The sequence below is a fragment of the Nomascus leucogenys genome, chromosome 9, assembly GCF_006542625.1.
Source record: "Nomascus leucogenys isolate Asia chromosome 9, Asia_NLE_v1, whole genome shotgun sequence".
NCBI lineage: Eukaryota > Metazoa > Chordata > Mammalia > Primates > Hylobatidae > Nomascus > Nomascus leucogenys.
This window is the reverse complement of record NC_044389.1, coordinates 57,811,525-57,883,613: the sequence shown is the minus strand read 5'-3', so window position 1 is coordinate 57,883,613 and position 72,089 is coordinate 57,811,525. Positions and strand designations below refer to the sequence as shown.

General features: G+C 41.8%; 1 protein-coding gene across 1 annotated transcript; it reads right to left on the bottom strand.

Moving 5' to 3' along the window:
• Window positions 1-18,190: 18,190 nt before the first annotated feature.
• PARM1 (prostate androgen-regulated mucin-like protein 1) lies at window positions 18,191-61,690 on the bottom strand. Its single transcript, XM_030818989.1, has 3 exons — window positions 60,971-61,690; window positions 40,473-40,551; window positions 18,191-22,125 (listed from the first exon to the last, which is right to left on the bottom strand). Exons 1-3 carry the CDS (start codon window positions 61,632-61,634, stop codon window positions 22,041-22,043), a joined length of 828 nt encoding a protein of 275 aa, XP_030674849.1. The 5' UTR covers window positions 61,635-61,690; the 3' UTR covers window positions 18,191-22,040.
• Between the last annotated feature and the right edge of the window lie 10,399 nt (window positions 61,691-72,089).

Genomic DNA, 72,089 nt, shown 5'->3' with positions numbered 1-72,089 from the left:
GCCTCCCGAGTAGCTGGGATTACAGGTGCATGCCACCATGCCCAGCTAATTTCTGTAATTTTAGTAGAGACATGGTTTCACCATGTTGGCCAGGATGGTCTCGATCTCCTGACCTCATGTTCCACCCACCTCAGCCTCCCAAAATGCTGGGATTACAGGCATGAGCCACTGTGCCTGGCCAACAGGCTTTATTTTTAAAAATATGTACTCCTCTTTCCTAGGCAGCTGTCATTTACAGCTCAGTTACTATGCTCATGTTGCCTAGGACTTGCACACAGGCTGCCGCTGTCTTCAGATGAATTTGCACATGATACTCTAGTTTTAGACATGGTTTGTTTGAGAGCCAGGCACTGGATGTCAGGTGCCCTTCTTTTTCTTTCTTTTTTTTTCTGTGGCTTAAAACAACAGAAATTAATTTTCTTACAGATCCAGAGGCCAGAGTCTCAAACCAAGATGCCAGCAAAGTTGGTTGCTCCTGCGAGCTCGAGGGAGAATCTACTCCATGCCACTTTCCTACCGCCTTGGTAGTTCGCTGGCAATCTTTGGCTTTCCTGGACTTCTTGATGCCCTGTCTCACACAGCCTTCTCCCCTGTGTATCTGTGTTTGAATTTCCTTCTTATAAGGGCTCACACTGATCCAGTGTGACCTTACCTTAACTAATTACATCTTCAAAGATCCTATTTCCAAGTAGATTGTATTTCCATTCTGAGGCTCTGGTGGATGTAAATTTGAGGGGTACAGAAGGAAAAAGGTGTGTAGGCAAGATCTGGGGACTGCAGAAGTCTTCTCTTCTTTCCTTCTTTCCCTTCTTTCCTACCTGCTGGTGCTTACCTTGAACATGCATTTAAAAAGCAATAGAGCAGAGTGGGTTAGGCTCTGGGCCCTCAGTCACAGCATCTGTATATCTCAGCACTGCCTTTCGCCGTGTGATGTTCTACTTCTTTGCTTCTGTCTCCTCACCTACTAAATGGGGATAGTGGTAGTCTTCACTTCAAAGTATTATTCTGAAAATTATCCACATTAATCAATGTGGAGTGCTTAGAACAGTTCCTGGCATATGGTTGGTGCTCAATAAATGTTACCAGCTGCTGCCTATATTTTCTTTTAAATATTTTCAACTTTTAGATACAGGAGGTACATGTGCAGGTTTGTTACATTGGTATATTGGGTGATGCTGATGTTTGGGATATGAATCCAGTCACCCAGATAGTGAACATAGTACCAAATAGGCAGTTTCAACTCATGTCCCCTTTCTCTCCATCCCTCCCCCTCCAGTAGTCCCCAATGTCTATTGTTCCCATCTTTATGTCCCTGTGTACTCAATGTTTTGCTCCCACCTATAAGCAGGAGCATGCAGTATTTGGTTTTCTGTTCCTGTGTTAATTTGCTTAGGATTACAGTCTCCAGCTACATTCATGTTGCTGATAGACATGATTTTGTCCTTTTAATGGCTGTGTAGTATTCCATGGTGTATATGTATCACATTTTCTTTATCCAATCCTCAGTTGATTGGCACTTAGGTTGTTTTCATGTCTTTGCTCTTGTGAATAGTGCTGCGATGAGCATTCGAGTGCTTGTATCTTTTTGGTAGAACGATTTACATTCCTTTGGGTATATGCCCAATAATGGGATTGCTGGGTCAAATAAAAAGGTAGTTCTGTTTTTAGCTCTTTGAGAAATCTCCAAAATGCTTTCCACAGTGCCTGAACCAACTTACATTCCAACCAGCAGTGCATAAGAATACCCTTTTCTCCACAGCCTTGCCAGCATCTATTACCAGGGCCCCTTCTTGTCAGTCTTTCACAACAAAATGGTGTTTTCAGAACTTCCTGGTTCTTCTGCTATAAACTTCTGCTTCAGAGGCCCAGGAGCTCTGCAAGGACTCCTGAGACCTTTGGTTATCCTAGCAGTTTATCAAGACATCATCAGAAAATGTGATGATTTTACAGGAAAGAGCAATGACCATTTTCTCCATATTTATTTCACATATTTGCAATACAAGATTAATTATAGGCTTTGGAGAAATTCTGTTACATTCTTAACAAACCAAAATGTTCTAAAAGTGTTGCTTCTGTCAAAACACCATGTGGGTCAGCTATTTCTGCTGACATCTGGTTCATCTTCATTACCATGTTCATGTTAGGTTTGAATTTCAAAGAGTTTGGAATCACTTCTCCAGACACACACAGATTTTGTCTCAGGCCCCATAAGGAACAAGAATAAATGGCAAAAGCAAGATTTCTTTAAACATTTAGGCATTCCCCCCCTTCCCAAATCTCAATTTGCCATGTAAGGAATGCAGGAGCAAGTGACGTTTTCTTCAGATCTTGGTGGGAAACATGGAGAGCCACAGAGATAACACAATACATTCGAGCAGCTCTGCAGGGCTTAGGGCAAATGAATGTACAAGTAGCCGATGCTCCTCACAAACTCTTACATGAAAGCTGCCTGTAAAGCCACTTTGTTTGAGGATGGTTTTGAAAGTCAGAAGGAAGTAGGGTCTGTGGGGTATGGGAGTCTAACCCTCCAGTCCTCGCTGTCATTTCCTCAGCCAGATGGCCATTCTAGCTTCCTCTATCTGTCCACAACTGTTTTCTCTGAACTTTAACCCCACAGTCAATTCATGCCAAAACTTAAGAAATGGTTATTACCTGATATTACTGATTTAAAAATATATGGATGTTATCTTAGTGCCCCAATTTATGCCCAACATCTTAATCAATGTCATTCATACTACATGCTTGATACATTTGAACCCTCACATCAGTAACTCTTTGCTTTACAGTTGTGACACTCACAAGCTCTTCATCCAGAGAAACGAAACCATCTCTAGTTGCACCTAAACTGGAGATGAAGTCTTCACAATTTTGCAGAGAAAATCTGACAAGTTGAGTAATTTTTCTCAGCTCCTCTCTAGCATTGTGTTTTACCATTGGTGTTGTTATTTATATTTGTTATTTGTTATTTTGGTTGTTGCATGATATCCTGATGTTGTCAAAATGATTTAAAGCCTTAAAAGGGTTTATTGATGTATAAACATAATTATAATAATAGGCACTGTGAAATTCCACAAACTGGGACAAGTAACTCCATGGGAATAATGATTTTACACAAGAAAAAATATATTATTAGAAAGCATAACAATAAATACCTGAATTTGAGTGTTATTGGACTGACAATTTAATTTTCCCTTATAGTATATCGTCCTTTGGAAAAAATGGCATGGAGTCATTGTACTCTTTTTCAAACAAAGTTTAATAATACACCCATTGGGGATAATTTCAGCTGCATATAAGAAATAACTCCAAAATAACAATGACTTGAGATTCATTTCTCTTTCTCAAAGAAGTCTGGGGTTAGGCAGTCTAGGGTTGGTATAGTGGCCCCATGGTGTCATCAGAGCCCAGGCTCTTTACTCTTTATTTCACCTTCTTAGTTTGTGGCTTCTTCTTACCTTTAATTCATCACCAAAGATGGCTGCTGGAGTTCCAGGCAACACAATCTTACTGTAGCCAGCAGGAAGAAGTAAGGATGGGTGCACCCATTCTCCTTCAAGAAGTTATCCTGTAAGTCGTAACATAAACACATCTATTTATATCTCATACCAGGATGTAGTCACATGACAATCCTAGCTGTAAGGAAGGTGGGCTGGTTGTCTTCCATCTGAGCATCACAGTGTCCATCCTAAATTTGGGTTCTGATACTAAGGAGGAAGGGGAATATGGGCATTTTACAGTCAACTAACAGTTTCTTCCACAAATGACCTCCACAGCAAACTAATTTGTTTCCCAAGGAAAAGCACAAAATGATGATTTCTAGTGTAATACCAATAAATTTTATTGCTAAATGTGAAGAGAGCAAAATGGAAGAATAAAGTAGTACTGCTTATGACAAAAAATTAGTACTTGTTACACAAATCACAAGAATCTTATAAAATTGGTCACAAAGTTAATGATAAATATGTTTGAAGACTATTGGTAAAATTCCTTTATGAATTGGCTCCATTGTGCATTGCTCAGTATCAATGAAATGTAATGTGAAGAATGAACTACTATCATGATAGCATAATAATGGTAAACATTTTACTTGGCAGTTGTATACACCACAGAGATTCAGTTTTAAATTAGCTCCTGACATTTGTCAAGTTATATATGAAGGAAAATTGCTTGATAATTTTTTGTGTTATTTATTCCTGAAAACTCATGATTTAGGAGATTTGTGTTCTTTTAGTTAGGAATAATTTTGTAAATCATGATGTATATAGGAAACATACATGGAGATTAGTACTGAAGAAGAACCAGCCATGTTTACATCAGGTCAAAGAGATTCCACTGAAATGTGAAATCACTCACTGTTTTATTTACATGGGATAGTTGGTGGTCAAGTAGGTCACAGGTTTTAATTTTAGAGGGAATAGTGAAAGTTGTAAATATACATAGTGGTTACCAAGTGTTTTATGTTCAATGCATTATTCAAAAATTTGGGAATCAAGTGAAATCTAATGATGGAAGGTAGAACACAGAGAGCCTGAGGCATGTGATGGTGGTGCATTTGTTGAACATTTTAATGAATTAGATAATATGCAGCCAACACCTTGACTTTGGCCTTGTGAGATCTTAAACAGAGAATCCAGTTGAGCCTGCCTGGACTTCTGACCTACAGAACTGGGAAGTAATGTATGGGTGTTGTTTTAAGCTGCTAAGTTTGTGGTAATTCTTTATGTAACAACAGAAAATTTAACACAAGATGTTCTAGAGGGTGAGAGATAAACACTAAGAAAATTCAGGGGCTCACAAGATTAATGAGATTTTTGGCCTAATAGTCTGAACTACTGTCTCCAAAGTTAGGGGAATATTATTGCATCTTATGCTTCCCATTACCAGGGAGGAACACAACGCCTGGCAGGCATCTTTGATGTATAGAGGCAGCATATTATGCACCTAAGAATATTGCTTCAACCCATATACTGGGTGACACATAAGACTTCCAACTTTGTGTGGGGCTCAGGACAGAAAAGGATCTGCAGTAAGTATCGGCTGTGAGACCCCTTCTGCACTGGATTTGACACCTATTCCAAATATGGGTTTGCCTTTTCTGTCTGCAGGGCTTCATCCAGCACCATTAACCAAGGGCTGAGAGAGAGTTTCAGCTATAGCATGGGATCCCACATAAAACTGCAGTGGGCCCAGACACCCATTATATAGCAAAGGAGGTGCAGCAGGGGGCACATGGCCATGGTATCCACTGGTCCTATCAAATACCCCACCACCTAGAGGCTAGTGGACTGAGAGTAAAGCAGTCTGTCAAAGGCCCAGCTGACATACTATCTGGGAAAGGATGCCTTGTGCAGATGGGACACCATCCTCTAGGATGTAGTATACACCCTAAATCCATACACATATCATGTTACACATATCGTGTTTTCAAAACATAGAATATATAGATCTGGAAAGCAAGAGGTGAAAGTAGCAGTGACCCTGTTACAGTCTCCCTAGCGGCCCCCTTAGGGAAATTGTGTGCTTCCCTTCTCTGCAACTCTGGGTTCTGATATTTCAGTGGCTTTGGTTTTTAGAGGGTAAATCGTTTCACCAAGGAACACAGAAAGATATTTTTAAGGTAAGAACTGCTGCTCAGTTACTTCAAAAACCTTGTCCCAAGAGACCAGTAGGCAAAGAAAGCAATTGCCATACTGGCAGGAATAATTGACCCTGACCATCAGCTGCTGCTGAGCAATATAGGAGCAGAGAATGATATATTTGGCACCCAGGGATCCACTTGGTTTGCTCTTGGCAACCCTTTGCCCAATTTTGATGGTAAATGAACAAATACAGCAATCATGCCCTAAGAAGGTCATGGTGACCAGTGAGTTGCCAATGGCAACCCTAGGAGTCTATCACATCAGCAGCCTAGCTACCTAGACCAGCAGAGATGCTAGTTGAGGGAAAAGAGACTCTAGAATTGGTGGTGGAGGACAGGGAAGATGACTGTCTGTTACTTCCTTGAGATTGCTGCAGTGACAGGAATGGTAGTTTCTCTCATTAACCTTTCTCTTATAAGAGTCCGCCAGAATACTGGAGTTTTCCCGGAATTTATTACATGAAACGAGTGGATCTAGATGGTGCCAAAGTTATCTACAGTGGAAGTCATGGTGTGCCACCCAGATCCCCTTCCAGGTCTGTTTGTTAATCCCCCCAGCTGGCAGGAGCGTTGGTGGCAGGTAGTCTCAGTTGAGCTTCCTTTCTGGGACTTGCTGTGGAGTGGAGAGAGCTGTCTTGCCTGAATTTATGTCCCTGTGGGGTGAGGAGACAAGTGAACTTGTGATACTCACCAACTTAAGACAAAGCTGAAGGGGTACCTCAGACTCAGAGGTCCTCACAGGATTGGCTGAGACCTTTGTTGCAACTGTACTGCAGTTCCAACTTGCCCTCTGCCTAATCCTGCTTCTTTCCCTCCCTTTCAGGTGCTGATCCCAAATTCACTTTCCAATAAGCCTCCTGCACACAAATCTCCATTTTGGAGAATGATCCTCAGGTTTCTGATCTGTGAGAGGTTTTTGCCAACTTATATTCCACTAGAAAAAATAATCATTTTATTAAAGCATGTCTGGCATTGGATACCTTGATTTTTAAAGTTGGAAATGTATTTTTTGTTGTCTAATTTTACTATGCAAAAATGGTATATCAATTTTATTTAGAATTTAAAAAATTACCACCAAGGTTGAAAATATTCTTACATATTCATTTACTAGTTATACTTTTTCTTTCATAAAATGTCTGCAGGCATGAATATTTCTGGACCTGGCCTTTTAACGTCATCCATACCAATAACTGTTTCTTTTCCACCTTTCCTACTTCTTTTATGTGGTGCACAGTAGAGGATTTTGAAGCATGCTGATCTTGTTTACTGTCAGGGTTTCAGACACTATTCTATTCTTCAATCTCCCAAATTCCTAGAAGGGTCTATTAATAAAATTGGGTAGAATATTGGGTTGAAAATATGCTAAATGTAAATAGGTTTTTTATTAAAGAGCAATAAACATACTTCATTACTCCTTTTGCTTGTTTAAGCTTTTTGAGCTTGTGACTTCAACTTTTCCAAGGCTGGGCTATTTACTCTGGATGTAGGATTACATATTTCAGGACTAAATGTGCAGACATAACACTCAGTATTCATGACCCTGTATTGGGACCCTCTTCAGACTGACAAAAAACTTCAGCTTTCATTTGACTTCTTAGAAAAGATTACACAGACTCAAGGATATTTGGAAGTCTTTTCAAAAGTCAGAAACACTTTTATATCACTCCAAACTACTACTGACATTTAAAAACTTGATTATGCAAAGAACTTCATCTCTAGGACATGGAATTACCAAATGCCAAAAATAACTCAACTGAGACCTAGAATCTTTTCCTAGCTCTAAGAGAAGTGATGTTAGTAGGATTAGTTAATAGGCCAGAGTACTCATTTTGAGCAAAGATATCGTATGTGATTAATGGTATATTTGGAAACAGGCACCACTTGACTTAGGATGGTTTAACTTGAGAACTTTCATCTTTATAGGCTTATCATAAGTAGGGCTTTAATCATAAAGAACAAATTTTTATTTATGATTACCTAACAGCTGAAACTGATGTGCTCTCAGAATAAAGTCAATGCAAATAATTAGTGATAAGACAATGTGATGTGCGAATTTGAGAGGTGGAAAAATTGTGATGATATGGATTCATGATTGGCTAAAGAACATGCCCTTCAACTAAGCTATAAATTTCGGCAAGGGCAGTAATTATCTCTTTTTAAAACTCTTACATACAGAGCTTGTGAAAACATCACAAAAACGTGGTAAATGGAGTAAAAGATGGTTTGAACATTCCAGAAGAGAACTGATTGTCAAATTGTCAGATTTTAGGGCAAGCTGAAAGGGTTGATATAGAGAAGTTAGTGAAGTCTTTGCAAATGAAAGCTACTGTTCAAGATTGGTGTTTAATTTTTGAAAAGGAAACAGGAGACCTCTGTAAGAGAAGTCACCTGGAAAACTCCTCCCTTAGAAAAGACCATTCATCTTCACTGGCTTATCAGTGGAAAATTTTGCCCCAGACAATCCAAATATTGAACATTTTTAGGTCCCTGGAGCAAAGAGAATTGCTGATTCTGACTACTTAGAAACCTACCAAGAAAAGAAGGCCTCTTTAGTCCACTGGACTCTCATTTTCAGGAACTAAACAATTAGCCTATATCCTCCCTCATCACAGACATTTTCAAATGTAGATTTGTATGGTGTGTTTGGTTTTACATACTAAATATATTTTTATCAAAGTGTGTATACAAAGTGTGGGGGTTTTTCTTTTCATGATTATTTGACATTTTAATTAAGTGAAATGGGTTTTTAGGAACAAAACACAAATTTATAAAACTTCAACTAATTTAGCTGTCATCCAGAAAGTTTATTGTAAATAATTTGTCAACAAGATCTGCATTTCTAATTTCAGTTTGTCATTCCTTCTGAGGCACAGAGAAAGGAAAAGAAAAATGACAGTTAATGTTTGTTGAGCACTATGCACAAAGGATCTTATTTAGTCCTTATAAACAACACTGCCAAATAAGACTTAACATCTGTAGTTTTTTAGGTGAGGACTTAGAGGCTATGGAAGACTGAATTACGTGCCCAAGATCATTAAAGCCAGTAACTGGCAGAACTGAGACTTAATTGCAGGTTTATGTTCACATGCCAATTTGCCAATAATCTATCCAACAAGAAGATAAAGGTGTGGCATGAAGTTATTAGTTTGAAAGTAAACATTGTGAGTCCCTGGGCGCAGTGGCTCACACCTATAATCCCAGCACTTTGGGAGGGTGAGGCGGGTGGATTACCGGAGGTCAGGAATTTGCAACCAACCTGACCAACATGGTGAAAACCCGTCTCTACTAAAAATACAAAAAAATTAGCCGGGCGTGGTGGCGGGCGCCTGTAATCCCAGCTACTCGTGCGGCTGAGGAAGGAGAATCGCTTTAACTGGGAGGCCGAGGTTGTGGTGAGCCGAGATGGTGCCACTGCACTCCAGCCTGGGGGACAGAATGAGACTCTGTCTCAAAACAAACGAACAAACAAACAAAAAACATTGTGAGTTTTACTTTGTTTTATCCTACAATACGCCTAGCTTAATAGACGAACAATGGGAAGGTGAGGAGATGGATAAAGCAAGGACTTGGGAATGATAGCACTCAGGCTCCAGAGTCAAACCTTTGGGCTGAAATCCTTGATTCACCACTAACCAAATAGGTTACCTTGGGTGAGTAACTTTTACTTCCTAGTTGTGCCTCAGTTTCCTCACATGGTAATGTCATGGGATCCCTGAGGTGTTGTTTTGCCAGCTGCAAACCTCTGTGGCTGGTGGCACCTTCTGCCTGAGCATTGGTCAGGCCTGCTGGGCTTGTTCCACCCACTCGGCCTAGCGGGCTGCGCTTGGCTCATGCTTCTGGCCCAGATCCCACACCTGCCAAGGGCGAGCTGGGCATGGAGCTGCAAAGAGTGTGTGGGTGAGTGAGTGCGTGGTCTGGCCACTGTGCACAGCCAGGCATGCTGGCTGTTGCGGCAGGGCAGGCAGCTCCAGGAGCCAGCACAGGTGCCAGCCCGGTGCAAGACTGCGGGTGGACCAGATGGACCGCATGCAGCTTCTGCTGTGGACACCTGCATCTGGACGAGGGGAATGTGTTGGTGCCCAGAAGCTTGGAGATGCCAGGAACTGCAGGGCCTCAAAGAGGATGTCACAGTCCTGGCTCAGGGAGCCCCTAGGTCTGGGCTCTCTGAAGGGCTCCAGTTCTTCTCTCCTTCTTGTTGCCCACAGCCTGGTGAGATGGCAAGAGTATTTCAGCCCTGTTTGTGTTATGGCTCTTTCAGTCCTGCCATTTGGCAGGTCCTGAGTTCTTGTCCTGCGTCCAGGAAGAAAGAGATATGTAGACAACTGAAGGGTGAACAAGGCAGAGAGGAGCTGCATTGAGAGGCAGAACAGCTCTCAGGAGACCCACAGTAACTCCTTTCCACAGGCAGGTCTTCCCATTGAGCGTCCAGCTCTCAGTAGAGCGGGTAGCTCCTTTCCGCAGGCAGGTTGTCCTGATATCTGTTGGATGCTGGCTGAGTCCAGAGTTTTTATAGGCTCAGAAGGGAGGCAGTGCATGCTGATTGGTTCATGGACGACCATGAGTGGGCCTGGAAAAAGTATCATAAATTCTCACTCCTGGCCAGGGACTTCATCTGGAACTGTCGGGCCCCGAGGCTTCAGGCCATCCCTGGCTTGAAGGTCGGGTTTCACCAGGGACCCACCCCTTTCAGCCCAGGAAACTGTCTGCCTCCTGCCATCAATGGGCCATCCATGGTGCCCAGGCTGCTCCTGCCAAAGGGTGCAGGCACGCCCCAAGCAGCCCTCAGCACTCCCTCATCCTCCCTCCCATGCTGGTTGGTGCCCAAAGTCCAGAGGGACCTGAGGTGGCAGGGACTAGTGTGTCAGTGCTGCCCTGAGCACGTGCACACCCAGCCAGGTTGCAGCAGTGCCTGCCTGGGCTTGGCCACAACTTTGCGCCAGCCTAGAATGGGCACCAGGAGAGGGAGCAGGCACTTTCAACCCTGTAGGGGGAGGGAACTTCCTGGACCTCGGAAAGCGCAGTGATGCCTGGGTCCAGAACAGTCGCTGGGCGGCCGCAGCTGTGCCCGGGAATGCGGGCCTCCTGTCCCACCAACTGGATAAGGGGTGGGGCTCCCGCCTGTTCCCAGCCCTGCCAGCTCCACTGAGCATAGCCCTGGCCATGCTTCCCAGGCTGCAGTTAGCATCCCCACAAGGGGCTGCTCCAGACAGGCCAGTGCCACCATCAGTAAAATGGGGATAAAACACCTATCTTTTAGGGTAATTGTGAGGATTGAGTTGATTTTGGTAAAACACTTAGAATAGTGTCTGGCACATAATAAGTGCTCAGTGAATATTAGCTTTTATCATTATGATTAATCAGATTCTACTACACTGTGGCTGTGTTCAACTTGAATGTCTCAGTTTCCTCATCTGTAAAATGAGGAAAATCATTTACCTTACATGGCTATTTTATTTGGCAATAATATGCTTTTATTATTTCTAAATGAAATATTTTATTATGCTGTGGATCTAATGAAACAACATTTGTAAATTTGCTCTGTGCCAGGTACTATTCTAAGCATGCTGTTGGCATCGATTCATTTAACTTTCATAACAGCCTAATAAGGCAGATGCCATTCTGATCCCCATTTTACAGATGAAGAAACTGAGGAAACAAGAGGTTAAACAATTTTTTCAGGGTCACAGAACTGGTAATTAGCTCAGCCGAGATTCAAACCCAGGCACAGTAGCTCCACTGTAGTCTAAGTCTATGATGACTACACTATGTCATGGATCTAATGAAATAACATTTGTAAAGAACCTGCCCAGTTCCTGATATAGAGAAGAAACTTAGTGGATGCGAGCTCTTTGCCTATCTTTTCAATAAATACCCTTCGAAATTCTCATGGAATGCAAAATGATATAAATTTTTCAGCTGGCCTACATGGTTTACTAAAATGTCCAATTTTAAGTAATAGTGGCATCCCTGTACTCTAGGAAGGCATACAGAAATATATGAACACACCTCTCTCTGATTAGGCCCACCTTGGATCATCTTTTCTTTTGACACTTAGGAGTTTCAGTTAGCAAGACATCAACATGCACTCGTGTGTGTGCAGTGATATCCTGCAGAGCAGCTGTCAATGATGACAGTTTGGAACAGAACAGCTGGAGGGCAGACCTGAGTTTCTAATGACTGAGAACAAGTCATGGAAATAAGGTAGCCAAAGGGCTCATGGCTGACAGTGGTGCACACCTCCCCATGTTGCTGTTCTGGGTTTCTTAATGGGGATGCTGTAAAAATTGTAGGTGGTACAATTCTGGGTTGTGCAGGACTGTCCTGAACAAATCAACCTAGACTATTTCTTTCTCTGTAGCACCTGCAGCATCCTTGACTCCCAGATACCAAATGCCAGTAACTACACCAGTCATAGTAACAACTAAAAAACACAACTAAGAGATGTTGCCACACTTTGTTGCCCTGAGGGAAGATGTGGTGTTATCACCCCTATTGAGAACTGCATTCTATAGGGCCTTTTGGGTTTACCTAGGCTTATATGTAGAAGGTTGTGTCTTACGTATTATCTCCCTTCTCAAAATTGGGGGCAGTATCCCAGCATTAGCACCACCTGGGAGGTTATTACAAATGCAAATCTCAGACTCCACCTCAGAACTGTGAATTAGAATCTTATTCTTGTTAAAATTAGAATTTTAACAAGATCTCCAGTAATTTGCATGCATATTAGAGTTTGGGAAGCATTTCCATACTAGGTAGAACATGGATTTTGGAGTAAGAAGGTCCAGGGTTAAAATTCAGAATCTGACTCTTACTAGCTGTGTAACCATGGGAATGTCACTTAACCTTTCTAAGACTCAGTTTTTTGCTCTCTGAAAAGACCTTAATTCCTCATGTGTAGGCACATAACAGGCATTCAATAAATGTCATTTCTCTTCTCCTCTTCAACCTTTCATCAGAGAACATAGTCAAGAAAACCACTTTAGCTCTTTGGATAACATTAGGGAATTATTACCATAGGATAGTGTGGCAAGATAAAGAAAGATGACTACTTTCTCTCTTTTTCCACAGTTAAAGACATACTACATATCAAATTCCAGTTGTGGCATTGTTGGGCATGGCAGACACCAGAAGAGGGGTTGACCTGGGTGTGACCAGGATTAGAAAAGGCCAGTACCCCTGGTTCAAACAGGTCAGTTAGAAGGAACAAATCAAATTTCCCAGATGAAATCTGGGACTGATGGCAAAGGATAGATCTTCACAGGGAGAGCCCAGAGAACAAGTTCAGGCCCAGGAAGTCAGTTAGGCAGATGGTGGGGCATGAGAATCAGAGAGACATCTGGAAATAAGGAAGAGAGGAAACACTTCTCAGGATGCTGTCACATCCTTTGGCCTTATCCTCTTCTTGCTCCTGGTGTACCCTGCACATTGCTGTACCAAGGTGCCCATTATACACTACAGAATCATAGATTGGATTGTTTCATTAACAGATTCAAAGCATTTTGAAGATGAGTTTTTGAGAGGTCATGTTTTGTTTTATTGTTTTACCTAAATATTGTATGCAATTTCTAAGAAAGTATCTGGAATGTGTAAAAGAATACTGTTTGTTAAATGTTGAATACTGTTTGTTAAATGTTGAAATACTGTTGTTGAATGGATGAGTGAATGAATGTTTTGTTTCCAACACTGTATTTCCATCACAGGCCATTCCTTAGAGAAATCCATGGGGCTTTTAGGAGAGCAAACATTGAGACTGTCTGTGAACAAATGCATCCTTGCTGGTTTCAACTCCCATTTGCCTGTAATCAGGTACCAGCCTGGATTTCCCACCACCCCCTGTCTTCTTACATCTAGTGTCTCAAGCCTGTGCTTCTCTATAGGAGAAACCAAGAGAAAAAGGATACAAAGTTGTCAGAATTTTCAGTCTACCAGTTTTTCTTTGCTCATGGTTTTGGCTATGGTTAGATTGAGAGTCTGCTACTTTTCAAGGACCAGCTCCCTAAGTTTCTAGGAGATCAAGGAGGCTAGGAAAGAATGATTGTGCCTTTCTTTACTGAAAAGCCACCTGCCAGCCCCCTGGGATTGCTCAGATGGTCAGTGCCCCAAATTCTTGCTCAGGGATTTACCTGAACTCTAGATAGATGAAGCACTGAAACTGGCCAATAGGAGACAGACATGAAATCCAGCCTCTCCACCCTTTGGAGGAGAAGCCAGCAGCTAGGTTACACTGGAAACCCTTAGAAGGGGACAGGTAAATGCCTCAGGTTGTGTTCCCTTGAGTAGAGCTGCTTGATGAACTTGGCTCCTTTCCAGAAATGGATGTTCAGAAGGAGGATGGGACAACCCGTCAGACAGTCCCTGGGCCTAAGGACGTGAGATTAATTGTCATTGAGGATTACTCATCCTATAAAACTTAAGTGTATTTCATTTCATTGCTTATCAGCTCCAGAGCTTGTTATCAGTGGCTCAGTAAAAGCATCTGCAGTCTGAAATGTGTATGAAATGGCTCATGGCACTTCTAAGTTGAAAGTGAATACATTTAAGAAAACCTTGTTCTTTCTCTCCCCCACACTTCCTGGCATGTCTTTTATCAACTCCTTGCTGTCTGAAGGATGCATAGGTCTTCTCAGAAGAGCTCAAGCAGAGATAGGAGAGCTGGGGGGAGTTAGTGGGCAGATAGGGGCATGGAATGGTCCATGGCTCTTCAGGCAGCAAGCCAAGGGCTGAGAATGCTTCTGAATCTCTTCTCTATTTTCTCCCCCACTTTTTCTTTACCTTTTTGGTAAGGGAAGGTGAGGTGGGCTGGAAGGATGGGGGAGGAGAGAGAAAAAAGCAATGAAAATAGGAAGAGGAATGTATTTGGAACATTACATGCAATGTGAGCTGGTCTTTCTTTCAGGGGTGGAAACATTATTCGGTTTAGTAGCTCCCTTTTTCTTTTCTAGTACCCAAGTGTTAGCCATATTTTGAAGGCAGGTTTGAGTCACCCTGCCACATAAAGAACCAGGACGAAATGAAATGTCGACTGAGGACAAGAGGAACATGTAGTGATTAGTGGAAGAAGAAAGTTATAAATACCAATATGGTCATATGACTAGGGGTAAAAGGGAGTCTTTAGTAACTATGCATATTTTCTTGCTTGCTTTGATATGTATATGTGTGTCTGTATAAATCAGTTCTTTTTCTGTCCTTTCTTATCCCCCTCTGTCCAATATAAAGTGAGTTAAAGTAACTAACCCCATAATTTGGTATCAAAGGAAGATTGCATCTGAACTGGAAAAGGCATGAACATTCCCAGAGATAAAAGCAACATATGGAATGATGTGTCTTTCTTTTTAGGGAGAAGGTGTGTGCATCCTCAGTTGTGTAAGGAACAGTTGCATAACGTTACAGATAACATACTGTTATTGACTTTTTGCAAAGTTCTCATTTGGGGTAACAGAGGTGGCCTGTAATTATTTGCTTATTTTTAGCTCAGCGTTATCACCTTTTCTAAGATCTTTGTAATACAGAGGAGAAGCCAGAAATTACATTTCTCAGAATGCTCTTTCCCTTATGGCTCTGGCTGGAATTTGTCTATGAGAGGTTCTCAGGCAAGATATGGAAGATGGAAAAAAGGCAAAGCCATTCTTCTTCAGAAACACTTGCCATCAGGTGTGTGGGCAGCTGTGACTTTCCAGTGAGCTCTTGAGAGCCATTCACTTCACTGTTGTAGCCTGAGATGGTGGCCATTTTCCAGAAACCCTGGCATTTAGCAATTATCTACTGGTGGTTTCCCTAACCTTTTCTCCTGATCTCTCAAAGTCCGTATAAGAAACTAAGTTTTATATGAAATCCACAACTTTGTATTAAAACTTTAACATATATTCCAGAAATACACAGAGCAGTTTTTTGGTTTCTCATGTTGAACCTCTGAATGTCCTGGCACAGTGGCTGGCAGTGAGCATTTGTGTCTCACACTGCCTGGTAGACAACACGTGGCTTATGACTGATGTGAACTTTTCAACACTCTTCCCAGTGGTGTTTGTTGCAGCAAATTCTGTCCAAATGCCGAGGGAGAAATGGCTAGTGGGAGAACAAGACAGTAGTCTAGACTGTCTCATTACAGCTGCTGTATGGACCTGGTGACAAGGGAAGGGTCAGCCTGGAGTGCCCTGCTGTTGAGTTGGTGGTTGTCAGATGAGTGACTTTGACTGGAAGTGTCATGGTGTAGACAGAGACAAGTCAGAGTCTGAAAGGTCATCAGTTCTGAGGGCGCGACTGTTTTCAAAAGATCCTAAGCCACCATCCTGACAAACATGAATATGTAAAGGCTCAACCACAGAGCTGCCCAGTTGTGGGTGCACTTAAAATAGGCCCTTTGGGCCACTCTAGAAACCCTTCTTCAGGGAGAAAGCTGCTTCTGCATTGGATACCCAACTTTGGCTTCAGGTTGTCTCACGTGGCTGGGCATGTTTGTTGGGCAGCAGCACGTACATGTCAAGAATCTCTGGCATGGAGTGAGAATTTGACTTGGGAGTGGTCCAGAGCATGGACCCTGGAGACCCATGGTCCCCATTTCAATTCTGCCCCACCGCTGTGTGACCTTGGGCAATTTTCTCTACCTCTTTGGCCCCTAGTTTTCTCTTCTGTACAATGGAGATGTTAATAATATCTATCTCATAGGGATGTTAACCGATGTAAAGTTCTTACAACAGTATCTAGTTCATAGTAAGTGCTATGTGAGAATAAGCTGTCATTATTATTACTACCCTGAGGAAAGACAAGTTGGCCCAGTGATGCAATCTCAGGGTAAGATCAGGGAGTGACTTAGAGGGCAGCATCTCTAGTCTAGGCTGCCATGAATTCACATGTGATTCCTGGGAAGAGCAGGGAGGCTGCAAGTTGAAATTAAGAGAGGTTTTCACCAAAATTCTGTGAGACAATGGGGCTCTGTGCTGGTGTCCTGACAGGACAGGAGGGAAGGCAGTCTCCCTCTTGGCAGAGAACACAGTCATAGATGTGGGAGTCAGCAGAAAGAGACAGTGTTTGGCAGGGGATATGTGCTTTAAGAGCTGACTGGGCTTGCTCTGGACTGCATGCTAGACACCCTTGAGACTGCCTGCAATAGCTGAGAGGGACTTTGCAAGGGGCAGAAGGTGTCATATAAGCAGGAGGGATGAGGGTCTTAAGACCCAGGTTAGATTTACATTGGACACCAGTCCTTTGGGTGGTAAAAAACCAAGGGCTCTGGTGCCAGATGGACATGGTTTGAACCCCACCTCTTCCACTTACTAAACTGTAAATACTTGGAGGACAGGGACTATCTTGTTCATTACAGAGTACATAGGATTCAATATGTGGATGAATAAATTTAATATTCTGGAACTTCAGTTTCCCCATCTGTAAAATGGAGATAATGTAATGACCACCAAAGCAGATGCAAGGATTACACTCGATAATGCTCACAGACACCCAAGTTCCCTAAAGAATATGATACTTCTGTTTTTGTAGAGTAATTATTATATATCTTGCTTAGGATAAAAACTCAGCACATTTGTTGACTCAAACTGATTAATAGTGTTTTGGTGCAGTAAATGTAGTCTACATCTGCCAAAGACTAGATTCTTTAAAGGAAGGGATCATGCCTCTTATAGGTTTTTCCCAACATGATCAGTGCTTTTAAAGGTCATTTATGATTCAGTGCTTTCTGACGGAAGTCAAAATATCGTCAGCTATTGGAAAGTGCTATTGAATTTTGGGGGAGTAAATAATAGGGTGTTTAGTTGCTTTTGTGCCCACGAAATGGTCCTCGAGAAATGACCAAATAATTAATGGAAAGGGCCTGTTTCATGCTCAATCCTCATTCCCTATCTCGACTCTTCCCAGTCAATCCTCTATGCTATGTCACTGGGAGCCGAGTAACTAAACTTATGAAATCTGACCAAGTAACTAAACCCATTAAACCTGACCCCAAGTTTATATCCATCATCTAATCAACAAGTTCTAGTTTGCAGGTGATCCATTCCTTTCCTATGGAACAAAATGAATGGGTTTTGCTGCTGCTCTTTTCTTTGGAATCAGAATCATCTTTAGTTTGCTTTTGGGGGTTGAAATTATATTTTGGATGACTGAAATTGCCTGCTATTTAACTGTCGGATAAGGATGAGTATGCTGAATTTAATTTTTAAAGGGGAGTGAAGCAAATGTCAAATGTATTACTCATGCCAATATGCTTTAATATGACTTGATTATGTATTGCTATCAACTCATTGAATCAAAGTGTTTGTTTTTACATCTATTTTATAAGGCCCAGAGTATATTTGAGAGTAAAATCACTGCTTGAAAAGTTTCTTCAATTCTTCAATTCTTGAAAACTTTCTTCAGTTCTGACATTCTTCAATTCTGTTTCAAGGTCAGAGAGACCTTTCTGCTATGCAGAAAATATTTACTGGTGTGGGACACATTTTCTTTAAGAGCAAGTCAGAACTACTTAATATGAGTTGTGTTGAGCATATCAATCAAGTGGTTTGAATAACAAAATATATCAAAATGTGAATCACCCACAGCCAGACGGAAGCTTTTATCAACTTTAATTGATATAATTATAATTGGTATGCAATATGTCTTACAACAAATGTGGATACAATGACATCAAATATCAAAGAATTTTCCCATCTTTCCATCTTTAAATGACTTCAGCTAACTTACCCCAAGAGAAAAATCTGGCATTGATCTCTTGGTTAGCATTATTACCAATATCAACTAGCACTATTAAAATCAAAGTTGAAATGGTACATTCATTTGCCAAAAAAAAAAAGGGTTAAAGGCAAAGAAGGTGAATCAACGTGCAAATTAGCATCTGGCCCAATTGCAGAATTCATTTCCTGGATGTGAGGGATTGAACCATGCACACTTGCAAGCAAGATGAAGGGCAAACAGATGACATCAAATCAAAATTAACCCCACAAATAATCCAGAAGACCTCAAATGGCAAAGGCCAGAGGTCTACGTCTACTGCTGTTAGTGCTCAGGTGTTGATCCTGTTTTCCCTAATCTCCTGATTCTGATTCAAGAGTCTTTGAGACCTATGTCCTAGGCCATCCTTTCATCTAGAAATGGAAACCATGGCTGTGACCCCAGGCATGGTCAACCCTGCAGTGATTCAGCTGCACAAAGGGGTAGTCCAGAGCTTAGATAGCCGTCTGATGTGGCTAGGACACAACTGTCATTTTATGGAATAAGTTAAAACAACACATTAGTATCATAGCAAACAAGAAACTGAGATCACTTATATATCTCTGTAATAGTTAAACTGTCTATAAGTATTTTTCTCCAGAAACTGAAAATACCATAGACATAATTTTATTAATCCTCACAACACATCTGTGAGGTAGTATGGGGTGAGGTCAATATGAAAGCATCACCCCCATTTTAGAAATGAAGACACAGACGTGCAGGGAGGGCAGGAGGTTTCACTGGGGCCACAGGAAAAGAAAACAAAGTTGAATCCTGCTCTTTCATCATCTGCAGTCGATGGCCGAGAAGAGGCGACTTGCCTCCCTCCTGCTCTGACATTCTCTCCAAAGTGTTATGACTAGACCTATCCACGGATAGGATGTGGTTGTTTAGACCCACTGGAGCCATTTCCCTTAGGTAGACCTGAACAGGTGCTCTCCCTGAGGTCAAAGACGTCAATTTTCGGCATATATTTCAGATGTGTGTGTGTGTGTGTGTGTGTGTTATAAGTAACATTTGTAGAATATAGTTGCTAAAATCTTTTGGCCAATTCAAAAGCAGAAAAGATCATTTGGCAAAATAAGGTTCAACCCTTAAATATTTTATATTCACATAAGAAGTGTTAGAATTGTTGTGGGAAACTGTCACCTTGCTGAATATATCTGCTCTAGGCCCACATCTCTCTCTTTGCCATGCACATTTGGAAGCCAATAAGAGCAACAGACCCATTATGTGCCCTTACACAATAGCAGCCTTTTGGTAAGAAAAAAAATATGCCTGCTTGAGTTCACAGTTTGTAGAAGGCCATGGTTCCTGGGAAGAGGCTGGTCCCTTGCCCCAGGATTTACGGCAGAGGCAGCATTCAGAAGTGCACCTCTCCAAAGGTGTTTCACAAACATTGTGTCAAAATGTTTTTGGCCGATGCAAAAAGAAACACATGGAATGTCCTGTTTTTATCTGCTTTTCCTTTGCCAAACTGAAAGCCCTATGATGGGGGTGGGGAAAGAGAGGCAGTTACTCAAGCCAAGCATGGCCAGAAGGGGCGCCCTTGGTCATTTGCTGCCCTTTTTTTCTGAGAAGGTCCACTTTTTTAGTTGTTGTTTTCAATATTCAGAGATATCACGATTCCAGTAAGCCCCCTCCTCATTACCCACTCTGGTTGTAAAATACTTGCTCATTTCTCCATCCGCACTTAAAGAGAGTTTAGGAATAATTTTTTTCAGAATTACTCCAGTGTGTGGGTTGGCAGGTTGTAGAAAGTGGCACTGCCCCTACTGTCTCTGAGACCAGAGGGGTTTTCAGTGCTTTGCCGGGCCACAGCCAGAGACAGGACGAGCCAGGGTCAAGTTTCTGTAAACTAAACGGTCATGGCAGCAAGGTCCAACTTTAGAAACAAAAGTTCATTTTCAGGTTCTTTATGACACTGTAGGAAAATATTACACACTTTGAAGTCGGACCCCATGTTTGTTTTCTACTACATGAAATCAGGACATAAGATGCTGCTTGCTAATATCAGCTGTTACAAGAAGACAGAGTTGTAGCCATGAAATAAAGCTCTCTAGGAAGCACACAGAAATAAAAAGGTCGCCATGCATACCAAGAACAACCCATCAGCCAATAAACTGAACACTTTGGAGATAAAAACTTAACACATCATTTCATTTTGTTAAAAATAAAACGTATCACTAATCTGTGAATGTCTTGTTCTGTCACAGTGGGCATTGTGATAAATCAGGGCTTCTCAATCTCAGCACTATTGATATTTTGGGGTGGATGATTCTTTGCTGTTGTAGGCTGTGCTGTGCATGGTAGAATGTTTGGCAGCATTCCTGGCCTCTAGTAGCACCCCCAAGTCATGACAATGAAAAGTGTCACCAGACATTTTTGAATGTCCCTAGGGTGGAGGCAGGGGGCAAAATCACCTCCTGGTTGAGAATGATTGCAATACACGGTTGCTTACAAAGAGGAACAATTCTTTCTCAAAATTTATTGTGCAGAATTTTAAGACTACACCCAGGGTTGCTCATTTATTAACGGGAAGAATTAGTAAGGTAAGTGTGTGGGAAGAATAAATGGATTAATCATAGTCTGTTTCCTATGAAAATGCCTCCTTGAATAATTGCAGATAGACTAGTGCCTCTTTTTTGTTTTGTTTTGTTTTTAAACAGGTTACAGCCATTATCCAACAGACAGTAAAGCAGTGGACCAGTTGCTGTGTAGGTATAAAGCAAACAGTCTCTGGGCTCCTCCAAGCTGTGGATATCTCTGGCCATTATCGATAGCTGATCCTCACTTGTCCTAATGAAGTACTCAGTGCAGGTTAGCCTCCTTCTCCCCCGGCAGCTTCTCTTCCACTTCCCCACACCGTACATGCCTCTCCCTTTCTCTCTATAACTCAGCTCATCTCATAGCCTTTGTCTTTGGAAATGAAACCCTGCTGATCACTTGTGGGCTGGGATCCCAGCTGCCTTTTGAACAGAGCACACATCCTTTACAGAGACAGGTGGCCTGGAGGGGAGATCAGGTAGGGGCACACTGAGATCCCACATCAACGTGAGAGATTCTGCCCCGTGACCTGCTGGCCTCCTCCAGGGCACTTCCTATTTTCAACTTTCATTAATTGGGCAGCTAAGAAGCTGCTTTCCAGCTTGTAGAGCCAAGCAGGCAGCATCCTGTCAGAAACAACCAGATAAACAGAGATTAAAAAGGAATCAGAAAACCCTGCTCTCTCCCATGCAGGGTGAAATCCTCGTAGAGCTCATTTCCTTTCCCCTCATTAATACTTAATGTAATTTCCTAAATAGAAGTTTAAGAAATAACACAAATGAAATGTTCCCCTGAAAGTAACCCCTGACAAAACAACCCAAATCCTCCTCCTCGGTCCTTCTCGAAGTGGGTCCTGCAGTGGGGAAAGAAGCCTTCACCATGGTGGTCTGGCCTGGCTGGTGCAAGGCTGGCCCACTTCAGCTGCAAATCAGCCTCCACTCACCTTTAAAGAATGGTTCTTTTAGTACCAGAAAGGGGAAGTTGTAGCAGCCAGAGGAGAGGGAGGAAAACAAAAACAACCATACCAACAAAACAGGGCTTAAGATTGTCGTTCAATGCGCATCAGGTACTTATTAATTCTACTGGATAAGCACTTATAAATAAAGAACAGTTAATCCTCATCCCAGGCCATATTCCGTTGTTAGGAGTCATCGTACAGAGGGTTGTTGTAGTTTCCCCAGGACCCGTAGTCATGGTCGTCCAAAAGCCTTCCATAGGAGGAATGCCTGGTGGAGAAACAGAAGACGGTTGTGATTATTTGGAAAAGTTGCCCATCTGAGGACAGCGTACTGCCCTGCACTGAACTGGGGATGTGTATGGGGCCAGGGAGAGGGAAAGGTGTGATGCTCTCACTAGGACAACAGACCTACCCACCGTGGAGGCCCTGGTCTACCAAACACCCTGTCAGTGACAACTCTTCCTGCTAGGATCCTGACTGGCACGTTTTGTTGGGATCATCTGAGTCCTTGTTGTCTTCTGGATCCCAAGTGCTGGGGAAGGAAGGGGAGGCCCCATTTCCATAGTAATTTGATAACATGAGATGGGAAAGGGAAGCTTGCATTCCTAACATTCTGACTTAGGTTCTGGACTTAATTTTCCCTGAAATAATGGTGACACAACCACAACCACTGTTGCTATGACCACCTCTCCTGACATTTATATTGTCTTATAATTTATAAAGTGCTTCTATATTTAGTTTTTACTTGATCCTCAAAATAAGGCCATGGGGCAGGTATAGTTTATACTTATTTCTCTGACAGGGAAAATGGGGCTCAGAGATGTTAATTGAAGTGCCCAAAGTCATCCAACTGAGCTGTCAGCCAAATCCCCATCTCCTGTATCTAAATCCAGCACTTAGAGCTCGAGTTCTCAGAGTCTCATTAGCACCTGAGTTGAATGGCAATATGGGTTAAGCAGAATTTGGTGGATAATTAATTGTGAGACCCTCTCTCATAATTAATAATATATCTATAAGAAATTAAATCAGATTGTTATCACTCCTCTGTTCAAAACCTTTGAATGGATCCTCATCTCAGAGTAAAAGCCAAGTCATTAAAATGCCTTGCAAAGCCCTATGGGGTCTGGCCCCAGCTACTTTTCTGAGCATACCAGCCCCTATTATAGGACCCCTGCTCCCTCTGCTATAACTATACTGGTCTCCTTCTCTTCACTCTCATGCCTGACACACCTTTGCCTCAGGGCCTTTGCACTGACTATTTCCTTGGCTTGGAACAATTGTCCTCCAGGTCTCCACAGAGCTCATTCTCTCATTTCCTTCAAGTCTTTGCTCAAATGTCACCTTCTCAGTGAGGCCTTCCTTAACAACTTGATATGGTTTGGCTGTGTCCCCACTCAAATCTCATCTTGAATTGCAACTCCCACACTTCCCACACGTTGTGGGAGGAACCCTGTGGGAGGTGATCATATTATGGGGGCGGGTCTTTCCTGTGCTGTTCTCATGATAGTGAATGAGTCTCATGAGATCTGATGGTTCTATAAGGGGGAGTTTCCCTGAACAAGCTTTCATTTTTATTGCCTGCTGCCATCCACATAAGACGTGACTTGTGCCTCCTTGCCTTCCGCCATGATTTTGAGGCTTCCCCAGCCACATGGAACTGTAAGTCCAATTAAACCTCTTTCTTTTGTAAATTGTTCAGTCTTGGGTATGTTTATCAGAAGTGTGAAAATGGACTAAAACACAATTCAATTTAAGTTTTCAACCCCCACCCAACTCCCAGTTTAATATTTCTCACAGTACTCCTCACCTTCTAACATACTATATAATTTACTTGTTATTGGTGGAGCCAAGATGGCCGAATAGGAACAGCTCCGGTCTACAGCTCCCAGCCTAAGCGACACAGAAGACGGGTGATTTCTGCATTTCCGTTTGAGGTAACGGGTTCATCTCACTAGGGAGTGCCAAACAGTGGGTGCAGGACAGTTGGTGCAGCGCACCCTGCAAGAGCCGAAGCAGGGCGAGGCATTGCCTCACTTGGGAAGCTCAAGGGGTCAGGGAGTTCCCTTTCCTAGTCAAAGAAAGGGGTAACAGACGGCACCTGGAAAATCGGGTCAGTCCCACCCTAATACTGCGCTTTTCCAATGGGCCTGGAAAACGTCACACCAGGAGATTGTGTCCCACACCTGGCTCGGAGGGTCCTATGCCCACGGAGTCTTGCTGATTGCTAGCACAGCAGTCTGAGATCAAACTGCAAGGCGGCAGCCAGGCTGGGCGAGGGGCGCCCGCCATTGCCCAGGCTTGCTTAGGTAAACAAAGCAGCTAGGAAGCTTGAACTGGGTGGAGCCCACCACAGCTCAAGGAGGCCTGCCTGCCTCTGTAGGCTCCACCTCTGGGGGCAGGGCACAGACAGACAAAAATTCAGCAGGAACCTCTAAAGACTTAAATGTCCCTGTCTGACTGACAGCTTTGAAGAGAGTAGTGGTTCTCCCAGCACACAGCTGGAGATCTGAGAACAGATAGACTGCCTCAGTCCTAAAGTCTATCCCCTGAGCAGCCTAACTGGGAGGCACCCCCAGTAGGGACAGACTGATACCTCACTCGGCTGGGTAATCCTCTGAGACAAAACTTCCAGAGGAACTATCAGACAGCTGAATTTGTGGTCTCACGAAAATCCGCTGTTCTGCAGCCACCGCTGCTGACACCCAGCCAAACAGGGTCTGGAGTGGACCTCTAGTAAACTCCAACAGACCTGCAGCTGAGGGTCCTGTCTGGTAGAAGGAAAACTAACAAACAGAAAGGACATCCACAACAAAAACCCATCTGTACATCACCATCATAAAAGACCAAAAGAAGATAAAACCACAAAGATGGGGAAAAAACAGAGCAGAAAAACTGGAAACTCTAAAAAGCAGAGCACCTTTCCTCCTCCAAAGGAACGCAGTCCCTCACCAGCAATGGAACCAAGCTGGATGGAGAATGACTTTGACGAGTTGAGAGAAGAAGGCTTCAGATGATCAAACTACTCTGAGCTACGGGAGGAAATTCAAAACAATAGCAAAGAAGTTAAAAACTTTGAAAAAAAATTAGACAAATGGATAACTAGAATAACCAATGGAGAGAAGGGCTTAAAGGAGCTGATGGAGCTGAAAGTCAAGTATCGAGAACTACGTGAAGATTGCAGAAGCCTCAGTAGCCGATGTGATCAACTGGAAGAAAGGGTATCAATGATGGAAGATGAAATGAATGAAATGAAGCGAGAAGGGAAGTTTAGAGAAAAAAGAATAAAAGGAAATGAACAAAGCCTCCAAGAAATTTGGGAATATGTGAAAAGACCAAACCTACGTCTGATTGGTGTACCTGAAAGTGATGGGGAGAATGGAACCAAGCTGGAAAACACTCTGCAAGATATTATCCAGGAGAACTTCCCCAATCTAGCAAGGCAGGCCAACATTCAGATTCAGGAAATACAGAGAACGCCACAAAGATACTCCTTGAGAAGAGCAACTCCAAGACACATAATTGTCAGATTCACCAAAGTTGAAATGAAGGAAAAAATGTTAAGGGCAGCCAGAGAGAAAGGTTGGATTACCCACAAAGGGAAGCCCATCAGACTAACAGCTGATCTCTCGGCAGAAACTCTACAAGCCAGAAGAGAGTGGGGGCCGATATTCAACATTCTTAAAGAAAAGAATTTTCAACCCAGAATTTCATATCTAGCCAAACTAAGCTTCACAAGTGAAGGAGAAATAAAATACTTTACAGACAAGCAAATGCTGAGTGATTTTGTCACCACCAGGCCTGCCCTAAAAGAGGTCCTGAAGGAAGCACTAAACATGGAAAGCAACAACCGGTACCAGCCCCTGCAAAAACATGCCAAATTGTAAAGACCATTGAGGCTAGGAAGACACTGCATCAACTAACGAGCAAAATAACCAACTAACATCATAATGACAGGATCAAATTCACACATAACAATATTAACTTTAAATGTAAATGGGCTAAATGCTCCAATTAAAAGACACAGACTGGCAAACTGGATAAGGAGTCAAGACCCATCAGTGTGCTGTATTCAGGAAACCCATCTCACGTGCAGAGACACACATAGGCTCAAAATAAAGGGATGGAGGAAGATCTATCAAGCAAATAGAAAACAAAAAAAGGCAGGGGTTGCAATCCTAGTCTCTGATAAAATAGACTTTAAACCAACAAAGATCAAAAGAGACAAAGAAGGCCATTACATAATGGTAAAGGGATCAATTCAACAAGAAGAGCTAACTATCCTAAATATATATGCACCCAACACAGGAGCACCCAGATTCATAAAGCAAGTCCTGAATGACATACAAAGGGACTTAAACTCCCACACAATAATAATGGGAGATTTTAACACCCCACTGTCAGCATTAGACAGATCAACGAGACAGAAAGTTAACAAGGATATCCAGGAATTGAACTCAGCTCTGCACAAAGTGGACCTAATAGACATCTACAGAACTTTCCACCCCAAATCAACAGAATATACATTTTTTTCAGCACCACACCACACCACACCTATTCCAAAATTGACCACATAGTTGGAAGTAAAGCTCTCCTCAGCAAATGTAAAAGAACAGAAATTATAACAAACTGTCTCTCAGACCACAGTGCAATCAAACTAGAACTCAGGATTAAAAAACTCACTCAAAACTGCTCAACTACATGGAAACTGAACAACCTGCTCCTGAATGACTACTGGGTACATAATGAAATGAAGGCAGAAATAAAGATGTTCTTTGAAACCAACGAGAACAAAGACACAATATACCAGAATCTCTGGGACACATTCAAAGCAGTGTGTAGAGGGAAATTTATAGCACTAAATGCCCGCAAGAGAAAGCAGGAAAGATCCAAAATTGACACCCTAACATCACAATTAAAAGAACTAGAAAAGCAACAGTAAACACATTCAAAAGCTAGCAGAAGGCTAGAAATAACTAAAATCAGAGCAGAACTGAAGGAAATAGAGATACAAAAAACCCTTCAAAAAATTAATGAATCCAGGAGCTGGTTTTTTGAAAAGATCAACAAAATTTATAGACCGCTAGCAAGACTAATAAAGAGGAAAAGAGAGAAGAATCAAATAGACGCAATAAAAAATGAAAAAGGGGATATCACCACCGATCCCACAGAAATACAATCTGCCATCAGAGAATACTACAAACACCTCTATGCAAATAAACTAGAAAATCTAGAAGAAATGGATAAATTCCTCGACAAATACACCCTCCCAAGACTAAACCAGGAAGAAGTTGAATCTCTGAATAGACCAATAACAGGCTCTGAAATTGTGGCAATAATCAATAGCTTACCAACCAAAAAGAGTCCAGGACCTGATGGATTCACAGCCGAATTCTACCAGAGGTACAAGGAGGAACTGGTACCATTCCTTCTGAAACTATTCCAATCGATAGAAAAAGAGGGAATCCTCCCTAACACATTTTATGAGGCCAGCATCGTCCTGATACCAAAGCCTGGCAGAGACATAACCAAAAAAGAGAATTTCAGACCAATATCCTTGATGAACATTGATGCAAAAATCCTCAATAAAATACTGGCAAACCGAATCCAGCAGCACATCAAAAAGCTTATCCACCATGATCAAGTGGGCTTCATCCCTGGGATGCAAGGCTGGTTCAACATACCAAATCAATAAATGTAATCCAGCATATAAACAGAACCAAAGACAAAACCACATGATTATCTCAATAGATGCAGAAAAGGCCTTTGACAAAATTCAACAACCTTCATGCTAAAAACTCTCAATAAATTAGGTATTGATGGGACGTATCTCAAAATAATAAGAGCTATCTATGACAAGCCCACAGCCAATATCATACTGAATGGGCAAAAACTGGAAGCATTCCCTTTGAAAACTGGCACAAGACAGAGATGCCTCTCTCACCACTCCTATTCAACATAGTGCTGGAAGTTCTGGCCAGGGCAATCAGGCAGGAGAAGGAAATAAAGGGTATTCAATTAGGAAAAGAGGAAGTCAAATTGTCCCTGTTTGCAGATGACATGATTGTGTATCTAGAAAACCCCATCGTCTCAGCCCAAAATCTCCTTAAGCTGATTAGCAACTTCAGCAAAGTCTCAGGATACAAAATCAATGTACAAAAATCACAAGCATTCTTGTACACCAATCACAGACAGACAGCCAAATCATGAGTGAACTCCTATTCACAATTGCTTCAAAGAGAATAAAATACCTAGGAATCCAACTCACAAGGGATGTGAAGGACCTCTTCAAGGAGAACTACAAACCACTGCTCAATGAAATAAAAGAGGATACAAACAAATGGAAGAACGTTCCATGCTCATGGGTTGGAAGAATCAATATTGTGAAAATGGCCATACTGCCCAAGGTAATTTATAGATTCAATGCCATCCCCATCAAGCTACCAATGACTTTCTTCACAGAATTGGAAAAAACTACTTTAAAGTTCATATGGAACCAAAAAAGAGCCCGCATTGCCAAGTCAATCCTAAGCCAAAAGAACAAAGCTGGAGGCATCACGCTACCTGACTTCAAACTATACTACAAGGCTACAGTAACCAAAACAGCATGGTACTGGTACCACAACAGAGACATAGATCAATGGAACAGAACAGAGCCCTCAGAAATAATGCTCATATCTACAACTATCTGATCTTTGACAAACCTGACAAAAACAAGAAATGGGGAAAGGATTCCCTATTTAATAAATGGTGCTTGGAAAGCTGGCTAGCCATATGTAGAAAGCTGAAACTGGATCCCTTCCTTACATCTTATACAAAAATTAATTCAAGATGGATTAAAGACTTAAATGTTAGACCTAAAACCATTAAAATCCTACAAGAAACCTAGGCAATACCATTCAGGACATAGGCATGGGCAAGGACTTCATGTCTAAAACAGCAAAAGCAATGGCAACAAAAGCCAAAATTGACAAATGGGATCTAATTAAACTAAAGAGCTTCTGCACAGCAAAAGAAACTACCATCAGAGTGAACAGGCAACCTACAGAATGGGAGAAAATTTTTGCAACCTACTCATCTGACAAAGGGCTAATATCCAGAATCTACAATGAACTCAAACAAATTTACAAGAAAAAAAAAACAACCCCATCAAAAAGTGGGCGAAGGACATGAACAGACACTTCTCAAAAGAAGACATTTATGCAGCCAAAAAACACATGAAAAAATGCTCATCATCACTGGCCATCAGAGAAATGCAAATCAAAACCACAGTGAGATACCATCTCACACCAGTTAGAATGGCCATCATTAAAAAGTCAGGAAACAAGAGGTGCTGGAGAGGATGTGGAGAAATAGGAACACTTTTACACTGTTGGTGGGACTATAAACTAGTTCAACCATTGTGGAAGTCAGTGTGACGATTCCTCAGGGATCCAGAACTAGAAATACCATTTGACCCAGCCATCCCATTACTGGGTATATACCCAAAGGACTATAAATCATGCTGCTATAAAGACACATGCACACATATGTTTATTGCGGCACTATTCACAATAGCAAAGAGTTGGAACCAACCCAAATGTTCAACAACGATAGACTGGATTAAGAAAATGTGGCACATATACACCAAGGAATACTATGCAGCCATAAAAAATGATGAGTTCATGTCCTTTGTTAGGGACATGGATGAAACTGGAAACCATCATTCTCAGTAAACTATCGCAAGGACAAAAAACCAAACACCGCATGTTCTCACTCATAGGTGGGAATTGAACAATGAGAACTCATGGACACAGGAAGGGGAACATCACACTCTGGGGACTGTTGTGGGGTGGGGGGAGGGGGGAGGGACAGCATTAGGAGATATACCTAATGCTAAATGATGAGTTAATGGGTGCAGCAAAACATCATGGCACATGGATACATATGTAACAAACCTGCACATTGTGCACATGTACCCTAAAACCTAAAGTATAATAATAATAAAAAAAAATAGTTTACTTGTTATTGCCTCTCTTCCAGAACTAGACTGTAATCTCCATGCAGGTATGGATTATTTGCCTGTTGTGTTTATTCTTAGCTCTAACTCCAGCACTGAGAAGAATATCTGACACACAGTAAGTCCTCAATACATGTTTATGAAAGAAACAGTGATTGGAAAAAATAAATCCAGAGGTTCCCCCAAAACTGATCTGTTCATAAGATGGGAGCTTCCTGGAAAGGAATATGGTCATTTTAAGACTAAAACTATTGGCAGGATTAGAAGAGCATCACAAAATGAGCATTTGTTACCTCTAAGGCTCATGCTAGCATATGAATTATTATACCTTGCCACTGGAAATCATGTATGCTAGATACAGTACAAAAAATGACCACTCCTACTAATTTTTATCTCAGCTAGATGTGAAAATTAAACAAAATGAAAACACAATTCGAAGGTGCAAAAAGCATTTGGTATACTTATATCTGTTGCTGAAATAATTGCTATTGCAATTTTGAAGCTTATTTACATCTGCCAGGTATTTGCAAAAAGACAATTTTTTTTTTTTTTTTTTTTTTTTTTTTTTTTTTTGCGAAGAACTAGACCTTTGCTGTGCTCGTTTCAAACTCTTAGCCTTCAAAATTCGATTTATGTCCTGAAGGCTGATTCAGCTGACCTAATCTATGTACCTGAAAACCTGAAGACGTTCCACAATTTACTTTGCTTTCCCTAAAGGCTCACATTTATTTCTGTGGGTATGAGAATGAAAGAGACCATAAATAGAAACCCAGAAACACCACTGCTTCTTTGATCTATAGAAATAAGGGAGGTAGTTTTGGTAAACAAAGGTCATGGGCTGTCTATGGCCAACACTCTCCCCAAATGTGAAACCTCCAGTTCCAGTCAAATCCTTTAACAGGATGGTTGAGAAATGGAAGCTGTAGAATGAACAAGTTAAAACCCGGTAACTAAAGCCCTGGAGCTCTGCCTAAATTTCAGCATAACTTACTGCTACAAGCCTGGCAAAATATACTTAATAAACATGCTCCTTTATTGATAGGGTACTCCTGCTTCACCTCGTGTGGTAATTGAACTTCTCACAGAATTTTTTTCTCTATCATATATTTTTATTCCCATAAAATGTGAGTTTGGTCAATAAATGTATGTCCTTGAATAAGTTTTTAACCCCCTGTTTCTTCATCTACAAAATGGAGAAACTTTTAAAAAAATTGCTTCATGGTTGTTAGGAGGATTAAATCAGGTAATGAACATAAAAGGCCTGCCACATAGTAAATGTGCAATGAATGTTGGCCAATATTGTTTTAAAATTTTTAATATAATAAATCTTATACAAGCACATGGTGAACCTGCCAAATAGTAAAAAATGTCATTGAATGAAAAGTGAACCTCCTCCCACTAGGAACTCCTGAAACTATACCCCAGGCATAGTTATAAAACCAGTTTCTTACATGACTGTTATTGTACTTGAATTTTTAAAGTTTATTAGTATGTTGGAATGAGGGTTAGAGGATTGAAAATCTTCTGGCTGTCAGGTTTTACTGGCTATGGTTATTTTAGGCAAGACTATTTGGTTAATGCTATATCTGAATCTCCTATATTGTAAGACACACCTCCTATACAAACACTAGTAAAATAAAGGAAAAAGACTGGCCTTTACTGTTTAATTTTTTTTTCCTTCCCATTAAAGAAACAGTGAGTTGAGTAAAATGCTTATAAGTGAGGAAAGATATCCAAGAGATATGGATGAACCAAAATCGGGAATGTACTGAACCCGTAGGGCTTATTTACCACATTAATGAGCTTAAACAGGAAAAATTGGGTGTACTGGGATTCCAGCCAGGTTTGGACAAATTGGATACTATTGTAGTAAGAGTAAGACAAACACATTTTTTGTACGTGTGATAAGAGGACAATAATTAGTGAGCATGTTAAACTTTCTCTCTAGGTCAGAACCTCTTAAATCATGGCACATTTTGGAGGAAATGGGGAGGTTTTCAGATTGGCATTTGCATAGTGTATGAGGTTAAAAAAAAATCAGAAACCAAAAAACAAAGCAACTCCCATTCCCAAGATAAGTAAAGTGGGACCCAAGGAATTTAGGTGACTTTGTCAATGTTATTTAATGGTAGTGCAGCTAATGAAACCAAGGTCTCTTTGCTTGCTTTATAAGGCAACATTGCTTCATCTAATTTCAACCTGAACAGCAATCTAGATGAATGATGTCATTGTCAGGTCAAAGCAATTTTATTTACTAAAAGTCTTAATAAAGACTGGCACTGATTCAATATAGCCATGTTTTCTCTTTGCTGTGTCTTGGCTCCGCTTAGATGGTAAACTTCTTGAGGGCAGACTATGTCCTACTTTGCTTCTAACTACCTGAACACCTAATATGTTGCTGTTGATATAATGGTTATTTTATAAATATTTGATGATAACTGCTTATATCCAGCAGCATAAATAGTGTATATGGAGTGTCTATGGGGTTTGGCTAATACCAGCTAGGATTAATATGGCCCATGGAAATTCATTGTATAGTATAATAGGAAAAATGAAAACATCCCATAAGGAATATCGATGGTCAAAGTCACTATTTTGACTTTAAACATAGGAAGGGAAAAGAGAATTATGGCTGGACCAGCATGTGATGATGTGGCTTTAAGGCCCTTAGCACAGTGCTCACAGCCCCTGTTAATCAATGGCACTGTGCTTATTGTCAACATGATTCTACTGTATCATATGATGCAGTAAGCAAATTAAAACCCAAGGGGGAAAAATGAAGAATGATTTCTTTTAAACTCTTCCCTCATTGCTCTCTTTCTCTAGTGGCTTTTCCCTAATAGAAAGCAGCACTCCCTACTCCCTGCCCCTACTTGGTGACTGCTTGTTGGTAACAAATGGTAAATGATGTGGTGATACTTGTGGCTTGAGGTATTCTCCAACACTGCAAAATGGTACCTATTTAAAGATAACTGTAGGATCAATACTTAATGAAACTCTATTGTCTTTGAAAATGAGTGAAGTGTCCCTTTTCTTGCATTGAAACAAAACATATTTTAGGAAACATCTTGTCCTTTACAAGGGTCAGCCCCAGTTCTCCACAAGTCTCCACATTTATTTAAATGACTATGCCCCACAAAGCCCTCTCCTCTTTAGTCAAGCAAGTCTTGCCATTCAATCATTAGTGCTTACCATGTGCTAAGGATATGAAGAAATATGGAAGGATACAAAGATGATTAAGACATGGCTTAGTGCTGGAAAAATGCAGCTGAACTTTCAGTTCATTAGCCATGAGTAATTAAGCCTTAGACTCTTGTCGTCCATTAACAAAACTGTTTGATGCAGCCGTCACTGTCTCCTTTTTATTGTTTCCATCGTTTCCTCTTTTTTTCTGATTGTCATTTCCTGCCTGGCTTCTTTAAGTATTCATTGAAAACTTACCATCTATCAGGCCCTACTCTAGCACCTGGTTGATACCTTAATAAACTGAACAGATCAAAATCCCTGTCCTTAGGGAGCTTACATTCTACGTGGGGAGACACAATAAATAATATACAAATAATAACATGGTAAATGTTACTAAGTCCACGGAGAAAACAAATAGAAGAAGTGGGTGGTGAGGAGTTCCCAATAGGAGGTGGGGACTGTAATTCTGAATATGATGATCAGGGAAGGTCTCACTAAGACATCATTTGAGCAGACACATAGAGGAGATGAGGGATGAGCCATGTGGATGACCGAGGGGTACTGTGTAGACAGAGGGAGCAGCAAGTACAGAGGCCCTGAGGCAAAAGCAAACAATATATCCTCGTGGTAGCTACTGAGTCATAATTAAAAAAAAATAAACTTTGTATGTTGGAATGATTTTAGATTTAGAGAAAAGTTGCAAAGATAGTACAAAGATTTCCTGTATACCCTTCACCCAGCTTCCACTAATGTTGATACATAATTGTGGTACATTTGTCAAAACTAAGAAATTAATATTGTGAGCCACAATTTTGGGGGTAAGAAAACTGAAATCATTATAATTTATTTTATTCACCCAAAGTTACGACAGCAAGTTAGTGGCAGAGTGATTATCACAACTCAGGAATCCTATCAGTTCCATGTTTCTAACAAAAATCTCACTGATGGGAATATTTCCAAATATTTATTTTTAAAATCCTTTTTTCCAGACTCCGGGTTTCTTTTAAAAAGCTATTACTTTCAAGCATATCTTGAAATAATTACCTTTGCTTTGAAGGGGCAGGTCATATTTGTTTATTTAAAAAATTACCTGCCAGATGGCATACTATTGGCAGACAATCATCACAGAAAAGGTCTACACATTGGCACATCTGTTTATTTGTAAACTAGTTCAGTGTCACGAGGTAGCTAGTAAAAGTCTGTGTGGTTTAACAGATTCCCATGGCTTCCCCTTCCCCACCCTGGTTCTTCTTGATTAGGAGTAAACAAATGTTATTGCTGCACCCCCAAACTTTCCTATTCAGACTTATGAACTCATCCAATAAATGTTCATTAAGCAACTACTATACTTCAGGTACTGCCAGGGACTTGATATTGTTCTAGTGGAGGAAACTGGTAGAGAATGCACTGATTCTAGTACAGGGAAGCGCATGGTATGAGGGAAGCATGCACAGCAAGGAACTCAGTATGGAAAGGTGGATGAAGGCTTCCCAAAGGAGGTCTCTCTTGAGCTGGACAACTTGAAATTAGCCAGATGAGAAAGGGGTGAACCAAACACCTCTCATAGAGGGATCAGCATGTTCAAAATTACAAAGGCAATATATCTGAAACAGGGCAACATATCTGAAATATATGTGAAACAACAGGGCAATCTATCTGGGAAACTCTACAGCAGAGACTGTGTTTGGAGTGTTAGAAATGGGTAAAACAGAGCTACTGGAGTGTTAGAAGTGGGTAAAACAGGGCTACTCAAAGTGTAATCCTTGGACCAGCAGCACTGGCATCACCTTTGAGCTAGTTAGAAATGTAAATGCAAGGGCCCTACCTGGACCTACTGAATCTGAATCTATGGGGATGAGACCCAGGAAACTGTTTTTTTTTTTTTTTTCTCACTGTGTCACGCAGGCTGGAGTGCAGTGGTGCGATTTCAGCTCACTGCAAGCTCCACATCCCGGATTCATGCCATTCTCCTGCCTCAGCCTCCTGAGTAGCTGGGACTACAGGTGCCCGCCACCACACCTGGCTAATTTTTTTTGTATTTTTAGTAGAGACAGGGTTTCACCGTGTTAGCCAGGATGGTCTCGATCTCCTGACCTCGTGATCCGCCCACCTCGGCCTCCCAAAATGCTGGGATTACAGGGGTGAACCACCACACCCAGCCAGAAACTGTGTTTTTAATAAGCTCTTCCATTGACTCTTATGCACATTAAAGTTTAAGAATCACTGAGGGAGAAAATTGAGTAAACAAGACCTACAGAACTCCAAAAGGTGACCTGAAAAAGTCAACTGTGTATAACAAATTCTAGAAGATCTTGGCCTTTATGGCTGGCTGGGCCTACTCTAACAACCAGAAGGAATCCAATTGTACAACATGCAATCACTAGAAGACATAAAGCAAAATAGGTGACTTCTAACAAGACGTCTTAAAATACAGGTCCTGTTGTGTCTATAAATCAAGATTGCATTTATTTTTGTGAAGAGAACACCCCATGTAGTCTGTCTGGGTCACCAGCACACCTAATTATAGCAACATCCACATCACTGGTCTTAGCAGATACAGTCCCCTGTGCAGGGAGATTACGTCTTGGCTGAACAGTTTTGAGCCAACTTAAACAAATCAAAACAGACTTATCTCATTCTTCAATCATCACTAATTAAAGATACTTCTGCAAAAGGCAGACAGGGCCTTTGCTTTCTTTTAAAATTGCAAACAAGCCCTGGCATAAAGACTGCTCAGAGAGAGTTTCCATTTATAAATGTGTAACATGGATGCAACTTCACAGGCGTTTCAGAATAGCACTAACGAAACTGCCAAACTGGAACATGGAAGACCGCCATATCAATATTCAATTAGGAAATGAGCTGCTGTGCCATCTTCCTTCTCCTTCTCTCCCCTCTCCTTTGAATCCCTACGCCTACTGAATGGAAATGGTAGGATGGAGACTGTGCTCCCAACCTCACAGCCTATGTGTTAGTGGTTACCAGTTTACTGAGTTCCTATTTGCTAAGCACTGTTCTAACAACTACAGCAGTAACAGTAATTGCCCTTCCATCATCCTCACCTCATACCAGGCACTGAACGTTTATATGTATCATAATTTAATCTTTGTAACAATCTTGAGTTAGGTACTATTATTATTATAGTCTCATTTTACATGAAGAAACTGAGCACAGAGTGATTAAGAAACTTGCCCCAGGCTGGGCTCGGTGGCCCACGCCTGTAATCCCAGCACTTTGGAAGGCCAAGGAGGGCAGATCACCAGGTCAGAAGATCGAGACCATTCTGGTCAACATGGTGAAACCCCATCTCTACTAAAAATACAAAAATTAGCCGGGTGTGGTGGCGTGTGCCTGTAGTCCCAGCTACTCGGGAGGCTGAGGCAGGAGAATTGCTTGAACCCAGGAGGTGGAGGTTGCAGTGAGCCGAGATCACACCACTGCACTGCAGCCTGGGCGACAGAGAAAGACTCTGACTCAAAAAAAGAAAACTTGCCCCAGAGTGCACGTTCTTAGTCACCATGCTAGTCTCTCCAGTTACTCTGCATTCATTACTTCACTTCGTCTTTAAAACAACCTTGAAAGATACATATTATTAACTCTATTTTTTGCAGATTGAAGAAATTGAGGATCAAGGAGTTAATAATTTGCCCAAGGCCGCCTAAATAGTAAGTAGAAAAGTCAGCATTAAACTTGACTGCAAAGCTCACATTCTTCCCTCCACACCACACTGCTGCCGGTTAAAAGGTGGGGTCATAAACCAAGAAGGGCCCTGGGTTCAGGGCAGTTCATTTTATAAGTCACATGCAAAAGTGGCTCAGGTTACAAAAAGATGTGGTTCTCCAGGCAGGGGTCATTGTGACAAAACTAGGGGTCATGGGTCCCTGGAGGAAGAGAGTGTGAAAAGCAGATGGCTTTTAAGTTTACAATGCCTTTAGAGGAAATGAGGATTTGCGAAGAAAGGTGAAAAGTCCCCACCCACTGTTAGCAGAGCTTGCCAAGCATTCTATTTTTCTGGTCATGAGGCTGCCTTTTCAAGCAGATTCTCCCCTTGCATTTGCAGAGAACTTGGCTGGGCCAGGACCATATCCCATGGTTGCAGGTCAGAAGCTAATGGCTCCCTATGGGTTGTGATTTTAGTCATTCGCTGCTCCAGCCAAACAAGCTAAAAGACCACAGAAAACAGATCTTTTGTTATGTTATTGTTTTTAGAAATCTGGGATGAAGAAAGAAAAGTAAATTCCCAACCAAAGCAAAGCCTATCCTTAGGAACATACATGCACACACACACGTCAACTGAAGTATTTTTGATGAACGATTAATGGGGCTTTCCGACAACCTGGCAAAATAATAGTTGAAGGGGTTTTAGCATAGCCTTAAGATTCATAACAACGATTAATCTCCTTATGTTATCATTTTACCGAAATAATTAATAGAGAAGCAGAAAGGGGCTTTCCTTAGGGGATTTCTGAAACCCCTTAAGGTTCTAATAACTGTATCCATTCATAAGATTATAGTGCTTAAACTTAAGTAGCATAACAGATAAATAGCAACCTTATATTTATGCCACTGTGGATCTTACTACATTTAAGAGACAGAAGCTGTATGGGGAAGAAGAATAATGATTTATTCAACTTAATCATTTACTTAATTTATCTGGTGCTCTGAAGGCCTGGGGAAAATATAGCTTAAAATAAAATTTTAATCAGCACTCATTAGAGCAAATTATAATGGCCTGCTAACAAAATTTTCCAAGCATGGTAAGTTCTGTGATGGCAGAACTGTGTCACATCACTGATGTGGCCTGGCACATGGCTGACACTCTACAGCTATCTATCAAGGACTGTCTTCCCGGGGCTCCTTCCAGTCTACTACTTTGATGATGATGATGATGTTGGCAGTGCTGTGTACTTGCTTCCAAACAACGCTACAAGGTAGAAACTACTGCCCTTATTTTACAGGTGAGGGAAATGAGGGTTAGTGGTGCTCTGTGACATGCCCAGGTCACAGTGCTGGAAGTAGTAGAGCCAGGATTTGAACTGAGGTCTCCCTGCTTCTGGAGTCTGAATTGTTAATCACTGTTTTAGACTGCCTGCCTATAGCCAGTGTGGGTTTAGAGGTGGTCAACTTGAATTCTTGCCAAAGTGAAGAGGAAGAGTCCTTCCAGTTATTTCAGCACCGTTTTGGGGAAGTGTGTAGCAAGAAGGAAGTGTTTCTATTTCACTCCACGCTTCAGTGAAGGTCGTATTTTTGATAATGTAGCCTGTTAGGAACTCACCATTGGTGATTCTAAAATGACTCTAAAATTTATGTGTAAGTTCCTTTTTGGGAAGGAGGGGCAGAACATATTTTTCAACAGATACTTTGTTAAAAAATGGAAACGAGGTTCCCAGAGTAGTTCATAAAAGCCAATTTAACTCGTAATTAAAATACAGTGTATCTGCAGCAATAAACTAATAATTAAACGAGATGGAAAAAGGTACCATTCAGTAAGATATAATTTATAAAATTAAGTTTAGTGCTCAAGGACATGCAAACTTAATGAAGAAAAATATTTTTTTAAATCTGGGGGAAACTTCTGGATGCTTTTATAAAATGTTTTATTAGAAACAGGTCATGTGGGCCCTTTAATTCCAATTTCTCTTCAAAACCTGGCTTTCCTGTTCTTTGTATCATAGATGCAGGTGATATTACAAGGCACTCTCATACTTGACATTATCAAGATTGATTTGGTGCACATTTAGAACACAAGATGGAGGGAGATAAAAGGGAAGGAGGAGGGAAGCACTCCCAGTGGGCACTGGGTGGGGCTGGGTGGTGAGTGGGGATGAGAGGAAGCAGCAGAGTGGATATGTGCTCTGAGATGAGGAATCATATCCATGAGCTCCATGTGGGGTCAAAGGCAGGAGGGAAGGACAGGGTGGCACAGCCTCTTGAGGAAGAAACATGGCTGCTTGGGGGCAAGTCAGGGATGTCTGTGTGTGTGTGCCACAGTGTCCATGGGATAGTGTGTCCTTATGGTTCACTGCTCATTTGTTCAATATATCAAGCACTGTCTTGGTCCCTAGCAGTGTCCTCACAGACAAATCCAGGTCCTCAAGGACCTTACATTTTTTGTGGGGAAAAGAGACAACAAACAAGCAACACATATGCAAAAACAAAATGATAGTAATAAAATAATAGACAGTGGTCACAGCCAGGATGGACTTAACAAGGCACTAAGAGAGTAAATAACAGGGGCTCCAAACTGGAAAGGACATCTCTCAAAGGAAGTGAGATGAAAGTCAATGTACACAGCATGAGAAGAAGCTAGAAGACAAGCATCTCATGGAGGGAGTAGCAAGATTCCAGGGTCTGGGGAAGGAAGGACAGAACCTGGTGTGTCCTAAGAATTGGAGGGAGCTGGAGTGACTGGAGCTCAGGGCTTCAGAGGGAGAGAGGGATGTGATGATTGGAAAAGGGGAGGCAGGCACGGTCCAGGATGACTGAGGGCCACGCTGAGGAGTTACAATTTAATTCTCAGTGCAAGGGGAGCCACTGGGGTTTTTCAGGAAGGGAATGACAGGGCAGAGGAGCTTGCATAGAAATGGTTCTGGTTCCTGGGAGGAGAACGAATTGGAGGTCAAGGGTGAGTGTGCTCACCATGTAGCTTGTGTCTTTCTGTCCTTTGTTATGGGCACTGCACAGACTGGGAAATAAGACTGTCACTTGCCATCTGGCATTTTACAGCTGGAAGGACACTCAGAGACTGTGAGTAATGTGATGTTGAGACTTGATTTCACAGAGCAATAGAAAACAAAAATGGAGGACTCACAGAGTATTGCAACTTCCTATTAGGCTAAAGAAAGTAAAATCTCAGCTACTATCACTTCATTTCATAGGAGAAAAGATAGTTTAAAGCCAAAAATATAAAGACATAATCTCAGGGGAAAAAACAGTTTTATAGGAAATGCCACACCTTTCTTATATTTTTTACATTTTGCATTGGAATCAATGAAAACCTCATTAACAGATTGGGTACAAATCCACAGTTCAGTATTCAGAACATCAGAATTTAGGAACCATCGATCCCACCCTTCTATCCCCTTTCACAGATGAGAATAGGTGAGCTTTAGGAGGCATGTGGCTTTCCCAGGGTAATGAGGTACATTCAGGGCAGGGAGCCTAGGCTTCAGTCTCCCGACTCCACGTTAATTCTTTCATTGCATCATCATGCTGTATATCTCAGCTTGCTTCTTCTACTTTGCCAAGGTTCAGATACTGTACGTCTATACCCGTGTTGTGCGGAGTAGGAGTACACCCGCCATTTTTCACTTCTCTGCCAATATTTCTGAGGGCTAAGATACCTATTAAGGAACAAATATCCAGCAAAACAGTGCTCAGCCCAGAGCCCAACAAAACAGAATCCTTTTTGTTAAGAGTAAGCTGCGTCTCACCTGATTTTTAGGTAGGCTGCAACTCCAAACACCAGCAGCACCACGGCAATGACTGTCACGGTAATGGCGGCGATGCTGCCTGTGAAGGAGGAAGGGCACAGAAAAGAAGATATATGAGGATACGGGGCATCATGTGACTTTGGCCTGCATAGTATCCACCTTCTGCCTGATCCCATCTTTTCTCTGAAAGGGGAAAAAGCTACTTCAGATCATTCTGCATGACATTCACAGCTAGAATAAAACCCAGGATTTTAATTCTGTTACCAAAACACTTTTTATGCAGGTGAAATTGGGTAAATGGTCAATATTTCTCAAGGCTTTTTGGCTGGCCTGGAATTTAGAGAGGAGTACTTAGTCATATTTTGACTATCTTTTTAAGAATGACATCAATCTGTTGTTGTTGCTGCTGCTGTTGTTTGCAGGGGTAGTGGGTTTTAGATTTCTTGATGTCCTATTTTCTTCTTTTGTGGGCTCTGCCTCATCTTTCTATTACTTGTGAAATATTGAGAGACTTAGGATGTTTTACTCAAGAGTCAGTGCAAAGTAATGTGGTTGGTTTTTTCATAAAAATATTGGCAGTATCCACTTCAAAAGGGTCGTCTTGGTAGGAAATGCACTAATTTTAATGAGGCAATCAAGTCAAAGCATTTTAAAACATTCCTCTGTGGGAAATATGTTCAGTTTTCATTCTTGGATAGTAAACTTGGTTTTATAGAGAATAAAGTGAAGTTTGATATATAGAATAAGGTCAGGTCTGATAGGTAACACTATTTTTTGTTTGTAGAAATATCTTGGTGCAATATAAAGTCACGTGAATATTTTATTCTGTAGTTTGAAATCTGGTTCCAAAAGCAACTATTAATGGGCAGTTTAAAAAACTCTTTGAGCATGTACCCTTGTAAGAATAACGACACCTCCTCCAAATACTACTTGGAAGCACAACATGCTTTTTGTGTGAGTTTTGCATTAATAATGAATATACTTTAGTTTTATTTCACCTTAAAAATGGCAAGAATCAACTGGGCTCTTGTCCCCTAATACTTAAAGTGAGTTTTCGGCACTAAAGCTGGTGTTAGGGACCCCATTTACTCTTTTAGGCAACTGGGAAATTATTTACTAGTACTTCAACAAACGAATGGGACTCTTTTAAACACACTGCAAAGAGCACAAGAGACTTGGAGTCTGAATATGTGGATTCGAGTGTGGTTCAATCATTAGTAGCTGTGTGACCATGAACTATTTACCTAACCCTGACGACTCTTATACTACTTACCTGCTGAGACAGAGGAATAAGAGTGTTCTACCCATCTTGCATGATTTTAAGGGGATTAAATGAGATGCCAAGTGCACCAATCTAAAGAGCTATGCAAATATATGATCCTGGACCAATTCTCATCTCTTGTGTACTAGGTCTCAAAAGTGATGAGTCTCCCCCACATTTTTGGAGATTTATCACTGTAGATTATTTTAGTATCTCTTATTTATTTATTTTTGTCTGCTGGTATGAACGGCTCTTGTTACTGTTCGTTTTATTAGCCTTCCCACCAAAAGAATTGTAGGACAGTTAAGAAGCAAATCAGTCCACTTGTTAATTCTTTAGTAACTTCTCAAAAGCTTTGGATGAAAGAATGCTACATCAGACACCCATGCTCCTGCTGGTTATAATTTCTAAAAGAGAGACCAAAAAAAATCATTGCTAACATTAAGACTAAGACCAGAGCTTGTTGTGTCTGCGAAGACGGATCATATTCAACCGTTTCAGAGCTTACAAGCTTCTGAACACTCACAGATCCATTTCTTTGCTCCTGGAATCATTTTGAGCCAGATTAATATAATTATCAGAATAATTCTCTTTCCCTGTTTACTACTGTAAAGACAGAATTATGGCACTGAATGCTCAAACTTGCAGACTGGGTCAAGCAGAGAAAGTCCGAGGTCAGTTCCCCTTATGGAAAACCTCCACTCCTACTTTGAAAGGCTCCTCTTGGCTTCTTGGCCTCTAAACTGTGTTGAAATTAGAACAATTCAAAGTTCACTGAAGCCTCGTAATAGCTCTTTTAAAAGCTTATGAAAGGAGGGTTATAACCATAGGGTAAGGTGATGGGAGTATTTTAAGACTCAAAAAGATACAGTCATTTCAATTAAGAGCAGTGTAAAAAACTGACCTTTTAATTTAATTTCTCCTTTTAAAAAAGTGGAAGAAAAGAATGAATATAGCTGATTTTTTTGCAAGACTCTTCTTTCTTGCTCCAGGGATAGTTTCATATAGGAAATCACAGGTTTGGCCTTTTTTCAAAGATTCTTCTCTAACTTTAAGCAGTTGGGTCCCCTCCAACTTTGTGATTTACTGAATTTATTTATATACCACTTCTTTCTAAAGATAAATCAGGCAGGTTCTCCAACTAAAGTGCGATCTTTTTTTTTTTTTGATTGTAAGTGATAGAGTGACCACTTATCCTCCATATGATGGGTGGCTCTCTAGCTCCAAGTGTACCCCCAATCTTCAAATGGGGCTCTTCCATGTCACCCTTCCATGTCCACAGAAGATAGCCTATATGACCAGAGCTGGAATTAGCCAGTTATTTTCCTCCTGATGGGCCCTTGATGGGCAGCTGGGCAAAGGGGCACTTCTAAGAGTTTGTACAGCCCAATATAAGGCCAAATGGTATAAGATAAAACAGATAGCAATTAAATATTTGAACCACTGTATTAACTATTCTGTTACCCACTGGCTCTTCTCAGTGGATGCCAGCCATGGGAACAAGAGTCCTCCAAAAGCAGAAAACCTTTATCTGGCCCTGAGCCTAGGAGATCTTGTATCCTGAGCTTGCTGTTACCTCCACAGCAGTGGCTGCTTTCAGAAGCAGCTGGTAACATCAGCCCTGGGAAGTTCCACACCTGAGGACATCACAGTTTGAGAACATGAACGGGTTGCTGAGCCCACGTTAGCGCAACTTTATAGGGTGACTGAAAAGGCTTTATTTCCTCCTTGTGAAAACAAATGCCATTTCCCCCTGAGTTCTGTTTAAACTAAACTGGAATTCCCCTCCTCCTCCTCCTCTTACATTTTTCATTATGAGGAAGGGAGAGAAAAAAATGAGGAAGGTGTGGCTGGGGGCAGGGGAACCTCTGCCTTATGAGGAAGATGTGGGACACTGATGGGCAGTCCACTGGGAGTGGAGACATGGGGAAGGTGGCTGGCATTTCATTTCTTCCTCATTGGGATTTGTGAGTTAGAGACTGGGTGTGACTCATGTTATAAAGCCCTGGAATGGGCAGAAATTAAGAACTGGAGGAAACTTATCTATATATTTTATAATCCCAGATACAAGAATATTCCACTGTGCGAGCACATTTCACTCTACCAACATGTTCTGCCTATCCAGAGGGCTGGTGAAGGCCTGTGAACCAAAGCCTCTTTGAATTTTGGTCCTCCCTGAAGTATGGAATTCCTCAGGGTTGCATTTTGCTACTTTTTTTAATGGCCCAGGATCAGAATAAATGGGCTAAAGAATAACCATAGCTACCATTTGCAGATGATTACTTTGGGCTGAGACTATGCACAAAACTGTACAGCTATCATCTTATTTAATTCTCTTTACAAGGTGGGCAGAATTATTCCCATTTTATAGATGAGGAAGTTAAGGCTCAGAGAGATTAAGGTTTTACATGTGGTAAATGATTCAACTATCATTTGGACCCAGTACTATTTAATCCTGGTTTTGCATTTTTAATCACTAACTTTTCTTAGCTTGGCCAGCTCCTATTCTTCTTCACTATCTAGCTAAATATCAACTCTTCTGAGCCGTTTTCCCTGACACCCCTGTGTAAATTACAGTGTTGCTGTGTGTTCTCAGATCTCAGCATCAACTTCTTTCAAGCATTCTGTATTATGTTTATGTGCTTCCCTAGGTCATTTCTATTCATGGCCATCTTGCATCTCTTCCCATTTCTTTGTGCACTGTTAGCTTAAGGCACCATCTTTGGCCCACAGTGGGTACTTAACTTATGTATTTAATGTTGAATAAACAAATATACTTTTAGCTTAAAAAAGATTACCAGAAATTTTTTTTTACCCTAATCACTGTGCTAAGAAAGTTTCCACACAGCTGACTCACCACTTATTCACCTTGGAATCACCTGCTCCAGTTCTTACCTGAGTACCTACTCCTATGACTACATCTATGATCCCACCTCCCCAGCCCCCTGCCCTTCTCACTGTGCACTTGAAAGTCCCCATCAGTGACCAAGGTGGTTAGTTGGAGGAGAGTTATTTTAGGAATGAATTAGTCCATTCTCATGCTGCTAACAAAGGCATACTCAAGACTGGGTAATTTATATGTAAAAAAAAGGTTTAATGGACTCACAGTTCCACATGGCTAGGGAGGCCTCACAATCATGGTGGGAGGTGAAAGGCACATCTTACATGGTGGCAGGCAAGACAGCATGGGCAGGGTAACTTCCTTTTATAAAACCATCAGATCTTCACTATCACGAGAACAGCATGGGTAAAACTCACCCCCATGATTCCATTACCTCCCACTGGGTCCCTCCCATGACACATGGGGATTATTACAATTCAAGGTGAGATTTGGGTGGGGACACACAGCCAAACCATATCAAGGAATAATTGTCTAAATAGAGTCAGATAACATCCTTGAAGCAGCCAGAGTAAACTCCTGGTCAGCCTGGTCGGCCACTACTCCACTCCCCTACAATCCTGAGGAAGGAGACTGCCTTCAGGGTTATTCCTTTTCCTGTTTCAGCTCTGTTCTATACCCTGAGGCAGTCCAGGAATTGACTGTAGCATCATTTAAGAGTCTCTCTCCCCACACTCACACATCCCCATGGGCCTGCACGCCACACACATGGGCCCCTTTTCTTGATCGCACACTCAGAAGGGGTTCTGTTCATGCCCAAGCCTCCTGCCTCTCACTTGACCAAAAGGGTCCTTCTCTATTCCTGGGCTTAGCAATATTATCAAACCTCAAATGTTCCTCTAGGGACTCTTCTCATTGAGGGATTTTCTTTTTATTTCACTTTAAACATGAAATAAACATTTTATTTGAGCTCTTTGGAAGAAATATTAATATTCACCAATTGTATCCAAAATGTAAATATTAGGACATGATGGGATGAACCCAAACAACCTCTGAAGAAAGAACTTTGCTGGGCTCTTTAAAGAAGTTGTTGTTACTCTGAGAGAGCTGGGGGTGGAGGAGGTGATGGTGCAAAGTTTCCAGAGGTGAAAAAGAGGTGAGTGTCTCACTGCTATCCATAGATGACTCCTGAGCTACATTCTCCTTGAAAATTCACCAGTCAGCTTATTTAGAAGGTGCGTGTAAATACTTGACCAAGTTCCTGAGTATGTGTGCATGCCTTTGATCTATTTTGAGAAGAGTCTTTAACAAACCTCTTGACTGTTTTTCAATATTCTTGCTCTTTTCTTTCCACTTCCTGGTCCAGAGATTAGGTAAGAATCGGAGAAGAGGAGCAGGTGGCCACTTCAGAGTGTGCGGCAGCTCCTTCAGTCAAGGTCACCAAGAGGAAAGGAACATTTTGTCTTAGAGGAATTCTTTCTCTTTAAAAGCATGTGTCTGCGGATGTGCTGGAGGAGGGAAGTGGGCGACTGGCGAGGGCTTGACAGTTAGAACTCTGTGTGTGCTGAATCTCTATTTATTATGCTAGGCTCTTCGTTTTCACAGCAAGAGCATCAGATCGTGTCTCCTTCCTCCAAAGAACAACAGTAATAGCAAGAGAAATCAATAACAACAAAAATAATAGCAACTAACACTTTCCTGTTACTTACTGTGTGCCAGGGACTGTTCTATGAGCTTCACTTATTTCAGTTCATTTAATCCTCATGAGAAAGTAGGTATTCTTGTTATCTCCATTTTACAGTTGGGGAAACTGAGTCACAGAGATGCTAAGGACCCAAAGCCGCAGAACTGCTAAGTAGAAGAACTGGGATACAAGCACAGGTTCGAGAATCCATGTGTTACCCACTAGGCTCTCCTGCCACCCTGGGCTCTAGTACTAAATCCTCAATTGTTTTTAAGTAAAACCTACAGCTCTGGTACATCCTCTGTCTGCTTTCTGTTAGCTGCCCAGGAAACAGGGCCTGCCTTAGGCTGTGTGATGGCTTGGGTCCTCTTGTACATACTGGTGAAGGAAGAATGAAGCTCAATAATTCAAATTAATTGGGAAGAGGGCTAATTAGAAGCAGACAACAGTTCTAGAACAGCAACCTTAGATCATTCAGGTCATTGGTTTCTAGTGTGTTCTGTGGTGCAAAATAACTGCTCAGAATGCTGCCAAATGCTGTTCATTTCAGTGTGTTAAATAACCCAGGGTACATGGTAACTGCAATTTGCTTCTAGTGGGGTGGTAGTGGGAGTGGGGTGTAGTTTGTGAGATGGAGAGAAAGTGAGAAAAGAAAACCTTAGTTCTTAGACACTGCAACCTGGGTAGATCTTAATTTTACCATTATTGGAAGTCTCTTTGTCTTCTGGCCTTGTCTGCTTGGATTTCATGCCCATTCTTCTTTCCATTCTACCCCATGCCAGGGGAAGCACATCTTGTCTCCTCCCTCTTACCCCAAATCCACCCTACAAGCCTCTCCTGAATGAGCTCCATGGGCTCACCTTAAGCCAGGACAGTGTGGGGTGTAGAGACCCAATAGGCAGGGGCCCTGAGGTTTCACCACTCCATGGCAGAGACAAGTGTCAGGCTCCGGGAACCATTCTGGGGTGTGCAGGATTGGATGGGATAGGCAGGCAGGGAGGTAAGAGAGGTGAGTAGTGCCAGCCTCTGTATTTCTGCCTGTGGGTGGAATGGTGCCTAAGGTGGGTGGGCCTGTAAAGTCTGGAGCAGTCTTGGAAAGAGTTGGGAATGAAGCTGTTCTCTGATGGATGGGGCAGGACTTGGACAGACAGCAATGGAGGATCGAGGTGGGAACCACCTCGGAGGAGGGCAGACACCCAACATTTATGGGCTTGAAGGGTTTGCACTGGGCTTGAAGACAGAGCATCTTGACTGGTGTTCTTATCTAAAAAATGGGCTAATCCCTGTCCTCTCCACCTCATAGGGCTACTGGGAAGATCAAATGCTTTGTAAATTAGCATGAACAAAGGGGGCTGTTGAGATCTTTGTAGAGGCCAGTGTCTTCATTTTATGGATTAGGAGACTGAAATGCTGCAGGACTGACTAAGTGACAAAACGAGGACCACAGGCTATACAAGAAGGCGTAATGGAAATTAACAGAGATCATGTAAATGGTTGAGTACTCAGGACCAAATTATAAAAACTCTGAAAGCCAGGGATCATGGTGTTTGGGCTTGATAGTTTGGGGAGCAGGGACCACGGAAGTGCTTTCGGAATAAGGATGCACCTTTTATGCAAAATCCTTCTCAAGTCCGACCTTCTCTTGGAATTCTTCCCCGATGACAGTCACTATCTTGAGTACTCTTTTTCTAGACATTTGCTGTTTTATTTTGTATGGGACAATTTAGTAAATTTATTTTAGTATGTAACTGATACTGCCATATGTAGCTGTGGGTGGTTATGCATATTATACATATAAGACATAGATGTATGAAATACACTGTAATACCAGTGGCTTTATGAGAATACGTTCTGCCTACTCTCTAGACTGAAAGTCTCTTAAAGCCAGGTATACCACATTATACTTTATTATTTGTCTAGGCCCAAAGTAAGTGATTCACAAGATAACTCTGATTTCCTCTGAAGCACAGCTATTTTTAAAAAAACCTGAACTTTATTAGTAGTTATGTTGCAAAAAGAAAGCATCTTTCTAAGGAAAACAGCTTGCATAAAAGTATGCTACAGAAGTATTTTTAATTAACACAACCTAAGCTTGTCTCTGTCAATTAGTAAATTAGTCCTTTTCCCCATTACTCCTCTCTCAAAATCTTTACATCATTAAGTTACTAGTCATTTGTTTACACAGAGTGGCAGAGGTAAACTTTATAAAAATTAGCCAAGTATTATCACAGCTGGAATGTTTTACCTCATGTTTATACTCTTATCTACATGCTAGTTAGTGGGCAGAATTGGGATTCGAACTGTGGGGTAGGATCCCAACATCTATATGTTTCCACTTCATGTCATCAGGAGACCTGGTTTAGAGACTGGCTTCACTTTTATCTAAAAGGATGTTACCTACCTAAAGCTTGTAGTTAAAACTGTGTGCTAGAAATGTTAATCTTGGTTGAGATAATAAAATACTTGCACTTGCACAAGCCCAGTGCTTGTTTCCTCTTCCTTCATGTCTCTCTCATGGGGGCACATCAGCTGTATTTTAAGGACCTGGGGAGCGCAAGTTTGCAATTAATGCAAACCAGGCACACATGTCGGCACAATTCTTGGTTACCATGGTTTTAAAGTTTCTTCACTTCACTTAGAATTACAATCTTTTCCCACACGAATGAAGCCTCTTTTTCACTTGGAATTTATTTTAACTGTGTGTTCAGGTTGTTCAATCTCAGCTGTCTTTTGACACCTGTAATGTGAACTACACTGGTTTTCTAAGAATTATGAGAGATATTCTTCATTGCCTTTTCTCAAGGCAAAGCAGCTGTCTTCCACCTTAGAACAACCGATTAACACACAGCAACTCCAGCTAAGTGTCTGGGATCAATCCCCTCATTCAGTTGTGCTAATGGTGCTCCCCACATCAAAAGGAGTGTGCCAGGAATGAGGAACATCAGAGGCCAGGCTGGGGAATCTCAACTCCTAGGTCATCTGTGTGAATGAAGGTGAGAGGGGTGAATATGGACTGCAGGAAGCATGCCACCGTCTTGCTCAGTAGGTGCCAGCATCTCCATGAACAATGAGAGAGAAGAGCTTGTTGTTGTTGCTGTTGTTGTTACCCTCTCCTCTATCTCTTTAGTATTTCAATGATGAAAACAAGGCATGACCATGGATAAAATAATACTAAAGGGGCTGGGAGCAGTGGCTTATGCCTGTAATCCCAGCACTTTGGGAGGCCAAGGCAGGTGGATCACCTGAGGTCAGGAGTTTGAGACCAGCCTGGCCAACATGGTAAAACTTTGTACTAAAAATACAATAATTAGTGGGGCGTGGTGGTGGACACCTGTAATTCCAGCTACTCGGGAGGCTGAGGCAGGAGAATCGCTTGAACACAGGAGGTGGAGTTTGCAGTGAGCCGAAATCAAGCCATTGCAGTCCAGCTTGGGTGACGAGAGTGAGCGAAACTCAGTCTCAAAGGAAACAAACAAACAAAAAACTAAAGGGAAAAATAAACGAGAAAAGTTTGCATATGTCCTTTGCAAAAATCATCCAGGCTGCTAAGGTGAAGGCTCAGATCCTTGTGGGGTTCACCAACCTTGGCAAGTGAGAGCTTCCACACTGGTATTTTCTTGGTTCAGAGGACATAAGCAAGAAGGAAGAACTTCTAAGAGCCCAGGACAAAGTCCTAACTCTGGTTGCCAAGCAGTGTGCAAGTTTATCTTTTTTATCACAGAATATGGGCAGGGAACAGAGTATCATAGTTTCAGGTTACCTATCCTGACAGCTTGACCAAGGGCAGTGACATCAATGTAATTACTACAGTCCCAAGGACTCAGGGACCTCCTAGGAACCACCAGCTAAATTTAGCCTTACTCCATGTCATTAATCAGCAAGGCCATGAGGGAACTTGCTTTCTTTTTTTTTTTTTTTTGATGGAGTCTCGCTCTGCTGCCCAGGCTGGAGTGTGCAGTGGTGCAATCTCCAGGAGGCGGAGCTGCACTGCAAGCTCCGCCTCCCAGGTTCACACCATTCTCCTGCCTCAGCCTCCTGAGTAGCTGGGACTACAGGCGCCAGGACCACTACGCCAGGCTAATTTTTTTTTTTTTTAGTAGAGACGGGGTTTCACCGTGTTAGCCAGGATGGTCTCGATCTTCTGACCTCGTGATCTGCCCGTCTCGGCCTCCCAAAGTGCTGGGATTACAGGTGTGAGCCACCACGCCTGGCCAGGAACTTTCTTTTGAATACTGTATTTACCAAGTGTTAATTTCCCCCAGACTCAGGAATTCAAAGTTTTGGAGTTAAAAACATGGGAAAGAAAAATAATTTCCAAACTTTATGCAAGTTAAGGGAAGAGTACAACTTCTAGGTCTCAACTGTCCAACCTTGGGGGCAGATGGGACCCAGGCTAAATCCTGCAGCTCAGCTTTTTTCCCCCAATGCCCCAAGATTGCCTTTCTCTTAGCTAGAAATCTTCAGTTGTTTGGACTCCTTAACACTTTTCTTTGGATTTTCCAAGTTTTCTGAAACTGTTATTGTTTCAAGTGTGAACACAGCTATTTTTATCCCTTATACTTTTTGGACTATGCTTTTCTGTATTATGCTGTAGGCAGGTACTTAAGTGAAATTTTATTACCTAATATTCACAGTAATAATCACTTTGGGAATCTTAAAGTGTTTTTACAAACATTCTAATTCTTCAAGTTAAGAAAATCAGAGTCTAGAAGAGTCAAAACTCTTGCTGGTTGGTATCCACATTGAGAATTAAGGACCCAACTGTAATAATAATAGCTAACATTTATGTAGTGCTTACTATGTAAGAGGCACTTTATGTACTTGTCTCATTTAACCCTAATAAGAATCCTGTAAAACAGGCACAGTACTATAATTACCCTCATCATATAGATGAGGAAAATGGAACACCTGTGGTAAATAAACTTGCTCAATTCTCCCATTTAGCAAATAGCACTGGTGAGATTTGAACCAGGCAGTCTGATGCCAAAACTTGTGCTGTTACTAACATTCTTGCCTTCCTAGAGCCTGTCTTTGAAATGACTCCATGATTTCTCCACATGGAAATATGGCAAAGTGTTTTTGATGGCCCACATCCATGGATCTACTGAGATTTTATAATTTTAACATAAATTTGCCTTCATCTTTGAGCCTCTGGTCTACCCCTTGAAGGCCATGAGTCTGAAAATAAAAGCATTATACTGTTAAATAAAATACCATCTCTTTTGGCCAATATTTTTCTCTCCTAGGACCTGAGGGGGAACAAAGCATGCTGAGGACAATATTAAGTTAGCATCCATTTTATGCACTCCTAATGCAATATTCCTGACTTGACTCTCTGAAATGAGATTTTTAGAACCTTTCTGCTAAAGATGATGGGAGGGTGTTGATCCATTCTCATTTCCCTGCCAAATTATTTTGTAACTAAAAAGGCATGCTTTTTTGAGTTGGAAGATTAGAGTAAGGGTTCAGTCAGGGTATGGAATCAAGCATATCCATATCCTGGCATATTAATGGTATCAGCTGTGTTTATAAGTTAAATCCCACTTTCTCAGTGAAGCATTTCCACAGCCACTTTCATCATATGCAATTGGTGAAAGCATTTGAAACAGAAAAAGAAAATTGCTCCATAAAGACAAAAACTTTCCAAATGTAATAAAAGGTGACATTGGGACAATTAAAACATGTGATAGAGTTATATTGCTACTACATGACAAACTAAATAGATAGTAAGTAGCTGATTTTATTACCTTGATGTGTATATCTCAAAAGATATTTTGGAAATATTTCAAAACCAGATTAAGATTTAGGTAGCAAAAGTGAGCCAAAGGAGAAATATAAGAAGAAGAGACAATAATTCGGAATAATTTTTACTTAAAATAAAATCTGACAGTTGGAGCCCCTTATGGGAGTTTATCTGGTTTTAGGAAACTTTGAGGTTTAAACTAAGTTTAAAGAATAGGCAAACAAGAAGTATATGAAAAAGTGCTCAACACCACTAATCATTAGAGAAATGCAAATCAAAACCACGATGAGATATCGTCTCACACCAGTCAGAATGGCTATTATTAAAAAGTTGAAGACAGATGCTGGTGAGGTTGCCGAGAAAAGGGAATGCTTATACACTGCTGGTGGAAATTCAAATTAGTTCAGCCACTGTGGAAAGCAGTTTGGAGATTTCTCAAAGAGCTTGAAACAGAATTACCATTTGACCCAGTAATCTCATTATTGAGTATATACCCAAAGGAAAATAAATAGTTCCACCATGAAGACACTTGCACATGTATGTTCATCACAGCACTATTCACAATAGCAAAGACATGGAATCTACCTAAATTCCCACCAATGGTGGATTAGATAAAGAAAATGTGGTATATATAATACTATTCAGCCATAAAAGGAATGAAACCCTGTCCTTTGCGGCAACATGGATGGAGCTGGAGGCCATTAGCCTAAGCAAATTAATGGAGGAACAGAAAACCAAACACTGCATGTTCTGACTTAGGAGGAAGGAAAACCTTGAGTATACATAGACACAAAGAAGGGAACAACAGACATAGGGACCTACTTGAGGGTGGAGGGTAGGATGAGGGTGAGGATTAAAAAAAACTAACTATAGGGCACTATGCTTGTTACCTCAGTAACAAAATCTGTACAACAAACCCGCATAACACACAATTTACCCATGTAACAGACCTGCACATGTACCCTCCAAAACTGAAATAAAAGTTGGAAAGAAAAAAAAAAGAACTGGGCACAAAAGAAAAAAATATGAGTGAGAGTTTATAACAACCCATAGCGTTGGCAGCCCTGGAGTCTATGGGAAAACCAAAGAAGGGAGTCAGAATGGTGAGAAGAGAGGTGGGGTGGGCTTGGGGTGGGCAGCAGAAAGTCCTTTAGACAGCTACACTGCTTAAATGCATCCGAGGGGATGTCTTTGCAGACACAGCGAGGATGTTCGGTTTTTCTTCATTCTCATTTCAAAGCTCAGGATTAATGAGGCTAACACAATAAGTGAATTTATTGTCTAAAGATTGATATTGTCACCAAAAATCATTGATTGATTGATTGATTCATTGGACATTTATTGAAAACCTACACTGAGCCAGACACTGTTAGGTGCTGGGAATATATTTGTGAGCCAAAACAGACAAGGACCCACCCTCAGGTACTTTAAAAGCAGTGAAGACAATGAACAAAGAAACACAAGAAAAATGTACAATCACATGCTGTGAAGGAGAGATGCAATTGACTTGTGACAATTTGTAACTGGGAGGCCAACACTGGACAGGGGGCCCCATAAGAGATCTTCTGACCAGGTGCTATTTGATCTGAGACCTGAGGAATGAGCTGGAATTAACCAGGTGAAGTGATGGGTTGTGAGAAAGTCCCAGGTAGCGTCTAAGTGAGTGAAGGCCCTAAGTCAAGAGGGAGACACAGGCGCTCATGGAACTGAGAGACATCCAGTGTGGGTGGTGCAGAGAGCGAGGGGAGGGTTGTGGGATGACACTGGGGTGACAAATGGAGCCCACATAAAGTGAAGGTGTGTGGACTTCATCCTAAAAGCAGTGGAGTGCCCCCAGGGGCTGAGATGGTGGTGGTGGTAAGGTTATGTGAGCCTTGATCAGATTTGTGTTTAATTGTCACTCTGGCTGCTGTGTGGACAACAGGGAGTAGGGAGATGGGTGCGGGGGGGAAATGAGGGGCAGTTGGGAGGCTATTGCGGTGGGATTATGTGAGCCCTGAGATAAAAATGAAGAGAAGTAGATGAATTTGAGAGCTACCAAGAGTTCAAAATCAACAGTACTCAGTGACAGAGGGGAGCTAGGGAGTGGGAGAGAGAGAATTGAAAACATGGTGGTGGCACTCACCGTAAGAGGACCAGGCCTGGGCATATACAATGAACTAATATTTGTAAAGCTGAGCCTAAGACACCATAGTTGTTAGGATTATTGCTTTCTGATACATTCTGGCCACTTTAAAAGAATCTGACCAGTAAATGTTTACCATTCTTTAACATGGTCTTCTCACACCTATGTTTTTGCTTTTAAATTAAATAATCGTTTTCCCCTTTAACCTATTTTTAATATATCAGTTAAACATGATGGTCATTAACTTACTACAATATACATTTTTTCGCTTCTGAAATTTTCTAGGTATACTTTTAAAATTATTGTTTCATCTTTCCACAAGTTGATTCCTTTTTTCAAATCTAAGGTTTATGGGTGTCTTGTAGAGCTGAAAGTCCCTTGCAGGTATGGACATAGAGATGTCTAGATGTCTGTGCCTACTTAGTGCCCTTTATTTAAAGGTATTTATTGGCATAGCTCATACTGAATAAATACTAGGGTTCAGATCAGCAATTTAATGTTCAATGGTCTTCACCAATTTTCACGGTTGTGTGTGCTTCTCTTTATAGTGAAAATAGGATAGTGAAAGACCAGTGGACACACGGATTTTACAGACAAAAGAGAATATCCACTTTGCAACAAGCACAGTAACTATAATTTTAAAGTCTGCATATGCAAGAACTGATGATGTTTTGAATATTGCTTGTTTTGCAATGTCAGTTAATCCCTCAAGCATGCACTGAGCACCAAATTGTTCATAGCACCATTCAATTTTGCTCAGGGAGTCAAACACACACTGTAGTCATAGTTTTCATCCTTGAAGAGATCTGATTTAATAAAACAAAATGACCCAAATTTAACACATCACGTCTTTCTCTCTTCCTTTAAGAGCCAAACAAAAGCTAAAAAATGAAAATCAATCAAAACTCTTCTTCTGCACAGCCAATTTTGCATGGCTGCTAACACCATCTGCTACCCCTCCCACTGGGCAGCTCCACCCCTGGGACCCAGTTGGCAACATCTGGCAACTAGCCCATCTAGCTCATTTCTACAGTAATGCTGAAGCCCATCAGTTCTTCCCCAACTCTGTGTTTCTACTAATTCAGGTAGGATGGGCATTGTGAAAGGAACACTTGGCTTCGGGTCTGTCAGGGGAACTGGATTTCAATCCTGGTCTGGTCACTCAGGTGAGAAGTTGAGTCAGTCCCTTAGTCTCTCTGGACTTGTTTTGTCACCTGTAAAACAGATACTACTGAGCTCACACCACTGGAACGTTCTGAGGATCAGATGAGGGCTACCTGTGTCAGTCGCTAGCCCAATTCTTGGAACATACATATTCTCAGTATGCCTCATATGACCATGAACCTCATGTTTTCTGTAAAGGATAATTGTGATAAATAATTACCATAGTATGAAAAGCCAAAAGGACCTGAGAGACTGCTTCTCTTGTATTCAGTTTACAACCAAGAGCCTTTTAAGTTAGAGTAGTTAAGTGACATGCCTACTATCAGTGCATGACAATGACAAACCAGAGAACAGTTATAAACTTGCATACATGGTTCCAAATCTGAACTCCCTGCAACTTGACATACATACTCCCACCAGTTGAATACTTTTAAAATATGATTTTCAATATGTTCTTCCCCTGATCAAAAGCCTTTGGTGACTATAAATGGCTTAGAAAGTAAACCAATTGTCTTAGGCTGCTCCCCAGGGTTCTCTAATGCTTGTCCTGAAGTCGTCCTTCCTACATCTACAGTGTCTCCCTTCATGTAGCTTGGGACCCAAACTAGGTTACTCACTATGCCATGTGCCATGTGCACACTACATTGTAATGTCCATGAGTGAAGTGACTGTATTATTCATGGCTATATCCCTAGTATTTAACCAGATGCCTGGCTCATAGTAGAAGCTCAATAAATATTTGTTGAAGATGGTGGGCATTCTTCAATATGATAAATCAAATAATAACAATGATAATCACACCAGCAGAATAGTAATAGCAGTAAATAATAGTAAAGTAGCAACCATAGCCATTGATTGAGCTATTGCTCAATAGCCATATGCTATAAATTTATTATCTTACCTGAACCTTCCAATAACCCCATTATGTGAATACTATCCCTATCCCATTTTACTGATGATAGGATCAAGGCTCAGGGAGATCTAATAACTTCCCTAATATTGGTTGATTGGCTCTTTTATTCATGTATTCAACAAATGTTATTGAAGGTCTACCATGTGTTGGGCTCTGTTTTAGGGGTTGGGGGTGTAGCCCATATCTTCCTATTTGCAAACAAGGTCCTCACTTTCATGGTGGCATGAAAACAGACACTGACTCTGTCTAGTGGCAGAAAACAGGCACTAACTTATCAAATAAATCAGATGATGTCAGAAAATGGTTAAGTGATAAAAAGAAAAATTAAGTAGGGAAAGGGATCAGTAGTCATGGGGGTTACTATTTCAGATGGGGGAGTGAGTAAAGGCTTGCTGAGGAGGTGACAGGTAAACAGAATCCTGACTGATGAAAAGGAGGGAGCCACTGAAGATCTGGAGGGAGAATGTTCTAGATAGGGGGGATGGTAAGTGCAAAATCCCTGAGACAGGAGTATCTCCGGTATGTTCAAGAAGCAGTAAGACTGCCAGTGTGTCTGAGGGTGAGAGTGGAAGAGGTGAGGGTAGAGGTCCTATGGTCAGATCCTGCTGAGCTTTGTAGGCATGGTATAGACTTTGGCTTTTACTCTGATTCAGAGCGGGGAGTGATTGGAATAAGAGAGCGGACGAATAGTGGAGTGTGTTCTGAGTTTTGAAAAGATCTGCCCGACAAGGGTGCAGTGAATAGTGAGATCAGTTGCAGGAATATTAAGGTGACACGTGTGAAAGATGACAGAGGGATGGGAGGCGATCAGTCCAGATCTCATGCACTGGATATACAGTATGCGAGAAAGAAAGGAGTCTAGGATTACTTTGAGGGTTTTGGCCTGAAGAATTGAAAGAAGACAGGAAATGATCAAGGGGCACAGGCTGAGAGTTGAGGAAATCAATAATTCGCCTTAGACATATTAAGTGTGAGATGCCTATGAGCCACCCAGTGGAGATGATGAATTCGCTGACAGCTGGCTATACATGTCTATAGTTCAGTGAAGCAAAACAGGGGGAGAATTTTACATCTCAGTGTTATCAGCACACAGATGACACTGAAAGTCATGAGTCATCCATGCAGGAGTGACAGTGGAGAGATCAGGGAGAGAGGAGGCCTGAGGTGCTCGACCTGGATAATGAAGGAAAATGAGGAAGTGAAGTGAGACAGCAGAGACAGAAGGTAGTGAAAATGCACACTCTGAACGTCGAGCAGAGCCAGTGCTTTAACGATGAGGGCAGTGATCATCTGAGTCAGACATTGCTGGCAGGTCAGGTCAAACCAGGTCTAAGCACCAGAGAATACAAGAACAGGGAGGCAGAATGGGGGAAGGGCTGAAAAACTACCTATTGGGTACTGTGCTCACTACCTGGGTGATGGGATCAATTGTACCCCAAACCTCAGCATCACGCAATATACCCACGTAACAAACCTGTGCATGTACCCACTAATCTAAAATAAAAGTTGAAATGATAAACAAAAAAAAGTCTAATAATTTACCCTTAGATCTGGTAATGTAGAGGGCACTGGATTATTCAACAAGAGCAGTTTAAGGGCTTACAACTTCTGGGTGGATTCTGAATGCAAGCATGTCCACTCTTAATGATCGTGCTCTTGGTTCCTTGCCTTTGTAAATGAGCATCTGAAACTAACTCCCTTTGCCCAAATCTCCTTCATCTCTCTTTAGGCTCAAATTTCCTTTATTTCCTGCAACTCACCTCCCTGCTCTCTCCATCATGGAGCCCTTTCTTAACGTCTATAGTCAAATTTAACTCCCATAATATTCACCCTGTTTCAGAATTATTCATTGGTGACTGTGTTTAGATATTTGCCGAGTGGGAGAATCCTTGGATTAATAGAAACATACTACGTGAACCCACACAGAATAAGACAAAATGCTATGCAAAATGTGGTGTTACTACTGCCACTACTAAAGGCAGCATAAAGAATCTCTAAATAAGAGTATCCCAAAATAGTAACCTGAAGCGCAAACCCACAGAATGTTGCTTGGTCTGCTAGCTAATAAAGGAGCAGTGCAGCAATTCAGAGTGGTGAGAGAGGACTTGACTTGGCTTAGAGCTCTGGGCCATGGGCACAGGGCCCAATGCTGCCACTGAGCCATGTGATCTTGGGTGAGGCACTTCAAACTTCTGGGACATAGTTTCTTCACCTTTGAAGTGAGCAGGTTCTATCACATCATCCCAAAGATCCTCCTGCCTACCAGGTTCATTCTCATATTAGAAACTAAGTACTGATATTAAGAATTACTTGTCCTGTGTCCTTTCTCTCTACTTAAACTATAAAATCTCAAAGGATAGGTCTCATACTTGTTTGCATGAAGAAGAGGGTCTTGGTAGATGCAATCTAAATATTTTTTGATTTAGTAGGTCATAAGGATATATACTATTTGGTCTGTGAAATGTGTACTGGTCAGTGATGTCCCTCTAACCTGCCACACCTCTCTTCCCCAGTCATTTAAGCATTCTGTCATTTATTCTGAGTTTCTGCTGTATGAATATTCCCATGAACTTCAAGGTTTATGAGCCAACTGCCACCAATTTGGGGCCTCTTGACCCTGCTGGCCAAGAGTTGAGGAAATCAAGACATAGAGCCTAAAATCAAGCCAAGATATTAGAACAGAACTGTCTTGAATAACCCAGCCCATAAAACTAAGGTACTTGTAGGAAGGAGTAGATGTGTCAGTTTAGAGATTCATGTATGCTAAGTTTAGATTTTGTGCTCAGGAATATCAATCTGCTACGTCTAAAGTATCCTGAAGGGGACAGAAAGTGAAGAGCGAGTGGCTGGTTAAAAAGTGAAAAAGTTGTACAGACAAGTGGTGGTGAGGGCCTGAAATAGGAAAGAAAAAAGATGGGGTCACTGTATTTTGATGATCCCTTTGTTTAAGATGGTTCTTAAGATATCGCATCAAAGTCAACACCCATTCTGCTCCAGGTACCAGTGTCAGAGATGTTATCTTCATGCTGGGAACCTGGGGTGCAGGGGTTGGGATAGAGACAGACTGAAGATACACATTGAAGCTCAATGTTTTAAGCTGGCCTGGAGGTATAAAAAGGGTGCTAATGGGGTGATGGGCTGCACAGAGGAGTCAATAGGTTTCCTCCCTTCACCTCTGCAGATCCACTCTCCACCCTTCTCTGTGTAGTTCTCTGACCAGCCCTCTAGGAGGCCAACCTGCATGGACCACACCAGTGGGTCCCCTTGTTCTTGGCTTCTGGCTGCATATCAGAGGAGCAGGGAGAGGGAGGGCAGAGTAGTCATTCCCTTCACTCCGGGGAGGTTAACCTTGAGATCGTTGTGTCCCTCAGCCAAGAGTCACTGCTCCTGATGGTGTGGTCAACTCTACTGGGCCTCTCCTTCTGGGTTCTGGTTACTACTCCCTCCTTTCCTCCTAGGTCTGGCCTGTAACAGCCCTGTTATTGTGACCCCCTGTGGTTCTCCCATTCCCCAGCCAGACCTTTGTTATTAGTTCCTTTATCCCAGTCTGAGTGTCTCTCTTTTTCTTGTTGATATCCTCAATGATATACTGGACCTTTGAAATAAAAATGTGCAATTCTCTGGGACTTCTTCCCTTACTAAATTGTGAGCTCTTCCATGAGGAATCACGTCTTCATTAGTCTTAGTTCTATCTCTTCCTACCTCCACTGTCAAGCAGTTTCCATTCATGATGGATGTATATCAATTGTTTGTTAAAAGTTGTGATTCTCTCCTCAGTGATGGCCATTCCTTTGACCCCAACTGACCATGCAGGGTTCTGTCTGGAAATGACCTTCTCAGTCCACACCTCTCACAGGACCATCCAGGGGAGGGGCTGCAGCTCCATTTCCCCTTCTAACTTCTGGCTCATCTAAAATGAGCTCATCTCACTCTTTCTCAGCTAAGTGGTTAAATGCTCCCATGAAGGCCTCTTCCTGCCCAGTACCCTAAATTGTACAGTCTTCACATCAATGTCAGATGCAGGTGACCTCAGAAAGAGCCTTGATTTCTCTCCACCATAATTTCCAAGATTACAAAACAAAGATAAAAATAATACTAACTTCATAGAATTACTGGGAAAATAAAAACAGATGTGACATCTTGTAAAATTTATTGTCTTTCCCTTGAAATACATCAGTGACTATAAAGAATAAGTAAGTTTCCTCCACTCCTACTCTACTTTGACTGGTTTCCAAAAGGGAGACACTACTTTAAAACACTGAGCAGAATAATAATAACAAATGACATTTCCTGAGTATTTACTCCCTGCCAGGAACTGTTCTAAGTGCTTTATGTCATTTCAGTTAATCTCCACAAGAACTGTATGCAGCAGCAACTGTTTTATCCCATTTTACAGATGTGGAAAAATAAAGGCACAAAGAGGTGAAGTAACTTGTCTAAGGTCAGGAGCCAGAGTTGAAACCTAGGAAGCTTAGCCAAAACCATGCTGTTAATCCCTTTGCTATCTGGTCTCATGTGCTTACATTCCCTGTAGCATCATTATGACTTGTGAAAACAGGTCATAAAGGTGCAACTGGCCACAGTGAATCAAGAAAATTGTTAAGTGACTAAAAATAAAGTTCGCACTCTTGTGGAAATTCTTGTGAATTATAATTCAACTCAGGTGTTACACTCCAAAATTCAAATTTTCCATTGTGTTTGGTTCACTGAACTGCATTCTTAATGTGTGGATGTAGTAAAGAAAACTAGTGGACTGGATAGAGACTCACCTGAACTTAATGCATGTTCTACTTCCTGCATGATCACCCTGGGAAAGGTGGTGGTGGTCTCCATGTCTATGAGCTCACACATCACTTTGCCTGACACAGTTGTTGGGGTTGTTTTCTCCTGGGGCACTGGCTCAGCTGTGGCATGTGAAGTGGGTGTGTGGTCAGAGCTGGACTCCTCTGTCGGGGACTCTGGTGCAGTTGGAGCTCCAGTGGGTTGGGTGCTGGTCACAGTGGAGCTATGGTTGGTAGTAACGGAGGCAGAAAAGACCTCAGGTGGTGAGGTTGATAGGGATGAGGGTGATGAGGCTGGAGCTTGAGGAGAGATGAGTGTGGGAGGCTCAGCAGCCGACTGCGACAGTGTAGCTGCCAGGCCTGCTTCAGGAGCGCCCGAGCTGTGTTCCTCCGACGTGGCTGTTAAGTGGACTCCGCTGCTTGTTGATGAGAACCCAGGAGGTGAGGGGTCTGTGTTTGTGCCTTCCCAATTCGAACCTGGGCTGGTGATCTCCTCTTCTCTGGACTCTACGGAAATGTTCTTAGGAAGCAGAGATGTTGGGGCTGATGCTATAACTGGGAGCACCGAGTTGTTGTGAGTGCCGTTGGATGGGGAGGCAGTGTCTGCATCAGTGTTTTGTGGAGAGCTAGTCCAGATGGTGGTCAGTGGCATAATGTTTGCCGGAAGAGAAACGGACAAGGGAGCTGATGTAGGCAGACTCTGTACCCTCCATCCTGTGGAAAAGCCAGTACAAAAGTGGTTAATATGTGAAAACACGATAATATGTGAAATAGACGCAAGGCTCTTACCCCACAGCTGTTTTACAGCATTTTCACAGGTATTTCTCATTTTGCATTGTGCCCTCCCCAGTTGTGAAGGCAACTTTTAACGGATTTTCTTCCCACCAATTGCTTTACAAATCTCAGTAGGAACCCGCCCGAAACTCAGTAAGAACAATTAGTAGGACTGTCAACTCAAGATTAGCCAATGCATGATATGAACTAATCTTGTACCCAGCTTGCTTAAAATCATGTCCTTAGAGAGTAAGACCCCCTGGGGAATTGATTTATGGGAACTTGTCTGGACTGCCGAGCAGCCAACTCCACAGCTCCTGTAGGAACGCTGGGAGTGTGGACATTGGGAGTGGGGAAGGAGTGGTTGGTGATGAGTGTGGTCACTGGCAGGAGGGGGCTTCAGTCTCATTCCATCCCACAGCTGAGGAGCTCACTGATTGGCTGTTCCATGTCTTGAGGGCTATCCATTCTGCCCTTACGCATAGGGATATAAGGGATATGGACCTGCTGGCTGGGATGAATAAATATGTGAACACATTTCCTGCAGAGAAAGAAAAAGGGAGAGGTCCCAGAATAAAAGCTAGAAAGAGAAATCTGAGGTTTGGAAATATTTTCTGAGACTGGAACCCTGTTGTCTGAAATTCCAGCCTGGGGTCCTTACCATCATATCACTTGCCAAATGCACTACTTCATATGTTGTAAAATTTAGAGCTAGTTTCCATTCTTCCTTTCTCCTTCCCTGCACTTACTCATTTGGTTTCATTCACTGACTCATTCAATGATTATTTAATAAAGGGCATTTATGTGCCAGTACTCTCCTGGACATGGGGTTTATGGTTTCACTTTTAGGTAACACATCTCTTGATTGCCTCCCCATACCCCCTTGTCATTCCCTGACTAGTATTTCCCCTAGTCATTTTCATCTCAGTAGATGGGACCCCCATTCACCCGGTTGCTCGGTTAAAAACCAAGATGCCACCCTTCATGCATTTCTTTCCCTCACATCCCACATCAAATCCATTAGTGAGTCCGGATGAGTCTACCTCGCAAATATAATTCTGATTCAACCACTTTTCACTATCTCCCCTATTATTTCAACATCCCCTGAGCCATTATAGTCACTAGCCTAGATGACTGCTGATTAGTTTGGATGTGCCCTCCAAATCTCAGGTTGAGATGTAAATGCCAGTGTTGGAAGTGGGGCCTGGTTGGGGATGTTTTGGTCATGGGGGCTGATCCCTCATGGTTTGGTGCTGTCCTCATGGTAGTGAGTGAGTTCTCTCAGGATCTGGCTGTTTAAAAGCATGTGGCACCTCCCACCTACACTCTCTTGCTCCCACTCTCACCATGAGATGTGCCTGCTCCCACTTCCCCTTCCACGTAAGTAAAGCTCCCTGAGGGCATCACCGGAAGCCGAGTAGATGCTGGTGCTGTGCTTGTACAGCCTGCAGAACCATGAGCCAATCAAACTTCTTTTCTTTATAAATTACCCGGTCTCAGGTATTCCTTTATAGCAATGCAAACACAACTGCAATAGTCTCTTAATTGGTCTTCTAGCCCCCAGGTTTCCTCCCTTTTAATGTGCTTTCCACTTAGCAGCAGCCAGCATGATCTTTTATAGCAGTAAATCAGCTCATGTCCTTTCACTGATCAAAACCCTCCAAAGGTGTTCTGTTGTACTTAGAACAAAATCCAGAATTGCTTCCCTATGTAATCTCATGTTCTCATCATCACTTTGATTGGTCTCTAATCAAACGTCACCTCTTCCTCAAAGGAGTCTTCCCAGACAAGTCTAACTAATTCTTTTCTACTCTAGCCCGTTGTCTATTTAAAAAAAATTTTTAAAATTTTTTATTGTCGTAAAGTATGCTAACACTTTACTATTATAACTAATTTTAAGTGTACAGTTCAATGGCAGTAACTATATACATATTGTGCAACCATCATTATTCATCTGCAGAACTTTTTCACTTTCCCAAACTCAGTCTCTGTGCCTATTAAACAACTCCCTTTTCCCCATGGGAATGGCATAAAAACAACCAACCATTCTACACTCTACTGTCTCTATGAATTGGACTGCTCTAAGTACCTCACACAAGTAGAATCATACAATATTTGTCCTTTTATGACTGGCTTATTTCACTTGGCAAAATGACTTCAAGTTTCATCCATGTGATAGCATGTGGCAGAATTTACTTCCTTTTTAAGGCTGAATAATATTCCACTGTATGTATGTATCACATTTTGTTTATCCATTCATACACTGATAGATACTTGGGCTGTTTCCATCTTTGGGCTACTGTGAATATTGCTGCCATGAACGTGGGTGAACAAATATCTGTTTGAGTCCTTGCTGTCAGTTCTTTTGGACATATTCCCAGAAGTGGAATTAATGAATCATATGGTAATTTTTTGCTTAATTTTTTGAGGAAATGCCATACCCTTTGCTCATTTTTGTCTTTCACAATAAGAGAAGTGTTTTCCTGAAATTACATATTTATTTATTCACTTATTTACTGTCTCTCTCTTCTACTAGAATAGAAGCTCAATGAGGGCACAGTGACCTGGTCTTACCCATTGCTGTTTCCCCTGAGCCTAGGATAGCATTAGGACAGCATTAGGTAAGTGCTTAATAAAGACTTGCGGGAGAAATGAAGAAAGAGTAGAAAAATGAATTAACCCAAGAACCTTATTCATGAATACTCCAACATCTCTCCACTCTTTTCCACATGTCACTTTAGTTATGGCCACATCCATCATGGCTTCCTCAGGGAGGGCTGCCTACCTAGTATTATTTGAGGGCAAGATTCTTGCTTAAAGATCAGCTTCACTCATTTTAATTCCAACATAACATATGCCTATGACTGATGTCTAGCTAGGTCTTCAACTATTTAACTCTATGTACCCTGAGGATATTTCTTTGAAGGTGTCAAATAGGTAAAGGCCAACCATAATCAATATTCAAAAGGAATAGAACATGGCCTAGATGCCAGTCAGAGGAAGGGAGAAAAGACCAAAAGGGAAACATTCAGGTACTAGGCTAAAATCTGCTTACATCATCATTTGCCACTCGGCTGACTCAGGAGCTGATGGAAGGCTGTGCTATAGAGTTTATTCTGAATTTAACATTTGGATTGTCATCAAAATAATTGGCTTTATTTTATTTAAAAGGAGTTCATCAAGGCCATAAGCTTCAGGAGAGTTAATTTCCTGGTAAAGAGGAGGACAGACCTCCCAACTTAGGCCACATGCTATTTCATGCTGTTATGGTGGTCTTTTGGCAGCTGTGAACTGTCAACAGTTTTAGGATGAATACAGGCCAAGAAATCTTTGAAATATGGACAAAACAACAGTTGGGACAAATATTATTAAAACATGCAATCCTATCTATGACCTTTGGAGCTTACTGGCTTTGCATTCTGGCAGCTGTCATGGTTGATTGAAGATTCCAAGGGCAAAAAAAAATGACACCATTTACCATTCATAGCATCATATAATAGATAGGCAGATGGAGGTAGAGAGAGCCTCAGTCTGTTAGTCAAGTCAAAGAGTCTTGTCAAGCCTGAGATAAAGGAGAAATCAGTCATCTACAAAGGAGAACCAATTAATTCATTCATTCATTCAAGAATTTATTGAGCTTTTCCCTCAGAGAGCGCATACTCAGCTTCCTGTAATATGAGATGATAAGTGCTGTATAAAAGTAAAACCAAGTTGTAATGGAAACTCTGAGGAAAGATTAATAAATTCTGTACTGATACCATGGAATGTAAAAATACACAAATGTCATTTTCGAATGACATTTAGAAAAGTCACAGAAGAGATGACATTTGAATTCATCCTGAAAGAATAAGAATGCACAAGATACCACTTAAGATATCTGATGTTCAGAATGACACTTGCATTGTCATTTCCAGTAGAGCTAAAAGCTGTACCATAGAAATCATTACAGTGCTGAAAATGGCAAGCTCTGGGAATTGGTTTTGTTGCTGGAAATATCCATTTTCTTGTTTAATATTACTACTATGCTTTTACAATTCCTACCCTGCCTGCTTCCAAAGAGGACTGGAAGTGGTCATTCATTTCCCATAGCTATCTACTGAGTACTTATTTAAAGAACTTTACAGCCAAGTTCAGGCAATTTCTGTTCCTATCAAATTAACAATGCATGAAATTGTTCGACAATGTTGATTATCTTCATTTGAATGAGGCTTTAGAAGCGTCTGCTTTGCCTTATTTGATGGTACATTCCATAATGCACTGACTCCTGGGGTAGGTCTTTTTCCAATACAAAGATAGCCAAGGCTAAGGCACCATGATGATCCTAGAGAATGCTTGCTGTCTTAGTCAGCTAGGGCTGCTGTAACTAAATACCATAGATTGGGTGGCTTAAACAACAGAAATTTAATTTTCACAGTTGTAAAGGCTGGGAAGCTCAAGATCAAAGTGTTGTCTGATTCAGTTTCTGGTGGGGGCCCACCCCCTGACTTGAAGATGATCGCCTTCTATCTGTGTCCTCACATGACCTTTCCTCACATGGCATGCTAGTGAAGACAGAGAGTAAGTTCTTTAACATCCCTTCTTATAAGGGCACTAATCCCATCACAAGGGCCTCACCCAAATGATCTCATTTAACTTTAATTACCATCTAGAGGCCCCATCCTCAAATACCATCCCACTGGGGGCTAACGCTTCAACATTCAGAATCAGTGTAGAACTCGTGTCTCTGCAGAAATACCAAACTGCATAAGTCAAACCAGTAAGAATGTACCCTTTCTCAGGATTTCAAGGAAATTTTAGAGCTAGGGAGGGCCTAACTAATGAGTGAGTTTAACCCTTAATTTGATAAATGAGGGAGCAGACACAGAGAGGGGAAGTGGTGTAACTGACCTTACACTAAGAGGAAGAATTGGACAGTGTCTACTTGGAAAGAACTGTGTAGCAAGAGTCAGAACGAGAACTCCTGCCCTGTGACCCCCACTGATACCCTGTGTCTCAGCCTCAAAAAGGCTGGTGGAACTTACTTCAGCAACCACTACCACAGAGAATGCAATGAGGAGCCCATGTGAGACTGGGCAGCTGAAGAAGTTAAAAAAAAGTCTACAGTCCCACCAACAGTGTAAAAGTGTTCCTATTTCTCCACATCCTCTCTGGCACCTGTTGTTTCCTGACTTTTTAATGATCGCCATTCTAACTGGTGTGAGATGGTATCTCATTGTGGTTTTGATTTGCATTTCTCTGATGGCCATTGATGATGAGCATTTTTTCATGTGTCTGTTGGCTGCATAAATGTCTTCTTTTGAGAAATGTCTGTTCATATCTTTCGCCCACTTTTTGATTGATTGATTTTTTCTTGTAAATTTGTTTAAGTTCTCTGTAGATTCTGGATATTAGCCCTTTGTCAGATGGGTAGATTGCAAAAATTTTCTCCCATTCTGTAGGTTGTCTGTTCACTCTGATGGTAGTTTCTTTTGTTGTGCAGAAGCTCTTTAGTTTAATTAGATCCCATTTGTCAATTTTGGCTTTTGTTGCCATTGCTTTTGGTGTTTTAGTCATGACGTTCTTGCCCCTGCCTATGTCCTGAATGGTATTGCCTAGGTTTTCTTCTAGGGTTTTTATGGTTTTAGGTCTAACATTTGGTTCAACCATTGTGGAAGACAGTGTGGCGATTCCTCAAGAATCTAGAACTAGAAATACTATTTGACCCAGCCATCCCATTACTGGGTATATACCCAAAGGATTATAAATCATGCTGCTATAAAGACACATGCACATGTATGTTTATTGTGGCACTATTCACAATAGCAAAGACTTGGAACCAACGCAAATGTCCAACAACGATAGACCGGATTAAGAAAATGTGGCACATATACACCATGGAATACTATGCAGCCATAAAAATGATGAGTTCATGTCCTTTGTAGGGACATGGATGAAGCTGGAAACCATCATTCTCAGCAAACTATCACAAAGACAGAAAACCAAACTCCACATGTTCTCACTTATAGGTGGGAATTGAACAATGAGAACATTTGGATATGCGATGGGGAACATCACGCACCGGGGCCTGTCGTGGGGTGGGGGGAGGGGGGACGGATAGCATTAGGAGATATACCTAACGTAAATGACGAGTTAATGGGTGCAGCACACCAATATGGCACATGTATACATACGTAACAAACCTGCACGTTGTGCACATGTACCCTAGAACTTGAAGTGTAATAAAAAAAATTAAAAAGTCATCCCTCCATACACCTTCCCACCCAAAACACAGCCACTTTTCTTTGAAGAAAAGAATTAGTATTTCCTTGAGAAGATACGATAAAGAAACTGAACCCATTACTTTCTCAGTTAGAGGTGAATGAGCATTGTTTCAAAACACAGTGACATTGTCAGAGATGGTGTGTCCTGCCGGGGCAGTGACAGGCCCACAGACATGAAAGGGACAGATTCAGGGAAGGGCATCTCTTAGACTTAGCCCCCGTGTGCAGCCTAAAAGCCTGATGACCAGTTCAATCTGGAATTCCTCCTTGTAAGTTTACAGATAGCAGTGGTTCCTGAAGTTTGGTCAGGTTCAAGCTTTTTTGCTGCAAGAATAGCTGACGGCTTGTTGCTCTGAAGAAAACCAGATTCTTAGTTGGATAGAAAACTATTTGTTTCCATGTGTATTGTCCTCTATGGGGAGACCACTATTATAGTTTACATCTATTTGATATTTAAGAGCTAGTGTTTGGCTTGTCCTCAGTTTCTAGACCTGCTAGGAGGGATGTGGGGGGCTGATTGTTGGGACATGCAGGCGAGTTCTTACAGTGCTGAGAGGAGTTAAAGGCATTGTAGCGTAGAGAGTCTGCCTTCTGTGCCTCCTGACCTGACTGGATGTCAGGAATATGGGCAGTGAGTGCCCTGAACTCTGTCACCTTTTCCTGGATTCCATGAGCAACAACCTGGGCCAGTGGCAGAGTTGCAGACAGCCTGATTTTCTGTGTTGCTCACCTATTCTTTTTTTCTGTCCCTGGCCATGTCTTTCCCTGCTCTCAGCTTGTCAAGCACGTGAGACAACATGTGACAAAGCTTTGGCAAACTTGGTGAAACTTGATCAAAATGCAGTCAAGCCCTTTCCTGCTGCTGCCAAGTCAGCCGGGAGCATTGCCTGTGGTCGCCTGGCAGAGGCCCCACAGCTGCTGGAGGTCTGTGTGCTGAGTAATTGCTACCAGTTTCTCCACCTGTTACGGCCACCAAAGTGAACTGCTGAAAAGGCCAGTGGGACTGTTTAACATATATATTAACAAGTGTACTGAGCACTTTACATGCATCATCTCATTTAATTGAAATATAACCTCTGCGAGGTAGGCACCATTGTTATCTCGGTTTCACAGATGATAAGACAGAAGCTCAGAAAAGTTCAGTAATTTCCCTAAGGTCACACTGCTAGTACACGGTACAGCTGAAGCTTGAATCAACATTATTTAACTTTTAACCACCAGCTTTTTAATGATTCTATAGTAGTGAATTGGGAAATGCAAATTGAAGTCTGGGCTCCATGTTTGTGAGGCAGTTGGTAACCAGTTTGCTTCTATCTTCCCTAGTACATTGCCTAGTGTGGGCAACTAAGTGACTTTTTAAAAGTTATTAGACTGTATGAACCCTTCCCCTTCCCTTTAATCTGGTCACAGGATTCCTACTGTCTTTGGGATAAAACCTGAGCTCCTTGGCACAAGACATGCCACCTTTCATAGTCTCTCCAGTTTACCCCTCATGAGCACTGCGGTCTTGTCAGTCTGAATCACCGTAAGCTCCTGAAATATCCCATGGCCATCTGCCTCCCTGCCTTTGCACTGCTGCTCTTTCTACCCTGACTCTGTTCTCCATGTCTCCCCTCTTGCCATCCCAGTTCTGAGAAATCCAGAGCCTTACCTTCTCTATGAAATATTCTCCAACTTGATAGACCCTTCCTCCTGTGTGCAGCCACCTCACTTCACACAGACTCTAATGGCAGCACACATTATATTGAGCCATAGTCTTTCTCCACGCTTGACCCCCTTCAGGCTAGGAGCCCTGATAATAAAAACTAAACTTGTTCTTTGTGTCTCAGTGCCTGGCACAGAGAAAGTGCTCAATAAATATTCATTGAGTAGAAACATAGATTTTCTACCCTTTGAAAACAGAAATGTTCTCTGGCTTATATGCTGAGTCATGACAGCAGAAATGTATTCTCCCTGTGATTTGTCTGTAAGCTCCATGAAAATGATCTGTTAACACAAAAATGTGGATGGGCCTCCAGACAGACTTTTATTATATTTGTTTGCTTGTTTTTACTTTGGAGACTGCAGGGATTTCCTTTCTTTATGCATGATCTAGACCAAGGTCACCAGCTTTTGGTGACCACCTATCAGTTGGGGCAAACACAGGCTAGTTTTAACATCTTCACATTGAATGAATTGAATTTCAGCAGGTATTTAAGAGAGAGAGAGAGAATGTTAAAATGATAATTATTTATTTACATTGCAAAGCTAGGTTTCAGTGTGTTTTAGGTTGAGCCACTGTTAGGGACCTACAAAAGTTTTGCACCTATAAAGTTTCCCATGTTGTCTTTGGTGGGCTCTGCTGAGGGCACCCAATGCTCCAGAAGGCTCATCTAACATCTGCAAAACCATTCCTAATTAGAGTGTGGTCCAACCATATGGTATTTGAAAGCTATCATATGTCAAAACAGAATGTGTATGCCCCAAAACCATCAAACTGTGTCTAAGAAGATACTTGCTTGAAGCAGGAAAGCCATATTCTCCTGAGTATTTTGCTTATGGAAATGAGACATAATTCAATCCAAAAAGAGGAAAGAGCTTCTGTTTTCTAGCCACTGAATCACAACCTACAGAACTGGTGAGTGACTCAATTTCTCCATCCATAAAATCAGTTCTAATGATATCAGCAGGCTCGCCATGGTGCTGTGAATTCTAATGAAAGAATAACATTTGTGAAGAATGTTGTACTTCCGGGGAGAAAAACATGTCATTTTCTTTTTTTTTTTTCCTTAGATGCAACATCTGTCTTTGTCAGTCCCTTAAACTTACTGCTTCTAGATTGGGAGGGACTATAGTGGTCACACCAGAATGAAGCTGAGCTGAGCAAGGACGCCAATGAATGCTTGAAATTCCAAATGCCCTGTATTGGGGCTTCTCAGGGTGGGGCCATGGAGAGAAAGAGAGACAATGCAGGAGGGCAAGTAGCTTCTCTTCCGTCACTTTGTGGTTGAAGGTGGATATGGGCATGGGTGGTGGGGAGTGGGAAGGAGATTTTCTGAAGGACAACATCAGGTTCTCTGGTTCTTTCCTTTCATAGACCCAGTCCCAACATTTGTGGGGCCCAGGGCAAGAGTACACACAAAGGCCCACACAAAGCATGTCTAAATATGTAACTTACAAATTAAGATGTGCCCATGGCTCAGCCTGCGCTCCATCCTGGGCCCTGCAGCCCACTCCCAGGGTAACCCTCTGCAGACCCAAGACTAATGGGACAAGGGATCTGCTGGGGCAGTGTAGGCCAAAGCTGGGGCTGGGTCCACCAGAGGCCAAGATGGAGACTGACCTGGACATGCTTCCCGGGCAGCTTTGGTGGCAGTCTCCCTTCTCTATGCCTCACTTTTCTGGCAGAATTTTCAGTCATTTCCAAGCAGACGGGAGGCAGAGAACTCAGGCATCACTTTGAATGTTTTGCCAGTGACCAGCTTTAAACAAAGACAGACACTCTGATTCTCTAGAGCCAAGGTGGTGATTCACTCCTTCCTACCCTCACTCCTGTGCCTGCAGGTCACACACACTGGCCTGGGAGACCAGTTTACTCCCTGTATCCTTCTCTTGTTTGCTCAATCATTCACTGAAATTAAAAAAAAAAAATTCTCATGGGACTAAAAAGATAAAAAGTCTTTGAGTTTGGGTGTTTGTAAATTTCAGACATCTGTTGCCTAGTCAAGGGGTGGCATACCCTTCTACCCACCTCCTATAAGCACAAACTGCTATCAAGTCATTGCTCAAACTCTGCAGCCCCTGGCAACAATCAGAATTTAACAAAGCCCAAATATTGCCTTGTTTTGATTCTGAACCTCTTCCTTCAGAGGATCTTTTCTAGGCTTAGAATTGCCCAAATGACTGAGGCTGCTCTTGTAGCCTAATGCTCTTGTAGCCACTTGTCCACTTCTTTTCCTGATATCTCCACCTCAGCTAATTGCACCATCCATGACTCCTTGTTCCCCAGAGAGCTGGAGCCCTTTAAGTGGTCAGCTCCATGGCACTTTGCCTTTGAAAGGACAGTTCTCAGCGGCATCCCAGGCTAATGCATC

Bases quoted from the DNA above. Each gene is read 5' to 3' on its own strand.
- PARM1 (XM_030818989.1), bottom strand. From the start codon at position 61,634: ATGCCACTGACCACCATCTGGACTAGCTCTCCACAAAACACTGATGCA. The intron at 40,552-60,970 runs GTGAGTCTCTAT...CCTCCTTCACAG, and splicing joins AGAACATGCATTAAGTTCAG to GCAGCATCGCCGCCATTACC. The intron at 22,126-40,472 runs GTGAGACGCAGC...TTTCTCCACCAG, and splicing joins GCAGCCTACCTAAAAATCAG to GCATTCCTCCTATGGAAGGC.